This window comes from Patagioenas fasciata, chromosome 5 (assembly GCF_037038585.1).
Source record: "Patagioenas fasciata isolate bPatFas1 chromosome 5, bPatFas1.hap1, whole genome shotgun sequence".
Classification (NCBI taxonomy): domain Eukaryota; kingdom Metazoa; phylum Chordata; class Aves; order Columbiformes; family Columbidae; genus Patagioenas; species Patagioenas fasciata.
In genome coordinates, this window is record NC_092524.1 from 43,430,199 (window position 1) to 43,502,287 (window position 72,089).

General features: G+C 40.4%; 3 protein-coding genes across 4 annotated transcripts; all 3 read right to left on the reverse strand.

Annotated features, from left to right (window-relative positions):
• Positions 1-14,103: 14,103 nt before the first annotated feature.
• SPTSSA (serine palmitoyltransferase small subunit A) lies at positions 14,104-19,594 on the reverse strand. Its single transcript, XM_065839951.2, has 2 exons — positions 19,417-19,594; positions 14,104-16,305 (listed from the first exon to the last, which is right to left on the reverse strand). Exons 1-2 carry the CDS (start codon positions 19,517-19,519, stop codon positions 16,202-16,204), a joined length of 207 nt encoding a protein of 68 aa, XP_065696023.1. The 5' UTR covers positions 19,520-19,594; the 3' UTR covers positions 14,104-16,201.
• Positions 19,595-23,606: 4,012 nt separating this feature from the next.
• On the reverse strand, positions 23,607-29,407 carry EAPP (E2F associated phosphoprotein). Its single transcript, XM_065839950.2, has 6 exons — positions 29,271-29,407; positions 28,551-28,732; positions 27,136-27,234; positions 26,656-26,779; positions 25,696-25,818; positions 23,607-24,217 (listed from the first exon to the last, which is right to left on the reverse strand). Exons 1-6 carry the CDS (start codon positions 29,342-29,344, stop codon positions 23,953-23,955), a joined length of 867 nt encoding a protein of 288 aa, XP_065696022.1. The 5' UTR covers positions 29,345-29,407; the 3' UTR covers positions 23,607-23,952.
• A 228-nt stretch (positions 29,408-29,635) lies between these two features.
• On the reverse strand, positions 29,636-57,791 carry SNX6 (sorting nexin 6). Of its 2 annotated transcripts, none has more exons than XM_065839948.2 (14): positions 57,669-57,791; positions 57,464-57,511; positions 51,917-52,021; positions 51,008-51,118; positions 49,382-49,503; positions 47,289-47,412; positions 46,224-46,319; positions 45,340-45,445; positions 42,812-42,887; positions 41,493-41,532; positions 40,235-40,321; positions 39,189-39,348; positions 38,043-38,128; positions 29,636-31,513 (listed from the first exon to the last, which is right to left on the reverse strand). In XM_065839948.2, exons 1-14 carry the CDS (start codon positions 57,672-57,674, stop codon positions 31,460-31,462), a joined length of 1,221 nt encoding a protein of 406 aa, XP_065696020.1. In that variant the 5' UTR covers positions 57,675-57,791; the 3' UTR covers positions 29,636-31,459. The 2 variants fall into 2 exon arrangements, with proteins under 2 accessions (XP_065696020.1, XP_065696019.1); XM_065839947.2 differs by having other exon boundaries at positions 57,464-57,514; positions 57,669-57,759.
• Between the last annotated feature and the right edge of the window lie 14,298 nt (positions 57,792-72,089).

Sequence of the window (72,089 nt, forward strand, 5' to 3'; positions counted from 1 at the left end):
GCTCATTACTACTCTGACACCAGAGTTACGCAATCCCTGTACTATTTGAAGACAACTAGGAAACTGAGAAGAAAAGGAAATAGGAGCTCAAGACAAGCAGAGACCTGTCCTCTGCTCACAGCTCGTTGCTATGCCATCACCACCAAGGTATGGGGCTCACCAGGTCGAGACCACGATGCCCCTCACCACAACCTGGCTCAGCCTGCAGCCGAGGCACTGGATCTGCTGCCAGTGGGCACCAGGTGGAAAGAGAAAGGATTCGAGGGGAGGCAAAGGGCTTTGCCATTCCTTAGAAGCACTTGAAAGGGTAAGCCATACCCCTGCCAGCTTCCACAAAGTTACAAAATGAGCTACATCATGTTTTCCCCAGTGAGAATCTGAACGAAGTCTTCTAAGTGTCACAGAATTGTCTGCTGCTATAATCTATACGTCCTACACTACTGTTTCTCTCTCCCAATTCAGTTTCATTTTAGTTACCAAAGGAGAGGCTTTCACCAGTGAGCATCAGAAAACCACCCAGGGTTTCTGTGGAGTTTGTTGGCTTTTCAGATTTTGATGACAAGCTGACAGTTTTCCCAGTCTCAGTGTGCAAAGTTCTGCTTTCCACTTCAGAGACCAGCCCTATCAATATTCTGTGGCTGTCAGCTCCCTTCAGCTTCTTTACCTGTATCAGGTAGCCTTGGATAGATACCTTTGAATTAACTGAAGTAACGATGAAATGCTTCATTTATTCAGGTGATGAGCCCTACATAGAACATGTTTAGCTCAGGGTTTCTCATCTGTATTCCCTGCTGCCCCCCTGCAGCCAGCCCTCTTCATCTTCCCCCACCACTGTGCATCTCCAATTTTTTTTCTGCTCCACAAAGAACATGTCCAGCCTCTGGAGATCACAGCCTAGGCTCTGCCCTCTCCCAGCTTCACCAGCTCAAAGTAAATATTACACACTGCTTATGTCTGCCAGGAAGGACAACAATGTGGGGAGAGAGAAGGGAATATTTTCCTATGGAGTTTCTTATTATCCCTGCCTAAACATATTTCCAGGTCACTCACATTTCCATTTTGAAAAATGTCCAATTTATTTCAAGGCACCTGTCATGCATTCTCTCCTGACTGCCATACTTCGACTCCCCTTTAAAATGAGAATAGAGTGGCATAGAAAGCATCATACATCTGATCAGCAGCTCTCCTCCCTTTCCATAACAATGCAGATGCTTTCCTAGCCTTGAATGTCATTTGCAAAAATTTTAAGCTGCTCCATTTTTCTTCAGACACTGCACACAAGGTGTTTACTAAGATGCCTAAGTAGCATCCTGGAGTGGGAAGAAGGGTGCTGAACAATGTTTCATACCTCAGTGGCTGCAGTGCTGAGGGACAGAAATTATTAAGGTTTGCAATTGATTAGGCTGCATGATCCATTTGCTATGTGTTCAGTGGTCTTACGACATGTCCTCCTCTCTTCAATAACTGATGTGCATCTCTTCCCTTCCCCATCTTCCACTCCTCTCATCACCTGGTATGGGTCAACACCACATACAAGAGCTGTTCGGGGCTCCACAGTAGCATGAGGTGGACTGTATGGCCTCTAGGCAGAGGTACTGATCCACAGGCCACATGGTTTGCTCTATCACATACATATGAAAAGGCGGAGTTTCTTCTGGAAGGATAGCTAAGCTAGAAAGAAGAAAAGTTGCTGTATTTTATTTTGAGAATGCTGTGAGGTCTGGATCACTTCAGAAGTTAAGCCCACCCTGTGGTAACAGTGAGGACTGCAGAGGAAAACAAAGATGAAGATGTCACACCAAGGACTGATCAGTCATGTGGATGAGGCTTCCTGTGAACACGCTCCCCTCACCTGGACACGTCACTCAGAAAGCAGGAACAACAGGGAACTGCCTGCACAGGCTGCTTTTGGGAGGGGGAGCACAGCAGGACATAGTCCTGTGGATGGTGATAATAAAGGCACTTTCTGACACAGAGGGAAGGGACAGGGACATGAGGAAGGTCTGCTAGATTCAGTGGTAACACCTAGAGAGGAATCAACTGGTAAAGTAAAGGTGACAGAAATGATAGACAGAGGGGTCCTTTGGAAACCTGAGTAAAAGAGAAAATTACTTAAATAAACTTCACTGTTACAAACTCTTACTCTGTATCAAAGGAAAAAAAAAAAAAAAAAAAAAGGAAAAGTAATTAGGATGCCAGTTCCTCAAAGAAGTTACACAAAAGTTCTTTATTGACCTCAGATAAAAAGGTGGAAGTGTACGGAAAACAATCTAGGTCATACTACTAAAGATGAGTACAAAAGAATAGCAGGAGTGCCTAGGGACAAAACCAAGAATGGCAAGACAAAGTGAGATGGAACATTAACACAAATACTTCAGCAGCTAGAGGAATAGGAAATTTAGAATAGGAACAGGAATTCAGAAAAACAAGAAAAATATTTTTAAAAATTGCACAAGTCCAAAACATTTAATGTCCTCATATTTGAGTCTTCACTGGAAATGTCAGCATCATGTAGATGGTTAATACAATTAATACCAACAACGAAAAGGATAATATTACATATGGCACAGTTACTCAAGTATTTTGAAGAAAAATATTTTAAACACAAAGAAAAGTAATTAAATAAAAGCAGAGATTAACAGGTAGCTTGAATTTTTAAGCCAAAAGCCCCAATAAGAACAGGTTAATGGTAACTTAGCCATCCTTTTCATATTGGTTGGGCATAACGTTGTTTGTCCTAGAATAATTCAAAAAACAGAGGAATTAATCCCAGAAGTGTTGATGATCATCCTGGAGAACTTATAGGTGGTTTCTGGCAGACAGAAAATCTACTGCACCTCTAACAAGGAGAGGAAAAAAAGAGCTGCAAATTAAAAACCTGCCATGTTCAATCACCAGAAAACTACTAGAATAAATCATACTATCTGTAAAACCACCAAAGGTACTAAAGCAGATGAATGGCAGGGAACAAATCGTATAAAACTGATCTAATTTCCTTCCACAATAGGCCAAGATGCCTTGTGGATAGGAAAGAAGCAATAGATGTCAAAACTCAATTTCAGTAAAGGTCTTCAATATCACCTAACACGATAATTTCGTAAGTAAGCTGCAGAAGCAAAGATTAGATCAAACCACCATAGCATGGCTGCAAAAGTCGTCAGACACTTATCCTAAGGGGTAATTATCCATGGTTCCCTGCCAAAAAGGAAATATGCATTGAGTTGGGTATTTCATGGATAACTACACCACTTCCAACTTCTTTCAGTGCTTTCACTAGTAATTTGGACAATGGAATGAATAACCTTATTAGGTTTGCATAGGAGAAAGTAGAGAGAACTGCAAGTATACTGGATGGCAAACAGAATTCATAATAAACAAATTGGAGAAGCAATCTGGAAAAGGAGACAAACTGAGCAGGGACTTACGTCAAGCATTGCACTTTCATAGTAATACTCAACTGGATGAATTTGTGTAAGGAAACGGCTGGCAAGGTAACAGCTCTTAAGAAGATAGGAAGACAACCTGAAGCAGCAGGCAAGTCAGTATCATGCACTGTGAAAAGTCAAGCATCAGACAGGGACGTGCAAACAGGATTATTTAATGTGTCTTTCAGGATACAATTTTTCTACTTTAGTTGGCACTGATAAAGCCTGAACTGAGATAACATCCAGTTTCAGAAAAGGTTTGAGGCAATTCAGCTTACAGAAGATTGTTAATTCCCCACCTCATCCCTCCAGTCTTCAAGTATATAAAAAAAAAAAATAAAAACCCACACCTGTTGCAAAGAGAAAAGGAACAATCAGCATCTTTGTGCACGGTGGACAGGGCAGGTAGCAATAAGCTTAGATGGAAAGATTATAGTTAGAGATGAGGAAAATCTTCATAATCAGACAGGTAATAGCCCCAACCCACCACAGATCACCTGGTTTGTTCCTTCATTTGCACAAGTGTATGATACATACACCATGCATTGTGAAAAGACATGTAAGAACAAGAACAGTCAGACAACATTTTGAGTCCCAAAACTCTATATGACTCCCTGTTGGCCATGCAAACAGGCTCCTTTCTCTTCCAAACCATGCACTGCTTTTCACTGTGGTAGCAGTCCCCAAAATGACTGTCTAATTGGAACAGAGCTCTGCAAAAGCGCACAGCTGGGAACAGCTGGTGAATCAGCCACTTCCAGACACACAGATGTTGTTTCCTTTTCACCCATGCAAGCTCCCACCCTCACTGACTGTGTATTGGCAGGCAGCACCCCCCTTCAGGGGCAATTCTTGGGGGAGGTTTGGCATTGGTTGATGGCTTTATGAAGAGGTTGATTTGAACTAGAAACCCTAAACTTACACCTTATTGAAAAGCAAAGCGGTTCTTGCTTGATGTTCATAATTTGCCTGATGTTATGGCTTGTTATACCAGTACATCAAGCTGGTATGACAAACAGGCTAATTAAATGGAGAGCACAGACTATTTTCACAAGCTTCACCCACGCTGTAGAGGTGAGCTCTAATTCCTTGAGTGCTGTCACTCAAAATGTAAGTCACTGCGTTCAGAGTTGTTGCCAGGGGGCTGGGGGTGTTGTGTGGATCAGGTGTCGTTATCCTGACACATCAATGGAGTTGTCAGTGGGAAACCTGTCTCATTCCCAGGGTGAAAAGAAAGAAAAACTGGAAGCTAATGCACTTGGGGCCAAACACATAGCATGGATCGAGGGATACCTCATCTGGACATGTGCCAATAAGGAAGCTACAGCCTCCTTAATACTCTCCTAAATTCATTCGGATGTGAAAGCAGGGACTGGGACCTGGGTTCTCCCCCGCTGTGAGTGACCATATGACTATATTTTAGCTACATAAGTAAAGCTGGCACCAATTTCAGCTAGCAGGAGTAACCACATCCCTCCCCCTTTAAGCTGGACATAGTGACTAGAGAAATGCAAGTTACATGAAGCCTTGTTTTTTGCCGAGATCTCAGAGCCCTTATAGTCAAAAGAAGCTAAAAATCACCTCTAGCAAGAGCAGGAGCTCCCTCCCACCTTTTTCAAGTACTGGAAAAGGACACAAAGTAAAGGTCTAGGCTCTGCCTGAAGCCTCCTAAGTGGCACTTTTTAAGTCTTCTGACATCTACAAAAAAACGTTCTTTACAGTGTGTTTTTTTCCTGTGGATGGTGATCCAAAACTGGGAGACAACAAAGCATTCCTTTTTAACAGTTCTTCTTAACCACACATTGGTCAGGAATTCACAAAAGAACATCAACAGCAATTCTATAATAAACAAAAGGAAAGAAGAAAAAATATTCCATAAATACTGACTGCAAAAGCAAACTTGTTTTCTCTGGTTTAGACCAAGCCTTTCATGAGAACAATCAGCTCCCACAAATAAGCTATTTTCAAGTTCCACAGGGAACAGCTTCCAACTGAATTACTGGAAATTAGATTCTCCTTTCTCTTCTCTTCCAGAACCAATATTTTACAGAAAATAAAGATGAGACATTTTGATTTCTTAACAGCAGAGTCATTCATGACTATGACATGTTAACTCTTGAGTACAAAAGTCCCTCAATGTGGATAAAGATAAGTCATTCACGACTATGACATGTTAACTCTTGAGTACAAAAGTCCCTCAATGTGGGTAAAGATAAATCAACCTTTGAGCCCAGAACACAGCTCAGGACATACATTCCAAGACACACCTTTAAAAAATAAGAGTCAAAAGTCACTTTAATACTGTACCAACAGCAACAAAGTGCAGGGCAAGGCCATGAGACACCTATTCTGAAAACAGAGCTCATGAGAAGGTAAACGATTCTGCTCAGCTCACAAGCTGCTCAGTTTTATATGAAACAGATTTCCATGATATTGCAGCACATGGCTCTCCTGAGTCTTTTTCTTATTTCAAGCTCAGAAGCTAGTGCTTTCTGTTCTGTTGTTTTCAGTGTCATTAACTGTATGTTTTTATTGATTAATAATAGCACTGAGGAAAATGCAATGTTGCCATAAAGATCATCTTGGGACCACGTCATCAGTGCCATCTCAGCACATTCCCTCTACTTTCACTGTCATCCTCTGAGTTTCTGACACTTTGGGTTTTGTATAATTCTCTTAATGCCTTCTGCTTCAGTTGCTACTGTGATCCATGTGAACTTTTTGGTATTACTCTTTCATCTGACTTTTTCCTTCATCTTTAAAGAACAATAGCATATAGTTCGACAGGACTTCTAGAGATCACCTCACCCAACCTTCCACTGAAAGCAGGACTATTGCCAGCACTAGTTCCAGTCAGGTTAGTCATGGCTTTGTTCAGCTGAGTCTTGAAAATCTTCAAGGACAGAGGCTTCACCACCTCTCTAAGAAATGTGCTGCTAACTCCTAACTGTCTCTGCAGCCTCTTGGACCCTCTCTAGTTTCTCATCATGCTTTTGGAAAACAGAAGCACTATCACAGCTGCAGCCTCAACAGCAGGATAATCACTTTCCTTGAGCTGGTGGCCATGCTCTCCTGCTGTAGCCCAGCATACAGGTTAACTTATTTATGCTGTGAACTCACTGCTGGCTCATGTTCAGCCCATGCCACTGCAGTCCCCAGGTGTTGTCTCAGCAAAGCTGCATGGGGTTATTCTGCATCAGGACAAAACCTGGCACTTCCCCTTGTCAAACTCCATGAGGTTTATGTCAGACAAACCCCAAACCTAAGCTCTATCTTTCAGTATATTAACTCCCTCACTCATAGAGGAATGCCGTCTAATTATCATGGGCATCTAAAAAGATAGTGAACATCAGTCCCAGTGTCACCTTACCGAGTACTCTGCTTTTAACCACCTTACAAATGAACATGAGCAACTGAGTCCAGTGATCCAGCCAGTTCAAACCACCAAACAGTCCCTTCACTTCACTCATATTCCCTCTGATCCAGATGAAAACACTGCAGTAGACTGTGTCAAAAGCCATTCTAAAGTCAAGGTACAAGAATATCCACCACTGTCTTCCTCCAATAACAACTAATTTAATCAAATACAGCAATCTGTTTATCTAAGCAATGCTTATACACATCTCCTTTGTTGCATGTCCTTCCTTCTTTTCACTTCCTGTGCTCTTTTTTGGCCTCCTAGTTCACTAGCAAGCACCTTGCTTATAAGTAAACCTTTTGCAAAAAATAATAAAATTCACCATCTTCACTCTCACAGGCAGGTGGCCACAGCAGACCCTTGCCACAGCATCACCACTGCTACTCCCCATGTTTTCCTTTGTTACTGTAATGCAGTGCTTTACCCTTGGTAACTCCAGTCTCCAACTATCAAAACACAGGTGGTAACTCACCAGGTGAAACAAAATGGGCATGTATCAATTTTTGTTTCTCCTATCCATGTTTCCCTTTTCTGTCTACTGTCCTTCTAATCTAGTCCTGAAACTATCTGAGAAAGTATATCATAGTAGAAACTACTCTAATGCACAAAACAAACTGCTTTTCAGTAGCTGTGTGAAGAGTTCAGATGCTACTGGACTATGAGGCAAAAGAGGTTTTCCCAACAGGGCTGCTTCTTGCAGCAGGTAAGGACATCCATGACACTCATATATCACAGGATGCATACACCTTGGTTTTAAAAGGAATAAATACTACCATCATCAATCAATCTGGAGACCATCAATTAGCATAGCATCTGCTGCCCAGATTGCAGTCATCAGCCAAAGAAGGAACTCATCTGAAGAAGCCTTATGATTTTCAAAAGGCACAAGACAGAACCTTTGTGCACACATGTACACGTCACATTTATCAGAAACAGTACTGAAAACTAAGATGCCATGCAGATGTCTAAAGGCTGTCCACTTCACACCATACAGCACAGCACAGAGATCAGAGCTTGCATCTCTGTGTGCTTCAGCTTGTTCAGGATTCCTTGCAAACACTTTCAATCTTTTCAGTGTAAGCATGGCCTAATATAACCCTCTTGCCAAGGAAATGCAGGGAAGTTGCACAAGACCTTCTGCAGCGTATTCCTCGATCTCAGCACCGGGCACCATCCCACTGCGCAGGCACACCCTGCAGCTCAGTTCCAACCCAGAAAGTCTTCAACAGAAGCCATCTCCTATTCTCTGGGTATAGATAATCCCTTGATCCCTTTCCAGCAGAGCCCACCTTTCCATTAGATTAGATACCAGGAGCTCAGCAGATCACCTAAATATGACCCCTGTCTCTGAGGTCCACGACAGACAGACTATTCATTTTATCCTCAGTCACTTTGATCTGAGCACTGCCTTTTAGTCCAGCCTACTGGAATAAATACTCCTACAACTACACAGGATGGGTTCTGAAGATTTTTTTTTTTTAAACAAGGCTAATGTCCAAGAAATAATTTAGTATAATCACCTACTAATTCAATCCTGAGTTTCAGAACTATCTGCTAATTCTGATTCAAATACAATAAGCATTACCCAAGCATAGAAACTTCTTGGGTCCTGGGATGCAATACATGGGGCTTTCTCTTCAAAATGTGTTTTGAGCCAGTAACATAACATAAACATAAGAACAAGCTGTCAGGAGTCTGGAACCTGCAACTGGATATTCAAATTCAGACCAAGCATACCTTTGGATAACTCCTCAGATGATCTGATAGCACAAGCCTATTATGCCAGCAAGAATATTACGCAAAGATGTCTTCCAGAATTTCACAATCTTACCAGTGCGTATTAAATAGCAACACTGAAAAAAGTATTCTAAAGCATCCATTTCTTGCTTTTTGAAGTGTACAAAGCAAGAACAGCTTGAAGGAAAAACAATCCAACTGGAAGAGACAACAGTTAATCATTACAGAAGCAGGAGAGGAACACAAACCTTGGGCAGAGGACTTTTGGTTTCATTTCTTATGTGATCAAAAATACGTAGTTTTACTCCCTTGGTAGACCCAAAACAAGTAAACAAACTTCACAGAAAAGACAAATAAGATCAATCACTGCCAAGGCAATTTTTTTTCCCAAAAAAATTCTTTGGGAGGCTATGTAGTACATCTTCTTGTCATCGTGAAATATGGGCCTGAGGTAAACTGTCCATCTCAAATTGCAAGGAGCACAAAATGCAAGGTACATCAAGACAATTACACTTGCAGATACAAGCATGAATAAAAATCAGAATCGTCAGACACAAAGTTGTAACCGTGTGAATATTAGTAAAGCATTGATCACCCGTTAGTTCCAACCATCAGATCTTAGAGCAGGGAGCTAGTACAGGAACATTCAAGCTTATGAAGATTCACATCCAAGAACTGTCAGTTTTAATGAGAAAGCAACCAGCTACAATCATAAATTGAATCTTGGGCTTCTTCCTCAAACATTACCTGGATAACCTCTTTAACAGGATTAAATAGGAGAAATACCACAACAGGGTTTTTTTTTTTCTTTTTCTTTTTTTTTTTTTTGTAGGAAGATAATAGTAAGCTGTTTATTAATCACATGCTTCATTTCCAAAATTCAAGCAATAAAGACTAGAAGAGCCATCTACAAAATCAGTCAGCTTTTCACCATTATAACACCCCCAACACAACCCTACATAATTAAACTTATTGCTGTGGCAAGATTGATATTATACATAGCACACATTAAAAGTCTTCTGTGAACGTACAAAAGTGCTTTTTGGCCATAACAGGCTGTGACAGCTCACCAGTGTGATCCCACCAGCAGGGAGGACGGCTGGTCCCTGCACAAACACATCATCTTTTCCAAGCTTCTTACGTTTGCTTTGTGGCTCCAACTGGCACATCCCACATCCAATTTAGCGATTACTGCTGCAAGATTATCTGTCTGCAACTTGCACGTCCTATATCCAATTTAGCGATTACTGCTCCCTGATTCTCTGTCTAGCTTCAGACAGGTGTCAGGGCCGCAGGGCTTTCCATCAGTTTATTTCATCAAAACATCCGTATATGTAACATGAGATATAACAGTAAAGGCTTTAGGATGATTATTCAGTCTCTAATCCCAAGCACCATCACAGCAAACATATAATAAGTCACTGTGACATCCTACCAGTGCTACCTGATGCCTTCATGGCATGCAGGATTTCCAGCCCAGGTCAAACCATGGGTGCGCACATTCCAACCACAGTATAAATATCCAGTGGTATAACCAGGGTGGTATCGTCACCAACTAAATCATCTCTTCTGTAATGTAAGGCTCCTAGCTTGCTAACTGGTATATTTACATGAAATATTTACTTTCTTTTGTCTAGTGAGGTTTGGCATTTAGAACCGGTATCAGCTTCAGTTTGAAAACAAGGTTACACTTTCTGTTTAGGGAAATAACTCCTACATTTTTCAATATATTAAAAAAACACATTTTGCTAGAGTTAAAGTTTCACAGAAACCAGAGGCTTTGTAAAACAATTTTCATCCCTCAGACCATTCTGTCACTTGTACAAAGACAAATAAAATTTTAATTTCCAGCCTCTCTTCCTTAGTATCTCAAATCAACTACAGGCACCTTCCCTTTGATTTTACATAATAAACCAATTTTATATTAGAATCACTGTAACTCATTTTAAAAGTCCTCCAGAATGAAGAATGCCATTAACAGAGAGTCTTCTCCAAAGAGGGAAGTGGAATCTCTTTAACGGACTCCAAAATGCTTCTGCACCACGAATCTTAGCAACAGCAAAGCACAGGGAACTCTTGAAAGTTTAAAACAAGAGTCTCCGGTACTTGACAGGGCTCTTTCCAAACTAAAGCATACTTCAGTACACTTGTATTATGAAGACTAAACACCTGATCCATAAACAGATGCAGCTTATAAATTGTACATGTATATAATCATCTAATTCACTATTAGGGAATAGAGTGTACTATCAGCAAGTTTGCTGATGACACCAAACTGGGAGGAGTGGCTGACACACCAGAAGGCTGTGCTGCCATCCAGAGACCTGGACAGGCTGGAGAGTTGGGCAGGGAAAAAAATTGATGAAATATGGCAAGTGTAGAGTCTGCATCTAGGCAGGAACAACCCCAGGTTGCAGTATAATTTGGGGAATGACCTGTTAGAGAGCAGCATAGGGAAAAGGGACCTGGGGGTCCTGGTGGACATCAGGATGCCCATGAGCCAGCACTGTGCCCTTGTGGCCAGGAAGGCCAATGGCATCCTGGGGTGTATTAGAAGGGGAGTGGTTCACAGGTTGAGAGAGGTTCTCCTCCCCCTCTACTCCGCCCTGGTGAGACCCCATCTGGAATATTGTGTCCAGTTCTGGGCCTCTCAGTTCAACAAGGACAGGGAACTGCTGGAGAGAGTCCAGCACAGGGCAACAAAGATGATGAAGGGAGTGGAGCATCTCCCTGATGAGGAAAGGCTGAGAGAGCTGGGCCTCTTTAGCTTGGAGGAGGCTGAGGGGTCACCTCATTAATGTTTATAAATATATAAAGGGTGAGTGTCATGAGGATGGAGCCAGGCTCTTCTCGGTGACAACCAATGATAGGACAAGGGGTAATGGGTACAAACTGGAACACAGGAGGTTCCACTTAAATTTGAGAAGAAACTTCTTCACAGTAAGGTTAACAGAACACTGGAACAGGCTGCCCAGGGAGGTTGTGGAGTCTCCTACTCTGGGGACACTCAAAACCCATCTGGACACATTCCTGTGTAACCTCACCTAGGCGTTCCTGCTCCGGCAGGGGGATTGGACTAGATGATCTTTTGAGGTCCCTTCCAATCCCTAACGTTCTGTGATTCCATGTGTGACTCTGTAAATTAAGAAGTGTAACCTATAAAACAATGTTCTACCCAGTACCTTAAAGTCAGTTTGGTTGGGGGTTTTGTTGAGGGCTTCTTTGTGTTTTTACAATAGGAGAAGAAGTCCACCCATGAGTAAGCTGAACTGCGTAAAGCGTACATGCTGGGTGGTCACTGAATCCACGGAGTGCTGTGGAGAGGTGCGCCAGCAACACAGCCTCAGCACCGCCTGACGTGCAGCCAAGGCCGCCTCCCAGCTTTTGTACGCAGTGTTAAACATCTAGAGATAAGATATTGCATAATGTAATTCCCCATTTTATTTAACTGTAAGTATCTGAAACATTTGAGACTGACACCTGTGGCAATTGCAAAACTATTGTGGAAAAAAAAAAAAAGTTTTACTTTAATGATACTTCAAAAATGAGATCAGTGTTTGAATCAGGTTTATATCAGGGCCTATTCAGCTCTTCTCTAGCCAAACTCTCAGGGAGTGGATGGTCATAATTATTCAGTTTTCAATCACGCCATGACACTTCACATGGATTGAGGATATTGTAATGAACATTAAGTTTAAGAAAAGCAGAGGGGTTTCTGCTGAAACTCCATGCTGGGATAGTTCTGATCTAGAATTTAATTCCTCTCCATTCCAGACAAAGGAAGTTTGATTCAGCTCTGGAGTATGATGACAGATTTTCTCCTTACACCACCACTACACAAACAAAAGGCAGAAAAGACAGCAGCTACAGTGCACTGTGATGACTGCTATTTAAGGCTGACCTAGCAGATCAGAGAAACAATACAAACCACATAGAAAGCTTCAAGCTTATGTCTAAAAACGAACAAAAAGACCTCACACCAACCTGCGGTGTCAGGGTAACATGTCAGCAAGAAGGGAAGGAAGTGTTTTCCCACTATAGCAGTTGTTGGAAACATGGGCAAATCAGCAGGTGAAAGGAACTTGAGACACTGGAAACCTTTCCTGGGGTCCCAGCCCCAGAGTGTCATGCTCTGGTGTGACAAGGATGGGTGCTGTCCCCAGCGCTTTGTGCACATCCCAGTCATCCCACAGTATCAGAGCTTTTCAAATAGTGTCTCTTCACCTCAGCATAAGATGGATTTGCCAACAGTAGGTGCCCCTTCTTCAGTACATACAATGCAGATGTCATTGCTCTCCCTGAACAGAACAGGGCAGCCTTCACAACATCACAGCAGTCGCACCAGCCGGCAGTTAATTCCATGCACATCGATTGCACAAGGTTGAACTCCACAGTGCTATGCTCCTTTCACAACCACTTCTTTCTAATATTGAATGTTTACACAAATCCACAAACAAATGTGTTTTTTGCCAAGGAGGTCTCAATTTAGGGTTCTCTGGTGTTTTCCTCACAGAGTAGTTAAGAAACCAGAAAAACAAACAAACAAACCAAAAAACCACCACAACACACACCAGCCTGTGCCTCCAAAGTAATTGCTAGGTAATGATTTCTGACAAGAAATAAACAGGTTATATAAGTATATAAATGAAAGGGGTGTATGTATGTGTATATATACACACACACATAAATATAACTGACCCAGGACATACACACACATGTCCTGGACCCATTTCTGGCTGCAGACTGTCTTTCTGCAATACTGCATCTCAGTTTCCTCTTCGGGTTATGGCAGCTCATACTGCAAAGGATTTTAATGGTTATCTCCCCAGCGTCCGGCCCTCCTGGCAGCCCCCGTGCCTCTGCAGAGCAGACTCTGGGAGCCGCCAGGGCTGGGGCTCCGGCCAGGGCCGCCAGCATGGCAAGCCCCCCCAAGCTGGGCGATGCCGCGGGCACAGCCCCTGCCAGCCTCAGGTGGGGGCTGCCTGATGGAGCTGGTACTGCCAGTTGTGCTGTAACACACTTGATGCATTTTTAAACACCTATTTCCGATGACTCAATCTAAACCCCAAGAGATATCACTATTAAAAGACTAACAAAAAGCCACTTGCAGGGCTCTCAGGTTGTTTTTTTTTTCCTCATTCCTCATAATTTTTTTTTTCAACTTTATCTAGGGTACAAATGGTTCAATTATTATCACCCTGTTTAAACAGAAGCGTAATTCATCAGCTGTCTCTAAATGGTATTTAAACTGCCTGTGACCCCCAGCTTGCACAGAAAAAGCTTACTGTTCTATGGCAAGGAGGAGATGATCCCCCCAACATGACAATAAAGCAGACTGCACTGGGAGAACAACCTGGTAGCCTTATGATTCATTTACTATCCAAATTTAATGTTTAAATCCCTGCCAGCAGTCTTACTTAAAAAGGAAAACTTACTCTGCTTTGTAATTATCACCCTTTGAACCACCTCTTCACTAGATCAACTGTATGAAAAGGACACATTGCAGAAACTTTCTTCTAGAAATTCAAACTCTAGCAACACATAAAACTTTATTAATGAAATTATTCCATCTTTAACAAAGTATAATTAAAAAGAAGAAATGCTGAAAAAGACTATACCCAAATTAGCAAATTGAATTCAAGTATATGATTTCAATTAAGCCCACTCCAGCATAACACCAGTGTCTGGAGACCGCGGTTATTCTTTTTTTTCTCAACAAAACGTAGACAGCTAACAAAAGTTGGTGTACCAAAGCCCTTCTATAAAACGTTCCATAACTAAAAATCATGCTTAACATTCCTAATGCCACAGCACAGAAGGGCCTCCCCCCACAGCCAGACAACTAAATCCCTTTCTCAGCAGTAGATACGTATCAATCACAGTAGCAGTTTGCAAAGAAACATCACAGTACCAATATAGTCCGCGGGCAGCAGGAATCGATGCTACATTACTTCAAAAAGAGTGTGTTAACTTATTGTTATCTCCATATATACTTAAAATACTCACATACAACCACCCCCAAAACACCTACCTATGTTTAGATAGTCGGTTATTAATAAGCAGAGGCATTAATTTAGTGGGAGACTCCTACCAACTTCAGGAAAGCTGGGGTTCACCTAGGAAGTTTAAGACCCACTGTTTATAGCTTCAAGATGACAACAGAGTTTTTAACCAAATACACGTGAAGTTCTTAAATACAAAGGGGGGGAAAACACCTTTCTCGTGAGTGTGCATTTGAGAAAGTTAAATAAACCTAAAAGACAAAAATTTAGTTGTACAATTTAGGTATAATTCCTGATTTCAATAGAAGTTGCATAAAAGATATAACAGTATCTATTCTCACTAAGCCATTAAAAAAAAAAATCACAATTCTTCGGTCAAGTACCATTTTTTGCCTTTTGGAAAGGTCTGAGGAAAGCAAGCAGCACTGACAAACACACTAACTCCTCAAAGAAAGTTTTGCATCAAAGCTCTGCTTTTAAACTTTTATTTTTTAAACAACAACAGAAAAAATCCTCCACTTAGGAAAGTTAGGTTGTCACCATCTTACATTTCTGAATACAAAACTGAAAAAAATCCCTATTAAAAAAACAAAAGACAGGACTCCAGCCAAGTATTCAGCTACTTATTGCTGTAGTTGTAACTCAAGTCCATTTAAACCCCTGTATTTTGGTCATTTGTAGCAAGAACACATTTGGAACGCTAGCAGCAATAGAAAACCCCCTTAAAACCTAGACATAGTTACACTGTTGAGTGAAAATTAGCAGAAACCATAACCATTGGAACATAATAAATCATCCTGTAAAAGTACAATTTAATTGGTACCTAGAAAAACAGGTCTGGTTTAAAATGCTATCCCAAAGCCTTACATGGGCCTATGTCAGCAAAGAAAAGTCCTTTTTTCCCCACTCGATAAGCCCCCAAACCACAGCACCACTCCAAACAAAACAAATGCAGCCTCCACTCCATCTCAACGCCTCATCTCCTCCGCCCTCCTCCACCAGGTGGAATACAGAAACTTGAAATAATCACTAATTCCAAGTTTAGGTGATACGCACAAATATACTGTTGAACAAAGTTTGGACAGCAAACGGTACACCTGAGTTCAGTCATACAAACTAACTTTTGTAAATAGAATTAGATGAATATATCCATGTCTCTAATACGAATCTAGATGTATTTTATTACAAAACGCATTAATAGAAATATCCAGGCAAATACATACCATACAATAGCAAAAGCTTTAAGCCCCATTTAATAAGATGACTTTCTGATTAAAAATAGAAGGCAATTAAGATTTACTCAAAATTACAATTAAGAAAAGCTTTCACAGTGCAATATTGAAACTGTCACAAAGTTAAGAAAATACTGATATCAAAGTACAATCACAATGTTAAAGTAGACAAAACTACTATACAAGGGCATATCTTGCAAAATTAAAAGGAATGAACACAACATAGGGGACATCTCACGTCCCTGCTCTACACATCTCACTTCTAGTCTTCAGAGTCATAATTGTGTCTTTCTGACATTGGTAGAAATCTTGTTAAACCTAAGAGGTTCATTCGTTGTTGACCAGATTTCAGAGCCCGATTACTTCTTGAAATTATGTTCTTCATCTTCACTGCACAATCTCAAAGTAGTGCAATATCGCCATGATGTGCTGAGGCATGAACACATAGCCCGTGTACAGCGCCATTCCAACAATGGAAACTAGCATGGAATCTGAATTACAGTTGAGGAAAAAGCATTTAAAATCGGAAGTGAATTACACATCACATCACTATAGCATCAAAACTTTCCTGGTAACTACCTTACGACATTACATTTTTAAATCAGACATAGTCAATTGTATTCAGCAATTGTAGCTGCAGGATGAACCAGCTGAACACTGAAAACGAGAACACTGGTAGGAGATGAATTGTGGAAGGATGCCTTGCAACTTATTCACTGCCTTGTCATGCACACAGAGGACAGGGTGGAGGAGAAACAGAAAACGGACATCGAGAAGATACATGTTTTTACAAGCAACTTCCTAGGTGTTAAGCAAGTTTTGCAACCAAGCAGAAAAAAGTCAACCATTGCAAAAAATAAAATAAACAAACCAGCAAAAACCCACATACACCACCACACCAAACCAAACACACAATCATATGAGCAGCTGCATTGAGTATAAGTTCTTATTCGTGGACAACCTGCCCATTTTTAAACAGACAGCATTAGATACTGAGTTCAACTTGTCAGAACAGTATGACTCAATAGATTTAATTTATGCTACACAAAACACATCTGGTGTGAAAGTTGTACTGTTAGCGTAATCAGGTCAGGAAACCATTTCTAGCTGCCAGCGTCCTCCAGGTTTTAAGTCACTACATCATCTGGTTTATTTCTCCACCTGCATGTTATGCTCAGACCCTGTTCATGGGCAAGCAGCTCAATTTATGTGTTGTTTGGCAGTGCTTAGGAAAAAGAAACAGCAAGGGGAGTGAAAAGTGTGTGTAACGTAGTGACATGCACCTTTCTAACTATTTCACTCACAAAACCTCAGAGCATCAGTATGGCTCTGAGTCAAGCATCTGCACTTAAGCAAACAGACACCCATTGCTACTACAAACACTACATTACTGCACTACCAAACAAACTTCACATGAAGCTATCTGCTAAACAATCTTCAAATGACCACTTTATGAGTTGAACTCCTAACCAGGACCTTTTGTAAAACTTAGAGAAGCAAGTAGAGAAGTGGAACGACACCTTCAAATCTATACATACAACTGGACTTTTGTCAAACTCTAGGGTTTCTGAAGCTGTGCCTAAGGAAATTATGGCATTCAAAGTTTAAGGTTCCAGAAATTCAGAAGTACCCAAAATTAACAATAACCTGTTGATTTAACCCAACTACCTGCAGAGATTCAGTAAACTTATACAGAGACACTATAAAAAGCACTGGAGATAAACAAGCATGATAACACCCACCAGCAGTACTCAGTTTCCACAGGGGAAACCAGCTGAGCTGCACACGCTCTGCATCTTCAAGAAATCAAGTCACAACAGCACACATGTAAACAAATGCTCTATGACCGACATCTCCATGGTAGAGCAGAGGTATTAGCTGTACTTACTAGAGCACACTAGCTGCTTGGTGTTATTTTTAGTCCCAGAAGACTATACAGTAAGAGATACTAAAATGAAGGTCAACTCATAACTCCACGTTTCCACACCAGTGCTCACTTCTGATTCTGGAGCACGAGCAGCAGCCGGACAAGCAGCAGCAGCGCACACCAACAACTCCCACGGCCACTGTGTCTCCACAACACCTGGCAGCAAAAGCGGCCAGTTTGAGGGACAAAAAACAATTTTGCTGACTCGAGATCGCAAGCAATAACTTGTGCCACTTGTAAGTTAAGTAGCAGTTACTTAACTGCAATATGAGCATGTTAAAAAAGTAAACATGCACACACACACTTTAAGTATTTTTTTGCACAAGCTAAAAAGCTGCATAGTTAATACAAAAGAAAAAAATACTTATGACTAATACAGTTACAAAGAAAGCAAAGACAAAGTTTCCTCAGTGATAGAGACGTGGCATAAAAAGAGGAAGGTATGTTAGCAAGGGGCACATTTTGAAGGTAAGAACCCCTACTTAAACAATGGTCACACTAAGTCTGTGAATACTTGAAAATACTAAGGTATGTCCACTTCTACAGACTTTACACATGAAAAATAATGTCTGATCATACAGCTGTAACTTTGACAGCCACTTTATCTAACAAATGTGAGTTCCTTTACAAAAACTGACCAGTATCTCAGTAAAAGCAGCTTCTCACTACTACTTACACCCTCCTCTTTGTTAATATTTTGATTAATTTCTCTCTTTGCCTCTCAGCATTAACTGGAGAAGGCTCAGGGTCATTCACAGGAGACATCATTTTAAGTTGAGATCAAAATAGCCACATTTAAAAGATAAATAGTTGTGATACCATAAGAACACCTGCGAGAACATACTGACTGTGTGAAAGGGCTGGGTAAAGAAGCAAACCTATAAATAGTCTTTATACAGATACCTTCACATAAGCGTCTATCAATCTCTTTCACTCCAAAACAGACAAACGAATTTACCAGCCTGAGGATTAAATACTCATCTAATAAAAGTCATAAATAAAAAAGAAAAAGCACCATGCAGACGTAAGCTTGCAAGGGTTTGCAGCATGCACATTTCCATTCCGCTAGGCAAAAACAGAAAAGAATTCGTGAAATACACCTGTGCTGAGCAGAGAGCTTGAGATTTCAGTGCAAAAAGCAGGAAAAAGAACTACCATAACACTACAGGAGAAAAATCAAAGGGGAAATAACTTCGAGACACAAACTGAAGCCCGAGCACGAACCGCCAGGCGCCCAGTGACAGGACGGGCATCACCAGTATGCGGGTTATTGCCCAGCTCGGCTGCACCCGAGTTTGTGATACCGAGGAGCCCGAGTCCCCGCCTGCCAGGAGGGGACGAGCCGGTCCCGGGCGGCGGCGGCCGCCGCTCCCCTTCCCGCCGCGGGGCGAGAGCAGAGCAGCTGCCCCCGGGCCGGCCCCGCCCGGTTCTCCTCCCACCGCCCCTCGGCCTCACCCCAGAAAGCCCCGCCGGCGCCCAGCCGCCCTCAGCGCGACACGGCCCAGCCGCTTCCCCGGCACCAGGTGGCCCGTCCGGCACCGCACCCGCCGGGGAGGCAGCAGCACGGCCGGCGGTGCCCCCGCACCCGCCCCGGAGCCGCCGCCGAGCAGGACGCGGCAGGGGGAGCGCAGACCCGGCCCCAGCACCGCGCACAGGCCCCGCGGCGGAAGGATACTGAAGACGGTCCGCTCCCAGGGCTCCAGCATGTAGAGCGCGGTGACCAGCAGGTACTGGTAGTACAGCCACGACATCTGCTTCCAGGCCGAGCCCAGCGCCATGGCGCGCCACACGCTCTCGCCGCCCGCCAGCGGCGCTGCGCCGGGCCAGGCCGAGCCGAGACGGGGCGGGGGCAGCGCGGGGCCCGCCCTCCCGCTGCGGCCAGGCCCCGCCCCGCGCCCGGGCGCCGCTGCCCCGACAGGGAGGCGCAGCGGCCTGTGGAGAGAGGGGGGATAGCGCTGAGCTTGTCCCCGCGGCGGGTCTCATCCAGCGCTGGGTGCCGGGGCATGGCGGGCCACTCACCGGCACCCGCACCGCCCCACCCGCAGAACGGCACAGTCCAGCGGCGTGCGGCGGTCTGTGTCCGGTCTCATTAAATTACAGGGCTGACTGTGAACTTGGGGTAAACTCTGAGTCATACCGAGGAGATAATGCTGCAGCTTATTTTCTGTCATCCTATTTAACTCAAATTGACTTTCTGGGAATTACAAAAGACCCGAAGACTGAGCTCGGCAGGGCCTGCGGGAAGCACAGTGAAAACGCTCTGTAGGAGCCTACGGTGTCTTCAGTTGTCAAAGCCCACCCAGTACCGGGGCCTAGATAGAGACCTCCCCATCAGCCAGCTCTGATGAGATCAATACCATATGGGATGATATGCAATACCATATGCATGATATGGGAAAAGCGAAGAGGCAATGGATGAACTGTTAGCTGTAACTGTTGGTAACTTTGCACTTCCCTGGGGCACTTGGGGCCAGATGCCAGTGGGTGTGGCACACCCCTTTCCTGAGTGCCCATCAGCTCAAGATAAGGAGAAATTCAGCCTGGGACTGCACGATTAGAAAGGCTGTTGGCAGCTTATGCTGGCAATCTATCTTAGAAGGCACTAGTTGAAAATCTGCTGGAAGGGGACATAGGTGGCAATTGGGCACTGTGACTAAGCGGAGCACGAGGTGCAGCCTGTACACACCAGGGCCAGTCCACTGACCAGCACCTCACACACCAAGTGTGCCCAACAGATTAGAAACTGGTATCGACCCAATATGCTCTCCCTGGTTAGTAAATCAATTTGCAATTAGGTCACTCAGCAGTGCAATTCTGCTCTTGCAGCCCCCCTGCCCCTACCCTCACCTGTGCTATTAGTACAATGAAAAACAAGGAAATAGTCACAGGAGGATAAACATACAAGTTATTTACACAGCTGCAAAATACAACTACAGTACCAGGAGATAACTGTCAAAAAGAAAGCCAGCTGGCAGAGAAAGCTGAATGCTCTACTAGTTTGTGTGACAGAATCTGAAAAGGATTTAATTCAACCAGAAGACACGTAGACACACTTTATCCATGCAGATTTATTTCAGCACAAGAAGAGAGCATTCACATGATTAATAACCCCACACAACTGGTTACAGGAGCTGTTGCCCCTACCCAAGACCACTGTTGCTTGTTGCAATTGCTGCTGAAGGAGTTTTGTGTTGACATTGCTGCTTGAAAAAGCAGTGGTAATCATGAAAGCTTCCTTTTTACATAAACACGTACAAAGTTCAAGGACAAGCAGGATGTTCAGTGCAATTAAAGCATTAGTCCCATTCAAAGCTGCAAAAACATTATCAACATGGGGCAAACAAGTCCCAGTCCTGCCTGCTCCAATGCTTCCTAAGAAGCAGCTATGTGATTCAAGTGAGAGGGCAAGCAAGAAGCAGCAGCAAGAAAGTACCTGAAATGCAAGGCTGAGGCATGCCAGCTTCAACATCTCCTGCTCCATCTGCCCTAAGCTACCAGGTGGTGCCCGAGCCCCTTACGCCTTTGCAGTGCCATGCATACTCACGAGACAGTTTTTTGCTAGTTAGCCCCTTAGGAAAATTGACAGTGTTCCTCTGTATGGAGTTTTCCCTCTCTCCCATTCTACCCCTGCTTAGGACCTGCCACCACTTATTGTTCCTCCTGCTGCCTCCACATCAACACTTGAGCCCTTGAACTACCTTCCTGCATGCTCATGTTTCCAGTAGCTCAGTGCAAAGACCCTTGACGTGGTGCTTCTCAGAACCTCCACGCTCCACCTGGAACATGGAGACAGCTACACGAAGGCCAGCATGCCCTACAGCATGGACTGTACCCTCCATCACACCTGCTTCTCCATACTTCTACTAAGAACAAAGAGTTCTTCGTATGTTCAGCATTTTCCATGTACACCTCCTGGCTCATGGCACACAGCAACCATTTATCCCACTTCAGATGATGCCGCGGTTATGCAAGTCAGGCACTCCACGCATCAGACTGGCTGTAGGTGACAAAGACAAGGCTGTGATCTTACCTCAGGCAGATCCTGAGCCTCAAAACAAGTATGGCTCATTTTTGATTGCAGGCTGCCCGTGCAGAGGAAGGTACACTGTACTAGCCAAGCAAGCATTCAGCAGCTGCCTCAACAGCTCTCTGCTTCGTCAAGCAGAGGTTAAGCTTCTGCTGACTTGAAAATAGGAAGTCAGCATTCTCCTCATGTAATCGTGACAGAAGTACCAATGTATTTGTTTCTTTCCAATTTCATGTACCACTGTGTGGAATGAGTAGATTAGTAAAATACAGCACCAGGGACTACAAAAGGTAACCAAAGAGTCACAAGATTTTATTATAATCTAAGGCACAAAATAAGTATATTCTTTGGATCTCTCCCTCCCGAGTTTAAATATTTCTGACAATTCCTCAAAGCACATATAAATTATTCCTAGTACTATTAAAAGAAAAAGCATAAAGATGGGATTTTTTTTTCAGAAAGACCCTTGTTCAAAGTGAAGTGTTAAAAAATAACAAGCTATAAAGAGGAGTGTCGAGGGTTAAGATTGCGGGGTGACAATCAAACCCTGGCAGATGTATTGTTAACCTCCTCTCGCCCCCACCTCCTCCATTTGCCTCTCCCTCTCCCCCCTTCCCACTAAGGACAGGCAATCGAGAGGGAAAGAAGGACAGAGAGAAGAGAGTTGGAAAAATTAAAGGTGTTTTACTAATGCTACTAATAAGAATAGAGAAAATAATACAAAATATACAAAACCAATCTTGAAAGTCTCAGTAACTGCAGAGCCAGCACCCAAAGTCCTGGATTGGACTCTGTAGCCAACCGGAGCTGGATTCAGTCTCTCACTAGGCCTCAGTTCGCAGGGACGACCAGCAAGGTCCTCTCCTAATGTCAGCCATGAGGAAGAAGGAAAAGGGAGAAAGGCAAAAAGGGACGAGATCCTCGTGATCTCCCACTTTGATATGAAATATTCACGTGAATGGAATGTTATACACCGTTGGTCAGTCTCTTGGTCACCGGTTTCTCGTTGCCCCTCTCGCGAGATGTCCATCCGTGCTTATCAATAAGTTTGCATTCCATTGCTAGGTTTAACCAAAACATGTGTCTGGTTCTCCAGGAAAATGCAGCTAATATGAAGGCTTTAGCTGACAGGCAAAATTCACTAAAAGAGAAACTTGTTTTTTAACAAAACCAGGACAAGGAGACATTACTTACTAATAAAAATCAAGAGGTCACCTCTTGGGAGGTGCCTGGAGGAAGAGAGAGATCCAATGGTATCATTGCAGCGGTTTCATAGACTAAGCAAGATGTCTAAATATCAAGTAGCAGAAGTTCTTTATGCTTCCATAAAGAAGCTGTAAAGAAACAGAAAAAGCATACAAACTACGTCTGTGGTCATAGATCTGACCATAAATTTCTTCTTAAAATGTGTCCTTGTAAATAAAAAAAACCCAGAAAAAAATTTCCAGTATTTTCTTCATATACATATTTACATGAAAAACTCTTAACTGTGTTACTAAGCATTAATATGCTTATTTAAATTATCCATGCCAGCAAAGTCAGTATTGGCTAACCTTCCACTCTGTATAAATTAAAATTTCCATTTCTGAGACCTTAATGGGCCAAAAGCCAAATACAAAGTGTTTCAAAAAGATAGACTCAATTCAAATCAAGACTGCTTTGAAACTGGGTCCATCTTTTTGAAACGCCATGCATGATGGCAATTCCTTCCTTCTCAAACCTTCTTTATCAAACCTACCTGTGTACACATCTACCAAGAACATCAGGCTAAAGAAGCCCAACATCCCAACAGAACTGTCTACTGCGTTCCATAGAAATGACCAATGCAGCTATGGAGAACCAGTTACTATACAGTATTTATTCTAAGCAGCAATTCTAATACATATTGAGATAATGGATAGTATATTTACAGGGAATTATCATAATACACAGATCTTACATTATATTTACAAAATTTTAAATCCTCAATGATGCAACTACCTGATGGTGTGAAACAATATTGCTCTCAAATGCAGGCAGTTAACTGTATTCCCTTCATAAACTTTGCAAAAATCCAACCATTATAAAGTTCTCTGATGAAAATGTACATTTAAAAGACCGTATTTAAAAATGTTAACATGTCTGCATTTCTGATACTTCATGCAGTCTTAAGCAGTGCAGGACTCCCCCCACTGCTTTTGCACATTAGGAGTGGCTGGCTAGCACATTGAAGAAGTGAAAAACTTCATCTTTATCCATTACTGCCACTTCAGTTGAGCATTCAGTACATAACACTGGATGATACACTTCCTCCTCTTCCTCATTTGATTGTATAGAAGTAGTCTCTTTGCTCTGCTTCATTTTCTTACTTCTTTTCTTTAGCTTTTTTCTGTATTTCAGAATTTCCTCTTTGTTAACAATGCAGTTCATCACAAACATTGCTCTATATTGAGTTTTGTAAGATTCATGTCTATGGAGAAGGGGAGAAAATGCAAGTCATATCATTAGTAAAACTCTACTCCCAAGAAATTGGTTATCATCACTGGAAATGCGATTAAAGATAGGAAGTACCTGCCAAAGGGCTGAAAGCCAAATAAATATCAAGTTCTATAAACAGAATGGAAGTCACAACTAAAAATTCTTTAAAAAATAGAATTATTGTAAAAATGCCTTAAGACAGATGACTAACATGCTGGTTCAAGCTGAAATAAAGACCCAGAATACAATGGTATTGGTACTAGAGAATTATGCATTGCTATGTATGGCTGATGATAAGCAAACGATCATGACACTGCAAGTACAAATGACTCAAATACTGGCATTTATATACTAAAATGCCTTGCAAGCTTCAAATTCCTTCTTTATAAATAACAAGCATTGACACATCACACTTGAAAAAGCATGTCTATAACAAAATATAAAATGTATTTTCAGCTGTCATCAGTGCGACAACTGCATGGCTGGAGTACATAGCAAAATCCAGGCCTGTGGTTCAATTCAGTTCAATTCAACACAATGTCCCTCAGGCTGCAGTTTTACAGCAGCTTAAACCAACACAACAAGCGGCTGCAGAAGTCCTGTCTTGACTTTTGCTGGCTTTACTGCTTGTGTAATGCAAGTTACATAAAAGACCAGTCTGACAATAAAAATGGATGGTTTTCTATCAGCTTAGCAAACTGGAATACCCAACTGCAGAACAGGTCAAGGAGTACCAGAGCCAGCAAAAGAAAGCGAGTGAAAAACAGCACCCAATACTTCAACTATTTTAGTCTGCTGTGGAATTTCATCCTCTGTCATCAAAATTACTCAGTAAGCAAGGATTTATTCCTCATTTCGCAATATTTCTTCCTCCTTTACTCCCAGTTCAAGTCTTCTCCTTAGCATAGGTTAGCAGCACTAAGGTGGCATTGCAGTCAGATACTAGAGAGTTGCAGAACAGAGTCTGGATTCTCACCTAAATGCTTTCCAGGAACTTTTACGTTTAACTATACTCAAAACCACAACTGCTAAGACCCAAACCAAGTCAGAATACTTGATTTTGCTTAATCCTTCCCTAAACAAGGCACTTTTACACAAAAGTGACCTGGAATAGTTTTATGCCTCCAAACATCAAGCCAAAATATTTTGAAAAAGAAATCAGCCTGAACTGCCTGTTTAGTGTCCACAAAGTATTATTTTTTTAAATAGTTTACCTTCTGCACTACACTTCAGCTCTACCCTGTTCTTCGTCATCTCCATGTTGCAGTTTAAACTGATTGTAATTCTTACAAACTTCCATTCACCCCTAAATCTGATTCACATACACCTGCCTTCTCTTTATCAGCTCACCTTGCAAGATAGAATTGATAAAATCAATTGATGAAATTGGATACACTAAAAATACTACTGAGAAAAAAAAAACAAAAAAAAAAAACATTATAAAAAGACTCCTTATGGTTCACTAATTACCTCTGGCAGTCCAGGCATAATGTCGTCATGCAAGCCGGGCAATTCAAAACAGCATCACTATTTGGAACAGCTGAAGGTTCTGTCTGCTGCTGCTGTGGCCGCACTCTGCTTTGATTACGGTACCTACCAATTCAAGAAAGGAGGAAGGAGAGACAAAAAGTGAAATTACCTGCTCTTGCTGTCAGGCATATCAATTCAAATGTCAAACCTTTTTAATACTAAAATATAACACTTAATACTCGGCTCCTTCCAGACATCTTTTTCAGTAACTCAAAGCACATAAACAAACTGGGGGTAAAAACACATGCCACTATATTTTCATTTACTTTGTACAGATAATTTTCATTTGGTGAGACAAATATAGCTGGCATGAGAATTTGTGCCTATTAATGCTCTCTTCTGATGAGGCAAGTACCTCAAGTGCAATCTCTGCAGGCAACATACATTAATATTATCCCTTTTGACAGATTTACATGGAGAATTTTACTTCTGCTGCAACAACCACTTTTCTACTTCACTCTTCAAAAAACCCTCAATAAAGCAGTTTTGTTCTGTTCCTGTTTTATCTGAACATTTAGTGGCTTGCTAAATCCAAAGTTTTCCAAAACTAGAAATACAGTATTTAGCAGGAACAGATATTAATTTAACAACTGAAGTATCTCACAAACTTTTCATTCACAGCATCGTTTAGATGAGATCTACATATAAAACTGGCTTACAGAACTAGGAAGTCTTGATTTTAAAAAATTGCACGTTTTAGAATTGTGTAATTTTGAAGACTCAACTCCCATTATGTACACATAAAACTTTTACAGGCTTTTACATTTCATATGCTGTCAATTCTAAATAAAAAATATTTTCACTGCATAGAATTGACAGCAAATGCTGCTTCTCTCTATTCACCATTTTAATCTAAATTTTTCAGTTTATGTTAAGCATCCTACAATTCAAATCTCTTACCCCCTCCTCTGTGAGTCTACCCACTCTTGGTCTCTATCATCTTCTTCTGGGTCATATAGCAACTCATCATTGGAAAGAATCCGACGCTGCTGATGTTTTCTTTTTTTCTGGGTGTCCTGAGTAACTAGAAAGATTTGTGCAAGCATATGTTACATCCAACAAACGTGTGATGATCCTCTACTTAAATAATCAAAATATCAGGTTTTCAGTTTTCCTTTTCCATATGTGCAGTACATCTAAACCAAAATATAAAGGTCTAGCTCCTCCCTCCTCCAAATGCACCGCCCCAAAGCATTAACACACCTCACATACAGTGGGATACATCATAAAGTTGCAGGAGCTACCCTGAGATAATACAGGCTGGTAACTGCCTCCAAAAGGCTGCCTTCAGGAACAACCCCTTGACCCCCCAAGAGCACTCTACAGGAACTGAAAGCTACTGTAAAGATGCCCTCCTCTCTCCTTTCCCCAGCCATTTACTTATTTTATCTTCATCCTCTGAATCAGAATCAAAGTAAATGTCATCATAGTATTTCGAAGTGGTGGCAGGTCCCATCTGACCAGTACTCGAGGAAGTACCTATGTGTGAAATTAGAGAGAGAATTGGTAAGAACACCCCAAAAGGACAGCAAGTATACAGCCCAGAACAAACCTGGGCTTTCAAGCTACTCTATCCAGAAATGCTCTGCTTTATCTGCGTGGGTTAAGTAACAGCTCTCCCCACTTACTCCCACATCCTGATCATCCACATCGCTTGTGTTATTTCATTTACAGGTGCTCTCTCAGAGCAAAGCTGCTCACTCCCCCCGAGAAGAAACTCGGGTACAGTTCAAAGGAAAGTTTTTCCAAGGTACCCTCCCTTTAGGCACAGAGGACGCCACATCAAAGGTGCCTGCCTCTGCCCCGCATAATCCATTGCACCTCAAACGTTCCACAAATCTTCAGTCATGTGAAAGAAACGCAGGTGCAGCACATTGTTTCACAAACTTTGATTATAATAAAATTCACACAAAAAAGCCTCAAAATTTCAGGACCACAGAAGTTCAAAAAGACCTGGATGAATTGCAGAGCACGTCTGTCACAGGCAGTCTGCACCAAAAATCATATTCTGTGCTGGATGCATGTGGTAGTATAAAAATCACTACATGTTCTTAACTGCAATACCAAACCTACAGATCAGATTTTCCCACTAACACAGATGAAACTATTAAACCCACTGAATGCAGAGTGAGCTCCCTACGTTAAAGTGAATACTACGATGATTCTCCAGGAAAACACCTTGCTAGATGTTTTGTAATAAGAAAAATGAACATATGCTGTTCAAATGCAAAAGCACTCATCTCTTGCACCCATAGTACACAAACTCCAGAACACATATATATTTAATACAGTTTTATTATTTGATGTAACAAGCAGGTAAGGGAAGAAGAGATTAATATTTTTCCTGACTTCTTTCCCCCAGCTGATTGGGGATTTCAATCTACCATATGCTATACCTTTCTTCAAGAAAGAGCTCCAAATCTTGAGAGCCACTAGATAAAGTACATGAGACCACAACCTGCTTAAGAGTCTTCTAAATATAGGTGAAAGCACAACTTGGGAAAAAAGGGACTGATCCAACAAAGAGAAATCATATTAAAGCAAGAAATGGGAAGTTCAGAAACATCAAAATCTTTAGAAAAGATGAAGTAGACGCATTCACTGAAGTGGCACCTAGTGACCACTTCTGCAGATGCAATCAGCCATTTTAAGATTTTTCTGTGGGCATCAAGCAGCACTCAACTGTCACCACACACACCCCCCTCCAGCTAAAGAATAATACATTAACCTCACACCTTAACTGGACACTGCTTCACTCACGATTTGATATGCAAGCAGATATAAGCATGATTTACCCATTTCTGGCGACTTCCATTTGCCTTGCATAGTCCTCATGGTGGTGTTCAGCTCTGCTTCCATCTCCTTCTGGAACTCATCATCACTGGAAGACTCGCTCTCCCCAGTCAGGCACTCCCGGATCAGCTTCCGCTTCTGGTCTGGAGTGCCATGTAACAGCACGTCCACCTCATCTTCCGAGCTGCAGACATTGAAGTGTTAACACCTGATTATTACGACCAGCTTAAAACATGGACTGAGTCACTTGGAGAACGAGCATCTGCACTGTGTGGGTGCACGGGAAGTCATTATTCGTGTGTTTATGGGAAATGTATTTAGTAAGATATTTTATCAGGTTGTTGGTGTTAAAATTCTGGGTTTAACGCAAAGGAGCTTCTGCTGGCTGGCTGTGACCTGCCCCGGTGCCTCTGGGGCTCCGGTCAGCGCAGCTCCGAGCTGGGATCTGTTCACACACCGGCACTTGTAAGGCCAGAAACGTAAATGCTCCGTCTTCAAGGGCGGAAATGGCCGCGGGTGCTGAAGCGATGCTCCCACAGCCCCGGGCGGCAGCCCCAGCCCTGCCCAGCCCCCTGACGGAGCCCCGCCGGGCGCTATGCTGCGCCCCGGCCTGCCGCCCCGCCGCTCCCCCCGCACCCGGCCAGGGGGGTGGGAAGCCGCCCGGCTCCGGCAGGCAGCGACAAGCCGCCTCAAGCCCGCTCGCGGCGGGGGCTCGCCAGCACCTGCTGAGCCCTCGCTCCTCGTCGCTGGGCTCTTCCACCACGTACGGATCGTCCTCCTCCCGCAGGCAGCTCATGGCGGCGACCACTGCCGCAGCCAGCCCGACCCGGCCACTTCCGGCCGCCCCGTCGACTTCCGGCGGCCCCGCGCTTCCGCTCCGCCCTGACGGCGAGGGCGGCCCCACAGCTGGGGCGGCCCCGCAGCGCTCCCCGGAACACCCGCGGGGCTCCCCGCCGCTGCCGGGCTGGGTACCGGCTGCCCGAGATCTTCGTTTTTCCCTTGGAGCTGCAAGTCTTCGGGTCGCGCTCTAAGTATTTTTGTTCACAGCGACACGGGCGGGAGCTTGAAGAGACACACCCAATACCAAGAGGCTTGAAAAAAATTTAATGAGCTAGTAACACTGAACAGCGAGGACTAATCTAAAAACTGTTCCCACATCCTACTTAAAATATTTACAATTTTGTTAACTGTATGTACATTGTGATCATTGTCCCTTATAGTGTATTTATAGATGAGTTCCTTAGGAATTATACCTGTTACGTCTGAAGATGAACAGCACAGTATTATTGTAGTAGCTGGTGCTGGAAAACATGACAGACACCAGATGTGTGGCCAGTAGCCACCGGGGACTGCTGATCAAAGCCTGGGGCTACGTGTGAGCAACACCACGCAGAGCGCAAAGAGCGTGTTCAGGTCAGAAACTTCTCTGCCTTCGAAATGTTCTGATGTGCAAGGCAGCAGGGTAAGGTACCAACTGTGCAATTCATCCTACTTGAGGAAAAGTAAAACAACCAACCACACCTTTCGATGCAGCAGTACAGGGAGTCTGTAGTCAGAGACACTGACTCACACGGATCTGCATCTCCAAACATCCCCTTCACTCAAAATTCTGCTGCTTCATTCAAGGTCTACAAACCCGTATAAAAGCAGCAATCCCACTGTGATGAGCAATTCATCAAGTAGAGCCTAATTTTATGAAATCCTGAAATTACACAACAGAACAGCACCTCTTAGAAGTTTCATGGTTCAAGTAAGAGAGACAAAGCCATACAACAAACAAAACTGGATTCATAGCTCTTAAGTTTTAAGCTCAGTTAGCAGAGAGAGATTCTTTTTAGGCATTTCTTTACTGGCCTACATTTATTTTTTAGTTTTGAAGCAAAGCTTCTGCTCTGTATTAAAGCGGGGCGGTATTACCTTTCAGTGATATTTTATGCAGTTCTTGAGCTCCCTTCTGCTACTTTATTTCCCCTTTCTGGAAAGAAACCCAAGAAGTTCTCTGAAAATAATTTCTGAAAAAGCAGTTTCAGAGTCAGCCACCAAGCTCAAAACAACTTAAGTATCCTGGCTAGGAAAGTCACAGACAAACGGACAGGCAAATGGATAAACCTGAGAATGCAAGTGAAAAGTTACCAGGTGAGTATTTGGTGTGAGACCAATCCAATACTTACTCAATGGTTTTACAGGATTAATAGAGGAAAAAGCTAATTAATCTGAATTACTAGAAAATATCAAGCTTACAGATGATACAATGTCTGCGTAATTTTAGAAAAATCATCGATTTCATGGTTTATTTTACAATAATTGGATTAGTCTACAAGTTAAGGCAAACATACTAATGCATTTGCTTTTCTTTTTAAATCATAGTTATAAAGGTTACACAAAGTTCTCCAAAATTTCTAAGAAATGTTCACAATTGAAAAAAAGATTAAGTTTTTTGATATCAGTACACAGAAAAAAAAAAAACTAAGACAGTGTATACAATGCCATTATAGTAACAATATTCAAATATCTAATGGAAATATTTAGACCATTTGAACAATGTGCTTCAAATGGTGAACTGCAGAAATTACTTACAAAGGTAAATAAGATTGGCAGCCGTATCATAGTATTCATAACATGAACATAATTATATTGGCTATTTTCACAAAAACAGAGCATTTGGTTTCTGAACAATGAAAGCATTTAATGATTAAATAAACATGAGTATGTCTGTATAAGAAATATGCTGTTGCTTCATATAGTCTGGAGCTACTTTCAGGTGTTTGTTTTAATTCTTCTGAAAGAAAGAGCTTGCTCATGTGCACTTTGTCAACTGTTTTCTCCAGGTAACTGTAAATGCCTGTTTTAAAGTCATGAAAACAAAATCCAGAGGAGGGCAGCCCTTGGTAGTGGGAGGATGGAGCATAGCTTATGTGTCACCGTTTAACACTGCCAGGCAGCTCTGAAGCAGCTGTAAGTTACCCTGTGAAAATAAAGAAAAATATAACTGCATTTCCTCATTTTCTTTTGCGCTTGTGGCAAAAAGATGGTTTTTAAATAGCAGTGACACTACTCAAGGAGAACACACAGGTGGAAATATTTCTGTAAGTAACTTTTATCTTAAGGAGTGTTTTAAATGTAGGAGCCTTGTGTCACGGAACTAAATGAAGCCAACGTGAGGTTCAAAAATAAGCATTTTGTATCCTTTGCATGTTGCTTCACAAATTTCTTACTAAAGATCTAGTCTGGCCACAAAAACCATTCACTGCAAAGCACTGTCTTAGCAATGAAGTTCAGAGACACAAAGTTTTCGTTTTTTATATAGAATTGCCATTACTCTGTCACTGAAATACTCCCAAAGCAGAAGTATTAATATATTATAATGAATAATGAATTCATCAAGAAGCGTTAACTAATTCACAGCACTCAGTACCTCCTCGCTATAGGAGCCATCTCAGCTCCCAGCTCATGTTCAAGGCCAGGGACTGTTTGAAAGACAACAAACTGACTGACATGCTTAGCCAGGCGATTTAGCCATCAATGCTGAGTTTAGCCATTACAGCCAGAGCTGCAGGAGATCATCTGAACATTAACTAAGCTTTATCTCTAAGGCCAACTTCTGCCCTTCTTTTCAAACACCTATGGGTCAGTTTTTAATCTTATTTTAAGCATTCTGACTCTCCTGTAAAAACATACAGGTTGACTTTCAGATTTCTGAATTAATTTACTGAACTGACACTTAAAAAATACTCTTGTGCATTAAGCAAATGTGATTGCCAAGTAAGCCAGGATTTACTTTCCAGAAAAAAAAAAAAAAAGACACATACCACCCAGTATTGATGGTATTCACATTGGTTTGTGCATTCGTTTATGTTTAGATCACTTCAAACTACTGGTTATTCACTATGAAACAGCTGTACTAGATTTGATCCCAAATCTGAAATCTCTGTGCAAGAATCGAAGTTAGATTGTTGACAGCGTTGAGTAATTCCTATCAGGTTCAGATAAAATGCAAGATCAAAACAGTCTGAAGGCCCAATTACCCTTCTAAACATTTTTTTGATCCAAAAATAAACCTGTAAAGAAAACTTCACACAAACAAAGCATGTAATTAAACAGTGTCAGTAGCCGTGATTTGTATGTCCTTAATAAACAACCCACACAAGTACTAAATAATTTTAGTTCTTACATTTACAGTTGAAAGCATTTCAAGTGACCTGTGGCAGACAGGCAGAAGGACACTCATCCCTCACCCCAAAAGGGTAAGAAATCATAATTCTATCCCCCATTAAGGTTCTTAAAATCCAGATTAAGCAATTAACTAAATAGAAGGCTTCAAAGTAGAAGACTCCCAGTTGTGTCTACTGAATGCTTTTCAGTCTTCTCCAGTGATTTCAGTTACAGCCTCAACAGCTTTTTGTCCTTTTATGCCTATAATGGCAGAGGACAGTCACAAGCTATTTAAGAGGCTTGTAATTCTGCAATACGAACAAGTTCAATATATGTGAGATGCATGGGGACTTGGTGGCCCATCTTTGCAGTGTACAAGATTCCTAAATCTAAGGTCTGTTATTGAACAGCTGATCTTTATCTGTAATGAATTAAAAGGAACACTTCAGTCTGAAGTCATCAGTCTTCAAATGGAATACTTCAGTCTGAAGTAAAATATAATTGTGGACTGCACACATGTTACCTATAACAAAAGTGTGACAGTGATCTTTTGGCCACCTCTTTAAAAGCCATCAGCAGCATTAAGTGTATTTGCAATTCAGAGGCCACTGCATAGCACTCTAAAGAGAAGAGGGTGTCAAGATGTCCTTTACACATCAGTCATTTCCAGACTCAGACAGCCAGTCTGCTGACATTTTCCAAATTGGCACATCATTTGTTTTCATTAGATCAAATTTACAAACTTCACAAGAACAACCTTATTTAAATTATAATATCTGTAAGGACAGTAGAGGCTATGAGCCATTACTCTTTCTGGCTGCAACATCTGACACACTTGAATTATATCAGCATAGCTTGAGAAAGTCCTATGAATTCAGGTTCAGGAAAGTGTTTCTTACCAACTCAGACTCCTAAATTCTAGGTATTACAGTTACTGGCACAACCACTGTGACATAAACATCCTCTTCAGGAAATAAAGAATTGCTGACAAAGCATTTAACCAAATCCCTTAGCACTGGATTTTGCTTACTCCCTTCTTCTGTCAGTTCCAAACAGCCATCTGTTGCTAGCAACGCAACAAATTCTTTTTCCACAAAAAAAAAAAAACAAAAACATAAAGGTAAGAGCATATATATTAATATATTTGTGGAAAGAGATGTTTAGATTTTTTAATTTTCTATTTGAAGGAAGTGGCTATTTTACATTTCATATGTCAAAAGACTCTAAAAGTATAGCCAAGGCTATAAGTGCTTTAAATTTATTATTACAACCTTAGCAGCTTCACCAACTGTCAAACCTCCCTTCTCGAACATGAATTCGAACCTGGGAACACCCCAAAATCCAACTGTTCAAAATACTGGATAGGTTTAAATGCAGCTTTTGCACTACATGTCAAAACAATCGGGTCTTACATTAGCTACAGCTGTATGAAATAATTAATAAACATGACTAGCTCGCAAAAGAGAAGCTAAACACTACCTTGAGATACTTAGATGGAACAGCCATAGAAAAAGAAACATCAATATGTTTAGTATAGGTTAGAGACAAAGCAGAATCTAAAGCTGTAGGTTGGCAACTGTTTTAAGTAAATCTAGGGTATGTGCTGCTGCTGTGAAGTCAGCTCTCTTCTATTCCCAGACCCTCCCAGCCAAAACTGCATTTTGACAAGGGATGTTGCGAAAACAAGACTGCAAGCAAAGCTTAGAAAAACCCAGAGCAACTTTTAGCTCCATCTTCCTACACAGCTGCACACATAATAGTGCCAATACAGGGAAAAGGAACAGAGTCATGCTTCATCATCCTTCCTGGCAGTAGTCTGCACTTGCATCACCTCAAAGCAATCTCAACCCACACTCTGATTTTTAGCTTTTTCAAAAGTCTTGAACTGCAACCAGGAAAGGGTGAAAGAATATTAGCAGATTAAAAGTATTTTATAAGGAAGTAGTATAAACGTAACCAGGAAGAGAGGGTGCACTTAGTATTTGTACATACAACATCCCGTATTTACTGAAAGCTTGATTTCCGTATCACCCCTCAGTCTTCAAGAGCCACACAGCCAGAGGTGGCTGAGGAAATGTGAGCTGTTTCTCAGAACCTGCTCTCCACACTGTGGTCGTTTTGACTTCTTCAGTGCAGCGATCTCTGTGTTTTGGAATTTGTGTTTTTCTTTCCGTGCAGAGCAAGTAATTTTTAACAGTCATGCAGCCAGCTTCACTGTGGCTGAATTCCTCCCAAAGACAAAGATGGCCTCTCTGCTGAGTTCCAGTACCCATTGCTGCGTCAAGATTTTACCTCCTTCCTTTCTGTGCCAGGCAACTCCAGAAGCCACATGGTTAGACTGATTCCGAGACAATGCATCTGCATGACCCCTCATTTGCAGGAAAAAACCCCAACCAAACAAAACCAAACCACCAAACATCACAACAATAAGACTTGTAGCAAAAGCCTGCTGCGGCAGCAGAATCTGTTGTTCCCAGCCCCTTCACCTCAGAGTCAGCTGTTTTTGCTGGAAAGTGCATTTAGACCTGAATAACAGGTCATGTTGCAAAGTTCGCGAATGCTGTGCTCCCCATGCCATTGACAAGCCAAGCAATTCCCAGTCTGCTAAAACTTCAGGCTGCTATAACTTCACCTGCCTCCAGTAGCTGCAAAAGCACAAAGACAAGGACTGCTGCAGCATCAGGCAAAGTATTTTGTCTGGAACCTTAAAGCAGGGGGCTTTTGATCAGACTTCATTATTGCCTACATGAAAAAGGAGCTCTTTTTTTGCTTCTACAAGCCCTCTTTTGGCTCTTCTGCAAGAGGAATTAGGTGTCTACAAACAACCCAGCTTAGCCCAGCCAAAACCAGGGCTATTTACACCTCCTTGAAATGGGTGCATTGTTCATGATTTGCATTGCAACAAGTACAAAAACATTCTCTCTGAGAAAAGGAGAAACCTTCATATTCCCCTAACACTGCTCTTCACGTATCAGGGGACAATGCTATTTCAATAAAACCCCAAGTCTTTTCACATCACCTTTCTTCCTTTTATGGAACTCAGAAAGTCTCTACCAAACAATTTCGTCCTTCAGTCCTCTGTACAGACAAATGAAAATCTATCCATAAGACTATCCTCAAATATGCTGGCTATAGCATTAATAAGAAAATTTCCCATTATATAAAATTGAAAAATATGATCTATTGCACTTGTAAATTCTGCAGTAATCCAACTTAGAATCTGCAGAAATAAAAGCACACCGAACTGATCCATCTGCAGTAGCTAATTTTGAAAAAATACAAAAACACAAGCTTTGAAAAAAACAGAACTGTCAAATCTAGTGAGAAACAAATCCTTTCATTCAACAAGTCACAACATTTGTTAATATTTTAAGAACTGTAACTGTTACTCAAAATGACCTTTTATATTGGAAAGCTTTAAATATTCAAAACTGTCTAGTGAATCTTAGAGTGCTCCATGATAAAGTAGGTGAAAAGGGTCAGCAAAAAAAAAAAAGTTCACCTTCAGAAACAGGACTACAGTTCAAAGCTTCTGTTAGAGCCTTATATACTCCTTGTTGGTAAATTTGCTAAGACAAGGTAAGTCACAGACTGAGACAGACTATCTGAAGAACTGTGTCTTAAACACAAGCTGTGGTGACAAATGAAGAAGAGCAAAAAAAAATTCAAGCTCTTCCAGGTAAACTGAGGACACCAAGAAGCACATATCGAGTAAGTTGAAAGCTAAAGAAATGAAGTATTTTCTGCCTGCCTTCTGCAGTTATTAGCTGTCAGAATTCAAGAGAAAATTACTACAAGATTTTGACCTGCACAGAGAGTTAATATAAGCGATTCTTCGAGGATACTTTAGAAGATAGAGACATTTTTTTTAAACATTCCACTCCAAGGCATGTGGGGACTTCAGCAAGGGTGAGTTACAAGAGATGATGAAGAGTCAATGACTGAAGCAGGACAGAAGCATTGTGGATTCATTCCCTTATTAAAGCCCAATATGGCAAATCAATAAAAGCTGTTGCAGGCACAACTGTTAGGACTATTAATTTCACTAAAACCCATAACCAGTACATTCATGACCAAATATGGGGATTTCTGGGAGACTCAGGGCTGGATACAGACAGCTGTTACACACAGAGAAGTAGGAAGGCTGAGTAGTGCACAGTTTTATGAGAAGATTTAAGACTTTAGGGAAAATATAGTTGAATTTCTGATATAGCACATTAAAGTAAACACTGTTCATCTGAAAACGGAGCCAAGTATTCCAGACCTTACTGATTACTTTACCAGCTAAATATACCGTCAAGGTGAACTTATACCAACAAAGATTGGAAAAAAAAAAAAAAAAAAAAAAAAAAAGAACAAAAAAAAAACTTCCCCAAAACAACCCTTTTTATACCGCATTAGTTTTACGAACAATGGGTTTGGCAGAATGAAGAATGACACTGTCAACATTACTGAAAAGAGCGTAAAGCAGCAAGTTAACTCAGCACCACTATACACCTCTTAACTCGTCCTTCCAAGATATATATTCTGAGTTAATTCAAAGGTTGGTAATCAACGCACTTTCAGATTTGTGATGAAAATGAGAAATGCTGAAGAGCTGATTTAAAAGAAAGCCGCCTCCTGTTATAGCACTGTTAAAATAAAAGACTGTTGTACTCATCTATGAAATCAGAACAGGTAACCTGATTTAACCAAAAATTTTACTTTTATATTGATTAAAAGAATCAAATACATTGTGAAATTTAAGGACAGTACAGGCTCCCCTTATTTTTTTTCCTGCAAAAGTGTTTTTTACTGAAAAGGCTATCTGCAACATTCCTCTTTTGTTAGCACTTTATAGTTTAAAGGCAAAAAGGTTCATAAATCATACTCAGAGTAACACTGATCTCTGACTTCAGACAGACCTGTGTGATCTCACGCTTTGTACTCAGCCTATCCTATGCATCAAGCCCCCAGCATCTGGGTAACAGGAGAAACCACTTCCAATATCACAGTAAAAATGGAGATATTAGTTTTTAAAAATAGGTAGGTATTCAAACTCTGCAGCTATAAATATTAAACAGCTAGAGACACATAAAACTGAAGCCAAAATTTTCTTCCAGAAGATGAGTTTTCCAAAGGCACCTCGAGCACACCAGTCCCTCAGAGATACTTCATCTGTACTTTTTTTTTCCCCCCTCTCTCTTATTCAAGAAAGTTTACCTTTCTGGATGATGCTTACCTTCATATTCCCCTTTCTGAATGTGAAGTGCATATCACATAACAAATGTAGCCACTGGGGTTATTCAAGCACGTAATATTTAAAATCAGATGAAATACAGGCTAAAAAGGATCACAATTACCTTAGCATGCTTTAATTCCAGTTCTGCTAGTTCCACCAGATTTTTTCTGAATGCTGCAACTCTTCTTGTCTTAAAGTCTATCAGTTCTATAGAAAATAAAAATGGATTCATTAACATTGGATTCATTATCGCTAGTGCCCTCAACTGTTAACAGATTCTCCTTCAGGATGGCAGAGGTAAAGAGTAAGAGAAGGCAAGAGGGAAAAACTCAAGTTTAATCTCAGCACATTCTGGACTCAAAAATACTGCTACACTGTTGGATGAGTTCAAACCAACACTGCAGTTCCTCATCTCCAGCTAACCTTTTGTTGACACAAAGCTCTTTGGAGAAAAGACTGCAATGTGGATGCTTTTAAACATTTCATTCTCTTATTCCAAGTGCACTGTTCTTTCAAGGCTCATATGTGCAAGTCTTTGGGGAAGATACTAAGCTAAAAGCTAGCACAAAGAACAGAGGAAGCACGTAGCTTCATGCATGCAGCTTTGTGGCTACTAGGATCACTCATTCTCCACTGTCTCATTTATAGGAATCGTTAGTCAAATTTACAGGGTCAAACAATACTTAAATTACAACAGAAGAGCTTGATATTTAAACCTTGAACAAATCTGCCCCAAACAATGAGTCAGATGACTAACTCACAACGATCTTAGCTTAACAGAAGCAAGTAAGTTTCCAGGAAAAAGGCAACATGTAAATAAGGTTTCTTTTCTCTACAGCTACTGGTAAGGTCTGCAACTTCAATAAAATCTCATCTCATGATCTCTCCCTTTTCTAATGTAGTATCATCTCTGCAACAGCTCGCTGCCTTCACAGAAGAATGCATAAAACCACAGGCAGAATTTCAACAATACTTTAAAAGACTAGGTTTGCCTTTACTTCTAGCAATTATCATTTTGTATCCTATGCATATAAAAAAGCAGTTAACAAATAATTTGCACCTAGACTTTGCTCTGCCTAATGGAGCTATGAAGAGTCCAAGGAAAATATCACTTTAACTTTCTAAAATAAGTAAATACTGATTAAAATATAATAGCTCTGCTTAGGAAACAAAACAAAAAAATATATTCTCATTAATAATATCCTAAAATCTGTTAATCTGTTAATTTTCAATTATAGTTATGTAGCATCAAAGACCACCCAAATACCTTGTTTTGCTGATTCAGAAATTTTCTCAAATTTCTGACAGCATATTTGCTGAGTAGTTTCAGCTTGCAGCACATCTTTATTTTTTGCTCTTGCTTTATCCAGCGCCTTATTAGCATTTTCATAATCCACTAGTGACCTAGATCTTCTATATAGGAGATCCTATTAAAAAAAGGCATAAAAGATGTATAGACTACACAAGAATCTACCCAAGGGTTTTAGTATATATCAAGTAATTAAAAAAAAAAAAAAATCAGATTAATTTTAGTCTTTCTTGCTGTATTTCAGTTCCTATCAAATTATCTGCATTCATTTCATCCTGCAAGTCACAGAAATGTCCATACTGGATCAGACATGCAATTTAATATTGTTTGGTCTGCATCTTGTCTAGCAACAGATGGCTTAGATGATACTCTAAAAAGCCTAAGAAGGAGCAACCATGGGAAATTTCACAGCTTCTTATATTAGAAATGAACTGTATTTAGATTATGTATTTTAAATACTCACAGGGCCCAAGAAACAACAGTAGCATTTTTTGTGCAACATTTCTTGCTGTGATCATCTAACTACAGACATTTTCTGTCAAATGCTTCCTCATTCTGTCATGTTACTTAATCATCTTACAACAAAAATACTAATAATGACACTTCCTATAGGTACAGATTACCAAAATTGGCTTGTCTTTTTGCAGATAATTTGGAATATCCAATTTTAATTAAAAAAAAAATAGAATTGCTTGCAGTGTACAACAGCAAACACATTGCAAACACATCAACAATTCACCAACAACTCTTCCACCGTTTTTAATTATACTGCATAATTTGGCCTTGTTAAGTGGATCACACAGTTCCATTCAGTCCCTCAATCAGCAACTGCATTGTTACCCCTTACATACAACTGAGATCCATGCTTACAGCTGAGGGAGGAATTGCAGGCTACAAGCGGCAGCATTTTAACCTATCTACTGTGTATTTCTCAAGATCATTCTGTATCTGTTTAAAAACAAACAAACAAAACTACTTCACTGAACAAAAATCCCTCTATTCACCTTAGCAGCTTGCGATTCCCTTAGGTAATATTTCAGAAGATCAGAAAGTTTAAGATCTTCATCAGCAGATACCCGGGCCTCTATTTTCTGGAAAAACAGCAAGTAAAAGCATCAATTTAAAAACATCCAGACTTTGGGTATTCACTTGTATGATGTAAATACAACATGAAACATACAACAGTATAAGACAGATTGTCTTTTTCAAAAACTAAAATCATGCATTTGTGACAGAACACTTAAAGATGCATCACGAGAAACAGTATAGAACTTTGTATTAGAATGTAAGCAATAACATACTGTGCAAGCAACCTTCTATTTTAAACAATGCTTTCTTCCCAATTTCTATTATATGTATCACATTCTAGAAAAACAGCAAAGAAACAAAAACTTATCTAGCATAAAGAGTTGCGCAGGAAGTTTTGTGTTGTTTTTGAGATCAAAGGAAAACAAATTGAGACACCTTCACAGACAAGTTGTGTAACTGTGTGTATTAAATGGTCTGAAAGTCCAATAAACTTATTTGCTTGTATTTAAACAGATATTTCTGTGAATTTAGAAACATAGTCTGCAAGTGCACTTTTTGAATCTTAAAAAAATTTGATAAGGCAACATTTTAGGTCAAAGCAAGTAATTCTATTAACTTTATTTTCTTTAAAGTATGTTATTTTAAGCAGATTTGACTGTCTGCATTTAGGAAATAGACACATTTCTCATTCAAAAGTTTTCCCTGTTACATAGCACACATCTTCTGCTCTATCAAGCCAAAACAAGTAAAAAGATACAAGATATAGTTATAAAGATACAAGATGTAAGATAGTTAGGAGCATCAGCAGCAATATTTCTGAGTCAAATAATTGCAGAAACAGATCTTGGCTCCAGAAAAAAGCAGCAAGAGTGCCATGTTTTGAATTAAGAATTACATTTCTTCATTTCTTTATTCCATAACAAGTTCTGTGATATTCAATAACAAGTATGGAAGGCCTGTAAGCATTTTAGAGGAACAGTAGCTTTACTAGTGTATTACGCAGAAATGCCTACAACATTTAGTAGACTGAAGACTCCTAAATAGAAATCATTTTTTAAAAAAAGAGATGACTGAAACCTTACACTTTTTCATTTCCTACCACACATTGCTTAAATGCTTCATATATAAGCAGCCATAAAGCACCCACATATTAATGTCTAGTTGACACAAGATATCCTGCCACTTCCAGGATGTACACAAAGAATGTATCTAAAAAGGTTTCATAGTACATACCCTTGTTTTGTCAAATAACTCTGATACCTTCAGAAAAAACCTGCACAAAGGAAACAGCTTATATTACAACATTAATTTGAACGGTCTCGTTACTTTCTAGAACTCAAGATACAATCTGTGTCCAGCAATAAAGACTGTACAGGCACTGCTTAGAATTGTAATTCAAAGAACTCAGATAACGTAATAGTTTAAAACTGTAGCACTTCAATTATCTGGGATCTGTACAACTGAAGAAAAGGTAAGGGACAAACAAAGCTTAACAGATGGATTTTTTTATTAAAGCATAATTGCACCAATCCTTGGGGATTCTTTATACTTCTGTGAATTAAACCCCAACTACCACCACCCTGGTTAACAGTCCTACACTATTATCAAGCATACTGCACTGAAGTTTGAATGCACTTTTCTTCACCCAGTAAACATGACCCACGCCTTGTGTGGAATCCAGGGAGGCTGAGCAACAATGTAGCAAATCTTCCCAGCAGACAAGGGTTCAGTGTACCAGTAGGCTCAACTACAGTCGAATCATAATATTTTGGCAGAAAACAGATACAGTTCCTGACTGACCTCCAACAGCCTACATCAAATCTCAACACTGCAATTCAAGTTACCAATACATGACCTATCACCACATTTGGAAGTATATCACTGTAACTGAGGGTACATTAGTAAGTTAACTTGCATACTCATCTCCTACCTGTCGTTAAAGTGTACATGTTCACAAGCATCAACATCTTTAAGCTATTATAGTTAACTAAGTTTTACTTTCAGGTACACCAAACTTCATATTTGAGTAAATCACTGAAAGATTAAAGGATAAACATCTGTACATAAAGACTCTATTCTATGTGCAAAGTTTTAGGGATCTCTGTAGACTTCTTTCTTTTCCTAAAGACAGTAATATTGCCAGGACAGCAAAACTATTTTTCAGGATGTTGGTACAGGGAACACCCACAGAGGTCATTATACTCAGCCCAAGACTTGTTCACTTTGCACATGTCAAAGCATCTAGAACACTTTTAAAAAACTGGTGAGGGAGTTGTGGTTTTTTCTCATTTTATGAAGACTTCTTCATCTCATCTGTGTAATCTTTTACAAACTGAAGAAAACAGGATTTTTTTTTTCCAGACAAATATTAAAGCAAAAATAGTAAAGCAGCCTGTTATAGAAATGAAATAATAGAGAATAAAATCTCTTAATGTAATAAAACTATAATATAAACTCTCTTTTTCCCAAACAAGAGACCTACCAATCTCAGCAGGTCACCATTAAGACCACTACTTAGGAAATAAGCCCATAAATTATCAACAATATCTTACTTGCATATATCTGTGGAGTCCTGCGTCCCTAATGCATATAATGAAGAACCAATTCTATTATAGTCATCCGCCACATCTAGAAAAACAAACAAGCACTGTTTTACTATTTTATTTCTCTTCTTTCTGAAAATTTTGAAGTTCCTCTCTTTCTTGGAGAGAAGGTGTTTTTCTAAAAGGAGCATGCTTTAACACAAAAGCAGAAATAAGATTTCAATCATGTCACTTATTATGAAGGGTACTTCACACAATAAACATGGCGCTCTCACCAAATCATGAAGACGGTAATTTATCTAGGAATATTTAATACAATTAGCACCTGCTCAATAAATGTATTGTGCAACGTTTTTAGGGGTTTTTTTGATGGGAGATGTACAAACTCAATGACTAAAGTCTGAATTAAAATCTGAATCTAAGGTCTAAACCTATTAGCAAAAAAAAGTGTCTAACAATAACAAATAGTAAGTTTGTGTGCTTGAGGGCAGTAAATTGAATACAAACTCCAAACTACCAAAACACTGTACTATATACACAACAGCTTTTCTAGTGCATGCCTAATTTTCAGAAAACCCTTACCTCATCAACAAGTGGTCACTGGTTAAAGTAGCATTAGTGTTAAAGCATTTTAAGCAATGAAAATACAAGCAGGGTTCGTAAAGAAGGCTGCATTTAATGAGGTATTTACTATATAGTAATCATAAAAATAAAATCTTTGCCCAGATTTTTTTTTTTTAAGAGCTTTTAGTATCAACTCAATGGATGATGAAAACGCTAACAGATCCAAGCAATGAACAATATACTTACTTATTTTCAAAGCTCATATACCATTTAGCAGAATTATTTTATTTTATTAATAAATAATACAACTTTGTCTTAACAAATTGAGTGGGTCACCTTCCACCCCATTCATTAGTTCATAAATCCCAAGGGAATCCATGCAGTTTGTTATAGTGAAGAAAGCTATTAGGAAGTCATTAACCTTCCCTTCTATTTCTCCCATTTAAACACAAAAAATAGATTTTCTGCTGGGAATACGAAGCCAGTATCTTTGCACTCCCCGCAGGCCTCCACTGATCACAAATTACCCGTGAACTACAGATTGCCCATTTCCAAAACAGGCTTTCCATTGCTCTACTCCTCTAGCCAGAATTTCAAAATATGCCATTTGTCCCGACTCACAGTTTGATAAAAGTTGTCAGTAAACATCCCAAGTGATTTGAGTCTGAAAACCAGTGAAGCTTTGTCATGGGTTTGATCAGTCCCTTCCTATCAGATCCTCTCCAGCCTCATTTCTAACAACTTCCTTGGTTCTACAACCAATGTGAAAGGCTCTCTCACTACCTAAAGTTTGGCACCTGACTACTAATTCATTCAGAAGTTCAATTTTCATTTTAAGAAAACAAACAAAACACCATAAACCACTTCAGGTGGGAAATGAATGAAGACACAGGGTCACTTAGCACTTCACTAAGCCATAACTGACTCTCCCCATCTCCTAGCACAGATACTAAAGCTGCAAAAGACTCAATCTTCATACAAGTGCAGGAGAAGCATCTGAAGAGCTCAGTAAATTCTTAGTTTAATGTCTCATTTAATATCCACTTCGGAGTCCTTACCAACAGAGATTCATAAATGGTTTGTGGCCTGTTTTTGTGTGAACTGTAGCCAAGACAGAATCTGTGAATTGGACACAAACTTCAAGAAAGTGAACGGAATCTAGTAGTTCAGTTTTGATTTATCTAAGCACAAAAAGCTTAAAATCAAGGGCAACAAAGGTCAACTTTTTTCTGAGCTTCTCAAAAACACTGTAATTCTAAACCAAACACAGTAGTCCTACACCAAAGGTTTTCTTTTTCTCAAAGAAATGCACAGCACTTGAGAAGACTATCTAGAGCTTCCAGAAATCAAATTAGCTAGCACTCAGCTAAATCACTAGCTAAGTGGAAAATCTTGCCTCGGTAAGAAAAGGAGTCCTGCAAACCACGCTACTGAACGTACACATTCCAGTCTCCATTTTAAAAGGCTGAAAAATGGAAAACGGACTTCTTGATCTAGAACTAATGGCCCAAATGTAAGTTTGCTACTCAGCAAGGTAATGCAATACCTAGTGTGCCAAGAAATTACACTCTGATGAACGTGAGCTGACCCAATCAAGAGCAACTTCATAACATATACTGCTATATACATATATGCTTCATAACAGATACTGCTATATTACCCACCTTTACACCTTAAGGACTAAGAATCAAACTTCAAAAAAATATTATTACATAAACTGTGTTTCTCTTCAAAGGGAAAGCATGAAGAATCAATATCTCTTCAGTGTCACCTCAGGCTGTCTGTACTCTATCTAGTCTATTACAGCAAAGGCTAAACTTCGAAAGTCACAGTAAACTTCTTTAGCCTATCCAAAGACCACACTTGGATAAATTAATTCACTTTTCACATGCAAAAGTAAAAACTACTGCTCCTCATGAGCCACTTCTGTACGTTTTAACTAGAACTATTTTCACTCTGGTAAAAGAACTCACTTTTATGTGATCTTGTCATTTTATCAGATTTGGCAGAGGCATCTTTGACGCGGTTGTGATATTCTACAAGGAATGTCCTTTCATGTTCAAAGAAGTCATCCACATCCTACAAAAACCAAGAACAATTAAAAAAAAGCGCAGGATTTCACTCATTCTGTACAGAGGAGTTGCAGCATAAATTTGCATATCTTGCTGTTGTTGTGATACAAAATGCAATCCATTTTTATGGTCTAAAACACCATTTATGTACACAGATTTCTTCTTCACTTACTTTATCATGATCTGAAGTTTTATTAAGAATTTATTTAGAATTAAGAATTTGTAACAAGCATCTTAAATGCCTAGATAACTAAAGCTGAAGTGAAGGAAATAATTTCACTACTAACTACCACTTTCGTGACAGAAAAACAGAATACATGTTCAGTGCTTAATAAAAGGACATCTACCTAGAAAAAGGAGAGGTGGGAAGAAAGACACTCAGTTGCACAGATGCTGTGGTCTCAGCAGAGATTATAATGAACTAGCTCTGGAATGCTCATCTTGATGACAGATTTCTTTCAAGTTGGTAAATGTGGGTAAATGTTAATATTTTCTGTATTACAATTTGAGATATTGGGTTTATATTAATTTTTAAAAACCCTCTAAAATAGCACAGATGCTCCATACCATGGAATACCCTACAACATGGGCTTTGAATAATGTCCTTATGAAAACTACAGGTTATTTGGACTTCAAATTTTAATTCCCATGCTCTGCCCCTAATTCTTAAGTAAGATATCACTATAAAAATTCCTTTTTTGTAGCTACGTAAAATTCTGCTTCATTAAAAAACGGCACAACAATGTCAATACATTTTAAATCTTGGTATGTTAAGCAGTAATCACCTTTACTCCTGAAACAATGACACCATCTGCTGATTTAACCATATTTTTAAAGAAGTCTTCAAGCTTCTCTTTCTTATTTTTCCCACGAACACTCAACTGAAAAACAAATTAATTTGTCAAGTTAGTTAATTTTCTGGAGGCCATAAAAGCTTTAAAAAAAAAAAAAAATAGAACTACTGTCATGGTTTAGCTGGCAACTAGGACCACACAGCTGCTTGCACACTCCTCTTCCCATCCCCAGTGGGATAGGGAAGAAACTGGGGAAAAAAGGTAAAACTCATGGGTTGGGATAAAAACAGTTTAATGGAGCAGCAAAGGAGAATATAATGAACAACAATAATAAGAGAACATAAAAAGCGAGGTATGCACAGCGCAATCACTCACCACCTGGAAAACTGATGCCCAGCCTACCCCCAAGCAGTGATTCCCTCCCTCAGCCAGCACCCTCAGTTTATACACTGAGCATGACATCACATGGCTAGTTTGGGTCACCTGTCCTGGCTGTGTCCCCTCACAGCTTCCTGTGAAAATTAACTCTACCCCAGCCAAACCCTGGACAACTACACACCACAACCTGCTGCTACTAAACTAGTTTCCCTGCTCTCTGCTTAGTCTTATACCCTGCAACAGAATTTAAACCGCAGTTACAAATGCCAAAAATCAGTGTTCTGTCTTTGTTGCATCATCTTTTCGCACAAAAAAAAAAAAAAAAAACAAACAAAAACACCCACACCCCAACAACAAAAAAATCAGTCAGAATGGACGAGTATAACATCATATGAAATCACCACCAAAAGCTAATCTTTTTAATCCAAAACAACTGGACTCCTATTAATATTTTTGATGCTGAGGCTAGAGCACTTGGTGCATTTGGTTCCCCAGGTAGCAGGAAAATTAACTCCCACAGACTAAATGAATTTCTAACTTTCACAATACAAATATGTCTGGTATGAAAGAACTGATGAAATATGCTCCAGGAGGTAAAGCCCTCTTAATCAATTTTCCATCCTACCATAAAAGTACATCTTGATTTCTCTTGCCAGCAGTTCAGTTTTCAATACTCACATCCTGATTATATTCCAAGAATACATGGAAATTTAAATCCTTTCTCAAAATAGGATGTGCTGCCACGCGACACAAAAACACTTCATGCATTGCAACTGTCTTCTTGAATATTGCCAAATATTCACTGAAAACAAGAAACATGACAGACGTTAGAATTTTACATGAAACAACTAAGTTTGAGATAAGCCTAATGAGCAGCTTTAAGAGATCCTCAGTAAGGATACAAAATTATAAGCTGATATAGCAGAGGTTATCACTCCAATATTTGATATACACAGAAAAAAATAGCACAATGTTAATACTAGGGGAAAATTTGAAGCCCTAGCATATCAGAGAGAGACTTTCAATGAAGACTCAACAAATACATTCTGATTTTTAAGGCTAGCTAACACAGACTGGTTTGCTGCAAGTGTAACCTCATTTAATTGCCCTTTCCCCAGCTCCACAAAAACCAAGAAACTGTGATATAGACTACAGTCACTAGGCACTACGTAGCTGATGTACAATTTCCTTCCTCCCCATCTCCATCCCCTTGCCTGTTTGCACCCTCCGTACTTATTTAAATCTTCATGTAGTTTTGTGAGCTGTTTAGAGAGCAGTCTTTTATTCCATGTTAAAGCAGCTAGCCTTTTGGGGCTGAAGCTTATGTGGATGTCTTGCTTCATAGTGGTTCTAAAAGTGAAATTAAGTGCTGTATTTGGTAGGTACAATCCAAAAAATCACATTTAACTATGACAATCTTGTAGTTGCCCAGTTCAGCCAACGCAATTTCAAAGCAATTACTCTTCTGTAATTTAATTAAGAAGACGACATTCTTATCGATGTAAGTTTGCTAGAATTTTGTTTTGCATATTCAATGAATGAGATATAACTTGTCTAGAAATGAGGAAGGGGCTCTTTTCACCATTCTGAGGTGAAATGGTGAAATGATAATCAACACTTTTGCTTCCACTATGTGCAAGGAGGTTAAGTTTTACATACCAGCAAACCAGCAGGGCCAGTGTTGGGAGATGTTTGATCTCAGTGAGAGTAGTAGTCATTCAGTGAAGACAAAAAAGGAGGATGCAGAGGATGGAGGTGGCAGTAGAAGAAACCCAAAGTTTTCTGTGTTATCCAACCCCTAACCAGACCACAAGAGAATCATGATCAGGGCCGCTGGAAAACCACAGATTCTTTAAAATCTAGTGTTTTGCTAATTTCCAGTTTTCTGCATATGAAGTGTATATCTACTCTGCTATAAATTATATTGTACGTAACACTAATACAGAGCTTTTTAAGACATTTGCTCACAGCAGCTGGAGTTCGAAGAGAAAGCCGCAGTTCTAAAGAGTTCTATGTACTTTTCTTGCCAATTCTGAGCTCTTGATAGAAGCAGTCTAGAAGCAGCGTAAATATACACTTGAAAACTGAAACCAATGACAGGAAAAAGATCAAAGAAGTGAATGCATGATAAGGGAAGTGGATGAAGCAAGGAGAAACTTCACCATGTAACTCAATATGGAACAAAAAGCCTAGAGCAGATATTTCAATACACATTAAATTCACAGTAAGCGAAAATACTATTTTCAGGAAGTATATTCTCCTTGTGCAAAAAGAAGGGAGTGTCCAAAAAGTATTTTCTAGTAATCTCCATGTTTCTCAAGAAATGGAAAGTTTTCATCTATGTTTACAGTACCGACCACATGCAAAAATCCCGAGTTCCATCACTACACGTATAAACCTTAAAAGTCTCATTATGCTTATAAAATGTTGAACACCAAAACTAAAAAAGATAGAGGCTGGCTCCTCCCTTTGCAGGTGTTCTGTGAAGAAAAGGATCTAACTAGTTTCTTCCTTATAAAACAAGCTTATAGAACAAGCTGATTTTTTTTCCTGTTTCAGATCTTCCACAAAATTATTTCTACAATTTTCCTAATGGCTCTGATCATGATCACTAAGATAACCCTCGTTATGCAGCAACTGGATTCTCAAGCTTATATCTCAGAGAATCATTACAGTGAAATCACAAATATGGGACAGCAAACAGCAGCAAAAGTTGAGGGATATTAAAATAAAAAAAGAAAAAAAGAAAAGCAGTAATCATGTCTACATACGCCTCCAGTTCTTGTTTCATCTTGGTGAATTCTTCTTTAGTCATCGATCCTTCCCCTTCTCCAAGTTTCTGCAATTTCTCCCTTGAGGCATCAAAGTCAGGCCTGGGTGGTGCTGGTGGAATCTGGAATCGGATCAAGTTTTTTTTAATTGCTCATCTTTTCAGTCAGACAACATCCATTCCATACAGAACTGTAGACTGCCTGCAGCTTTTTCATATGTCTCTCTCTTTTATTATTCATTACAGCTTTTATGGATACAGTCTCTCATTCATGAGTTAGACATGCTGCATTACTACACCAATTTTGGCCAAGTGCCCTTGAAGATTACTAAAGTATTAACTAATTAGCCAAATAATACCTAACTTTCCCGTTACAATGAATTAAAACTTCATGTCATTACTTCATTATTAGTTTTGATTTAGCTTATTTGGTAAGGATTATTTCTTGTTTAAAGGGAAAAAAAAAAAATCCACAATTGTTATCACACCATCCATTTATAACTTCCAAAAACGTCAAACAAAAAACCATTCCATATTGTTTGCAGGCACTGATTCTTTCTTGCAGCACTGTTGAAATAACAAAGCACACAGCAAACAAGTCTCTAGGTTAATCTTGTAATACAGTATACTAATATTGAAACAGAAAACACCGCAGTCAAACTAATCCTGAATTGCTCAATAAAGGGACACAGAACAAAGATAAACTATGCTTAAATTTTAGTTCACTGATACTTGCCCTTTACATTAATGCATTACGAAAGAAGGAAAATTTGGCATCTATGCTGCCAACTGTCTGAAACTAGTAATTACTACGCTGAAGGTCTAGTCACTTCAGACAGCTTTTCTGACAAAAAAAAACTAGCTCAAGAATGCTATGACACATCACAAATTACACCAGTCATAACGTACCCATTAATCAATTAGAAATATATGTTTACCTTCTGAACCAGCCCCCCTTACCAGCCCCACTGCAAAACAAATACCTAATTTTCACACAAAGACAACAAATATTTCTATTTGTAACAAAAGCATGAACAGCAACACCCATTTTTAATAGGCAGTATCATAACATGACTATTTGGGGATTTCTGTTCCCTGATAGCCTGAAATAAACTTCAAAACTTAAGTTGCTAAGTTTTATATTAAGGTTGTCTGTAGTTCTACATGGTATTTGCATTTTGTTGGGGTTTTTGGTTGTTGTTTTGGAGTTTGTTTGTAGTTTTTTGGGTTTTTTTTGTTTCTCCTCCAACTGATCTATGGTAAAATTATTCTGATCTTCATAATGAAAACTGGCAAAGTCTAATTACTAGAGCTCAGCCACTTCACTCTGACATTCCAGCTAAAACAAAAGCAACATGAAACTTGTAACTAAGTTAAACATTAGCTTGCAAAAACAATGCCACCAAGTTATACAGTTCACCTATCTCCCACGCTTTTAACAACATGGACTAAGAATACACTTGGATACAGATTAAACTACTCACTCCTTAGGAGTGAAAGGCAAGAAAGTATGATTTTAGGAGGAATGAACATTTGCTGTTTCCACTGCGTTTAAAAGCAGTCACAAGTATTTCAATGCATTCCACAGAGAACAGTGCACATAAACCAAAAGAACTGTAATACTTACGATATAGCCAGCATAGTCCTCATTCTCCACAAAAGAATCATGAAGCCAAATAAACTCTTCATGTTGCCGAACAACGGAAAATTCATTTTGTTTGAAATTTGGTAAAGAGCTCTAGGAGATGAAAAGGAAGAAGAATTGTGAAAGAAAAAAAAAAAAAAACAAACAACGCTACTATACAAAAACACATTGAAGGAACAAAAAAAATATCCCTGTAAAAATAATCCAATCATCCAAGTAAGGATTTGACAAAAAAAAGTTCATACAGCAATAATTACCCCGTCTTAATTAGTGCGGTAATCAATTAGAATGGGTTGCCCAAAGAGGTTGTGGAGTCTCTGTCCCTGAAGATACCCCAAACCCAAGCAGTCAAGTCCTGAGCAATTTGTTCTGGTTCACCCTGATTTAATGGTGAGAATTAGGGAGGAGATAGGACTAAATGATCTCCATAAATTTTATTCAGCCTCAACTATTGTGTGACTCTGTGATCACTAAACATTCAAATGAAAAAAAAAAAAAAAGCAAGTCATAAACAAGCTGTAACTAAAAATAATTTTTTGAATTCCATAATGAACTATATTTTTAGAATGTGAAACCATGGCTAATCTAATAAAAAATATACTGAAGAACACTGAGGTATATTAAAGATTCTACCTGCAAATAGGCATGGGAATGGCATGACAACACATCAGTACAAGATACTGAACATCAATTTTTTTCTAAACAGTTTTTAAACTCTTAACTTTTTAGCCATCTTTTCTTAAGCACTGCAGCTACAGTCTCTTAAACATGAGATAATGTTACTTTCTCATTTCCTTGAATTGTGTTACAATTGTTTCAATAAACAGTTTAAACAAACTTTCTTTTCTGTATGATTAAGAACATGTTCAATGTACAAACCCAGGCTTTTACCTTTGTATGGACAGTGAATTTCACTTTGTCCCTCTCACTGAGTGCATCTGAGATATCCACTTGCAGAGCAGCATCAGTCTGAAGATCTACGTTTATTGCTCTAAGCTAAACAAAGAAAAATCTATTTAGCTTAAATTTACAAAAAAGGTTAATGACATTTCCCTTATTCTTCATTTGAGAAGAACCCTGATCCTGCAAAGCTGAACATCCTTAAAAGACTGAAGACAGATTACAAAAAACTTCAACATTAAAAGATTATTTCCAGTGGAAAAAGAAATTCCAGTAGTGCTCCTTATGTCACATATGACCATACAAATAATGTCCTTTACCATACTCCTTGTTAAAGCACTATTTTTATTTCTGTACATTGATAACTTGCTAGCAATTAAGGTCGTCAAGACAAAGTACATTTACAGACAGCAGCAAGTCCAGTAGGTTTTTCTCTTCACTTTTCATTCCCCTCTCTCCCCCAAATCAATAACCTCCTGTAAGTAAATGTACTTGTAAAGGTAATTATAAAGGTAACAACAGTTGGAAAGGTACTGTTAAGGAGAGAAGTGGTCCTATCTTCCAAGGAAGCAAGAGCTATTAAAGACCTGGTTTACTCATGTTGTCTTACTCTATTCTTTTCTTTAACATTTCCCATGATATACTGAAAAAGCTTAAAAAAATAATATCCTGCACTTCACAGAGCTAAGTCCCCTTGGAGATATTTTTCTGGGAAAAAAAAAAACAAAAACAAAAACACAAAAAAAACCCTAAGATTTCAATCTTTTCAAAATCAGCATGAGAAATGGCAAAAGTGTAAGGAATATGCATATTTTTTTCAACAAGATATGAAACCTGAACTCACAAAATAATTCCGGAGTCACATCAAAAAGAAGATAAGACAATGATCAAGTACAGAGAAACTGCAGGATTATCTCAGCACCACAATGTTTGGCAGTAACTGGTCCAAAGGCTTCAACAGTACTTGGTGAAACTATAACCTCATCCAGACCTCAACTGGAAATTCAAGTCCCTTGCACCCTTGTAGTTCCAGAGTAATTTGTCCCATGACAATTTCATCATCATGATCAACAGATACTCGGAATATTTTTACAAGTACTAAGGCTAACTCTGAAATTTTCTGCAATCTCTGTCAAAAAAATATTTCATGAGGCTAACTTTTTACTGAGACAGTGTTTTCTTTGATAATGCTTTTTTTCTCAAAATGTCACATTTGACAGTACAAAAATGCTTTGCCCCACAAAGTTTTTCATTACTCCATTTTGAAGTCTGTACTCAAGTACAGGAAGGCTTTAAGTATCAGCAACACAGTACAAAGGTCACACCGCAGCAGATTTTGAAGGTAACACTACAAGACACTGGAACAGCACTAGGAGAGAAGCATCAACTGGTACGTCTTTTTTCCACCAGTTATCTTAATCCTTATCTTAAATCATAGTGATCAGCTCCCGTTCCAATTTTCTTGTTAACCTCAAAGCACAGACAACTCTGTTCCTTATGTAGCAGCAACCAAACTAACATATCCTAGAATTAGTTTATTAAACTAAACCAAAATCATAGTCTAGCATATTCTGCTAGGCTAGCACAATATAACAGTTCAATAGCTATCACACAAATAGCTTTTCCTTACAGCAAAGTTGGAAATCATTAAAACCACCGCACAGTAACATATTCACACACATGACTCAGGCAGCGCCTTTTGTTCTGTTTTCCCAAGGTTTAGGGGGTCACAGTCTCACACAAAGGCGTATTATCATGCAACAGCCCACTGCAGATCACTTCTCAGGGGCAGAACCTCCTAGCTCCTACTGAGTTTCCAATGTGCTTAACATCTAATTTAGGAAAGAAAAATATAACCTGACATACCAATGTCTGCCTTATGTCATGACACCAAATTTTTCAGCTTGTAAAAAAGTTTTTAGTGGTTACACTGTCTGAGGTACTGTTTTTCTCCAATCTCCCGGAACACATTAACAAACAGAGCAATCTCAGCAAATAATCTGGATTATCCAAATAGTATTTTTGTAGTCTTTCACAGGTCACAAAAATTTCTACTATTCAAGTGTGTCTAGCGCAGCACATCCTGGCCACATGCACTATTCACAACTTTAGAAATAAAATTATTATCTGTAGTGAGAAAATAAAGAGCTAGCTAAACATGACAACTTCACTCTTGACATACAACTGTAAAAGACTGTTTGATTTATACTCAGTTAAGTTTGTAACAGTTTAATCATATGTTCACTTATGCTGTGTAATCTGACTGCCAATCGGGAACATTTTCAAATGCAATAGTAACAAAGTCTTTACGAAAGGTGCCAAAGACAATCATAAAGTTGAAGGACTTTAAATGTATCCATGTGATGCCATGGTTCACGTTGCATTACCAGCAATTAAATTCACAAACAACTTCATCACATAACTTAGGCAATCTCTTCATCACTACTTCCGAAAGAAAACTGCCACCAATGGATGGTTTTCTAGTCATGAAGATAGTAGAAAAAGAGAAAATAAAATGCTGCAAAATCTGATTTGGTTGCAAAGTGAAACAAAAGTACCTTAAATTTTGGAAAAAATGGAGGTAGGATATGATCTCTTTTGTATCTCGCCCAACTCTCTTCCCCCCACCACCACTCTGACAGATACAACCTAACACAATTTTATGCTTAGATACATGCTCTACACACATGCTGAACAACTTGCAAAACAAAAGCTAATTTAATTTGGCAGCTTTACAGATTCCCATGCTATATCAAAAAACTCCATGTTTCATTCAAAGGGTCTAGAAAATACCAGAAACCAAAACCAGGACTAAAGTGATGTTACAGTACTAAAAGAGAACACAATGCAAAAAGAAAGGATTTAGGACCTAAGCTTTTGCTTAAGGATCAATTATACTTCAAATGATAATGGAAGGAAGCTGGTAGAGACAAGAAAAAAACAACTAAACTTTACATTCCTGGGTAATGTCATCCATTAACAATAGTAACTTCTATACTCTTAAGTTCTTTCAAACATGGCAGAGAAAAAGGACCCTTTCTTCAGCAGGTTCTTTGCAGGCAGGAAAATACGCACAAGGGAAACAAATAATACTTTTACAACAAAAGATTACAAAGCGTCATGACAGCATTAAGCTTCAAGCAGACCTTTTCTATTATAAAGGGTAGCTCAATTTCTCTAAATGAGTAGACAAGAGCATTAGCCAAGTCAGCTAAAGTTTATATAGACACGAAATACAAGAGATAGTAATAGTAGAGCAACACTACACCACCTTTCAAAGCATGTATTGTTTACGCTAGAGAGATCACAAAAAACCTCAACAGGAACTGAGTTACTCCAAGCGAACTCAGTAGCATCTTCCTAAGTGAGATTTAGAAAAGCAATTCCAGCAAGTTCATTTTATGCAGACCATTTACAATAAATTCCTTCTACCGACCGCCCACCGCTACTTCCTCAATGATGATTCTCAGTGCTCTGGTTTACAATTCTCTGGAAGAAGGCTCTGTATGGTATAACACAATTGTTTGAGAATTATTGTTCCATGTGGCACCTGCATAATTTCCATCACCCCAAGTTAACACAACTGTACCTGACCAACGTGATTCCAGAGAGCTAAAAGTACGATTGTCATAGCAATATCTGAATTCTAGAGAGAAAAGAGTACTGATTTTCAAAACTAAAAGGTCAATTACTCTAACTAGAAGTTGTGATCCATGCTTTCAAATAAAGGTTTGAACTACTCACTTTTTAATTGCAAACAGAAAAAGATGACATCTCAGAAGAGGGAAACATTTTAAGGAAACCTGTTCATTTTTACTACTGCTGCTAAGAAAAAAAAAAGTTACAGATTTGAAGACTAAAGCACAGCAAATCCATTCATGAACAGACTGCTGGTATTGCTTTTGTTTAGATTTTCTGTATCACAATCAAAATCATGCAGATAACAACCTGTGTTGTAACCCCAGGGATTTACAAAACAGTGAAAAAAAAAATAAAAACCCAGAGTGATTGAAAATAAGAAACTTGAAAAAAATCAAGGGAAGGAGAAGGACACTGTTCTGATTTAATTCCTCAGTTCTGGACGAAGAGGAGGGAGAGAAAAAAAAAAATTACTGCACTTGGCCAACTGAGATGATGTAAGTTGTCCAACAGCACAAACAAGAACGCCAAGAGATTTCTTAAGGCTTTCTAATTACCTCGTGAACTCTGACTACCTGTAGCATTAGAGGGAAAACTAATAACCAAACAAACAAACGCATTTCACACATGATCAGATCTGCATTTGTGATGTTCCACCTGCACCTTCAGATAAAGACAACGTAACTGGGCACTTCAATGTCTGTTCCTGAATACCAGGGACAACCTACATAACATACAACTCCATAATTAACAAATTGCTCAGACTTTGTTCTGAAGAGACTCAGAGGACAATTTCCACCTTCATCCTTTCTTATCCAGTACTCTTACTAAAGTAGCTGTATAATTGAAGGCAAAAGCTCTACAGTGGCCAGAATTGGTCTATACAGCACTAGAATTCCTTTCTTAATTTCTGGTCATAAACTGGAACATAAAATGCACTGAATTCCTACCACATCACTTAGTACTTAACGTTATATTTGGTATTTGAGCCTGGCATGCATGATAAAAGGGCATACCAACATAGGTTTTTTTCAGATTTTGTATTTTTAGTAAGATACTTAATTAAGCCACCTTCATTAAACCAGCAATAGCCAAGGCAACCTAAGCAACCCAGAAGCTGCTCTCCTACCTTGCTCAGAGTCAGTCTTTCTCAAGACACTAACAGATAAGGGTAATCAGTCTGAATAATATACACTAGATTAGCAGATTTGTTGTCTAAGTGAGGCAGGCAAACTAAAGAAAGACAGATGCAGCAGTTAGAAGAGAAACGAAGGCCAGAGAACAGCAGGGCAGAGAAAAAGGTTTTCTCGGTGAGAAACATAATAGTGACATCCTGCTCCAACAACAGAACTTCTTTTCAATAGTTTATTATGCAGCGTGTGCCTGCAATGTAAACGTCCCATTGTTATCTATGGGAGAACCTCCGGGGCCTAGGGAGAGAAGAGAAGGCAGGAGCGTTCCACCCACGATTAAAGATGGATCCCGGTGCTCTCCACAGGGCTGGTCAACCTGCTCAGGACCACGGCGCGGCCCGGCTGTGTGCGGGGGAGGGGAGCAGGGGAAGGACACGGAGAGAGAACACGGATCTCTAACAACACACACAACCCCCCGCTCACGCTATTCCCACAAAAGCATGAAAGAACTGCCCTTCCAAAACTTGGGTGACAGAACAACGAAAAATTCCAGGCAAAAAACACACACGCACAGCCGCTAATTTCAGACAGAGGCTGCGCTACTTCCACATGAACAAACGCCCCGGACCCCGCGGCCCTCAGGGAGCCCTGGCAGCGCCTCTGGCCAGGCAGCAGCCGGGAGACCCCCGGGGAGGGAGTCAACCCCTCCCTTCTCTCCTCATCCCCTCAGGCGCCGGGGTCCCTAACGCCTCCCCGCGGCACTTACCCCTCGGTCCTCCTCCGAGAGGAAATCTGGGCCGTCGTCCGAGCCTTCCTGCTGGGGGCGAAGAGGCGGAGGCGGAGCGGCCCGGGGGGGACGCGGCGGGGCACGGTCGGCAGCAGGAAGGATGAGGGGAGACAAAGCGCACAGGTTAGCGACCCGGCCGCACACGCCCGCCCCGCCCCGGCCCCGCGGCCGCCCCGACACCCACCATCATGGCTGCTCGCACCGCTCCGCGCCCGCCGGCCCGCCCGGAGCCCAGCGGCGAGGCGGGGCTGCGACGCGCGGGGGCGGGGCGGGGCGGGGCGCGCGGCGGCGAACGGCACCTCTCGCGAGGGAGCGCCGGGCGTGGGGCGCGCGCCTAACCCGCCCTTCCCCCGCCCACGCGCGCTCGGCGGCCGTTGGGGGTGGAGGGTGCGAGGCAGAAGCGAGAGTGGGGGTGTGGGGGTGTGCGTGCCTGCGGAACTCGAAATTCTTGGCACGCTGAGAGCAACCGTGCAAAACCTCCGAAAATGTGCATAACAGGCGGAACTCTGCTGCCGGCCCTGACCTTCGTTCAGAACCGATCGTTCTTGTGTTTGTCCTGCTCGTCTTCCCGTCATCCCTGTGAGAGACGGGCTTCGCAGCACCAGCACGTTACCCCATGCAGGTTTACAAGCGTATGTGTGAGACTATGCAATTATACAGTGCTAGAAATTAGGTGATTCATAATACGCCTTTGATTTATGGGCAGTTACGTGGCTAAGATTGATGACTGCCTTTCATTCAGGCTAAGAAATGGAGCTGTTAAATGCCCCGTTGTCTAATGACAGTGGAAAACATCAGCATCCGCAGACTAAACAGAATATAAGCGTGGAGGATAGGGAGTGCATGCCTGAGGCTGCATTTTTCTGTGAATCAGAGCTAGAACAGCCAAGAAACAGCCTCAGGGTGGGGTTTTCTGATGAGCGTTAATCCATCCAAGTGTGTGCTGCTGCTGAGAGATGGTGGCAGGTGTGGGCACCAGCAGTGCCATGGGCATACAGCCAGACTGATGAGGGCATAGATCCAGCTGCAAATCAGCCCTGCAACAAATCGTTAGTTTCCACCTGAGTCAGCTCCTCGATGCAGCCAAGCCCATAGTTCCACCAGCACTAGTGGGATGGGGCCACCACTTGCCACACTAGTGCCATGGCACCGATGAGAAAACTACACCTTGAGAAATGCTACTCAAGCAGCCTCAAGATAAGTGAAGAGAAAGCTTTCTGAGCTCTATACTGCTTAAAAGTGTGCTTTGGAATTTGGAAATGGAAATGTCTCCTGGAAATTGTTCTTAGTATTGCTACAGAAAGAGGCCTTTGAGTATGCTTTTTGTAAATAATTTTAAAAGCTGTTCTTTAAACAATTTTCATGTACACAGTCTGTTTCTGTCTTGATACAGATATATGCAACATCATCCAAAGTACTGACTTACTACTCGAGTCAAGAGAAGTAGAAATATTTTCCAAGATACTGATAAAGAGTATGCCACCTCTGTTTAAATACGAACCTTGTCGTGCTGAAGGGGTATAAACAAAGTCACACGGGAAAGTGATTTCCATGGGTTCACCTGTAAGTGTTAGCGTCCTGTTCTGTGCAGTCTCAGCTCAGTACCATGCTACCACTCCACCTGCAAACATCTGTTTTTCTGGAAAAACTAAAATTAGTGACTGAATGAGATTTTTTTAATTGTTTATTGGTAACACATTTTTGTAGGACCAAAGAACCCATGTCAAAGAATTGAGGAAAGGCTTCACAAGTAATGAAGAGACAATTCCCTCTTCAGGTGACAACTAAGTAGTCCAGCTGACTGGCATGGATCTGGCAGGATTATTGTCTCGAGTACATCTACAAAAAATAAGGTTATATGGCTTTCCAGTGCAGCTGTGGGAGCAGCTCATTAACATTTTGGGTGGCATGGAGGCTAATGAGGGACATATTCCAAAACAACAGCAGTACGGTGGCTCAAAAGGTGCTCTGTACCGAATGATACCAAAACTGCTAAGCAGCAATACTATCCATGACACTAATCTTTCATCCTACTCTCATCAACTCATCCCAGCTCCATGTCTCACCCTACTTTTGTCCCCATGCTCCTCCTCACTGGCAGAGCAATGCTTGCTGTATGCTGTTTCTGCTTCGGTGGCCAAGAGGCAGATCCTATATGCCATGGGGACATCCTAGCTACTGGATGGGAGAAGAGCACTACCTCTTCTCGGTGCTCTTCTGTCCAGACTCAGTTTAATTAGCCTCCTCTAAGGCAGCAGGATTACGTTGTGTCCTTTGACAGCTGAGCTCACCCCACTCAAAGTGTTTCTCCTCTATGTCTATAAACAATAATAAACCAGATCAATGAACTAAATAAAACCCAGCAAGAATGAAATTACAGGTTGTAACTGAGGCGAACTGACAGCCCTTTGGTACCATCACATTCCTCCCCTTCTCCACACACCTGGCTGTCCACTTTACACCAGCCCTGGTCTTCAGCAGACCCTGACTCCAGTCAGTCTGTCTCACCAGCAGAAAAATTACACCGGATAAAGGAAGGGAACATTGTTTTGACAGGTGAATTGCACTGATTCTTATAAGCTGCATGGATGGCCCCAAGCAGGATGCCAGATTTTGAAGTCAGAAGAAAGTCTTTGGGCTCTCAAATTACATCTTGAGAAATTTTTTCCTTTACCAGCAGCATCTCACTTTTGCTTCAGGACATGCTCTGACTCACTCAGCTACTCATTTTTTGTCTCGTTTTTCCTCTACTGTTTTCCTCATTTTTTTCTTTTCTGCTACTGTGTTTTAGTTTGTCTCATATTTAGCTGCTAAACTTCTGAGGCAAGGGTCATCGTCATTGTGAGTTTACAAAACCCCAAGTAGAAAGAAGGACCAACCGTGCACCAATCAGAAAGAAACTGCTGCACTATTTTAACATATCAGGGAGAAACTGCTGCACTACTTTTAAAATACATTCCCCTGCAAAGACCATTAATGTCAGTAGATGGTGCTATATACGTATTTTTATGAATACTTTTTGGCCGAGGTTTACCCAATCAATATAATTTCCTTTGTGTTTGAGTGTGGTAACACTGGAAACCTAGAAGCCACAGAATTTGAGAGATGTTTGGCTTTTATCAGGAAATCACTGCAGAGATCTAAAGGCTTTCCACTACTTGGCATCATGTCATATAGTACTACCTGTGCTGTATGACTAATGGAGTGATTAAATGAATGCAAGGGCTTGGTGTATTGAGGTGCCGTAGTTCTTATATTTCATTAGCTGATAAGTATTTTTTTAAAAGTATGCAGAGCTATTCTTCATGCACTTTTCTCTTTTGAGAAGTCTCTTGACTTCCCTCTCTAAACCTAATTACTCTCAGTTTCCTTCAAACAAGCTCGTGTATTGTTCATGTGGAGCTCAAATACAACATCTTGCAGACAAACTGGTCATTAGGACCAGCTTTTCTGTGTCTCAGTGCCAAATTGATTCCTCCTTTCTTTTCATCTTTGAGATGAAAATATTATATTACCTTACATACATCCTTTAAATTTTCTCTAGTGCTGGTAACTGAAACTGTATTAAGGAACCATATCATTAAAGCTATATTGCAAGACTTCTTTGTGGCAGAGCAGAAAATTACGTTTAAGAAAGACAAATCAATATTTACCTTTTATTTCTGTGGAAAAGTAGAGCTTGTAAGTGTAATGTTTTCGGAAGATTAAGGTTGAAGGAGAGTAAGGCTTCAAAATCTTCTTATAAAACCAGCCTAAAGAGCTCAGATAGCAATAGAGGCTTTTAACCTGTTATGGAGATAGATCACTTTTCAGCAAAAAATGGCTATCAAACCAATCATATTCCTTTAGGGACACAAAGAAGATGTAGGATTAAAATAACAGAGAGGGAAAATATACATAATACTCTAGAGAAGAAAGCAAAATATAGCTTAGTACAGTATGTGCCTAGTAACTTACAGACACTCTGAAGAACAATAATTTCCATCAGAAAAAAAATATCTGTATCTCAGTGTGGAACAGATTTCTGTGAATTCCAAAGCATAATGGGGCCATATGCAAATAATAAGGATGTGTGGGTTTCTATTCAGACTGCAGGCATCCTGAAAAGGCTCACTCGGCAGTTTTAAAAATCCTGGCCTTCTTGTGCCAGATGCTGACTATACATATGCATATACATTGTAATGCAATTCAGCACACTTCTTCCCTGGGAAAAATTGGAATTTTTCTTTTTGTCTTTTAAAATTCATTTACATGGCATTAGAGGCACATTCTGTCTTTGTCTGCCATGAATGACTTAATGCCTTTATAGAGCTATACCTATGCAGAAAGTTGAACTATCTGAAACCTCATTTTTCACCAATGCCATGAACTAATGCCAAGAAGCTGTACAGGGAAGAATATATCATCCAATGAACAGATGTAAAAATAACTTAATCGGAGCTCTGAACCTTTTAAAGGATTTTTCTTTTTTGGATTGCATTCTGTTATTAACCTAATCACCATATTCTATAACAGATTGTAGACAAACATTACTCTACACAAATACTTCATTGCAAATGGTTACAGGAGGAGGCTACATCTCCCGTAGCTCCCATAGGATTGTCTAGGAAAGAGCCTATAAAGAAGTTTTCTCCTTCCCTGGCACACAGGGATGCGTAGAAATGTTTATTAATAAAATCACAAGCTGATCAGTGTTTCAGCTGCCTACTCTGGATTTAAAGCCATTGAACTTGTCTCTTTTCCTGAACTCTAGTCCCTTCTTTTTAAAACCAGCAGAAACATGGTATGCTCCGAAGGGTATTCTGAGGGAATCCTTTTTCCTTACTTTCCACAATTCTAAATGTGTCTTTAAGACAAAACCAACATTTCTGGCCTCACCTTTGCTCCAGACTAAGGGTTTTACTTGCACCAAGTACTGGCACTTTTAAAAAATTTATTTATTATTGTAACATAATTTGTTATTATAACAGAAACAGAAAAATCTTTTTGTTGACACCACAGCTGAAACCAGGGAGATTCTCTCCCCACATTGCTTCTCAGGTTTTTAATTTTAGAGCTGCCTGGTATAATCCCTGGGTTGTAGAGGGCAATAGGAATGCTTTGGGATACCAGCCTCATAGCAGAGTCTTAACTCTATCAATCAGTAACTGCAATGATAAGAGCATTATGAGAGACTTCTCCAAAGCAGTTTCATTACTCTTTTCGCATCAGATGTTGATGAGTCTGAGGTAAAAATACCAGAAGGCCATTTACAGTAGGGCTTTCATCGGGGCTAGCGCTGATGATTCTTATCAGGTCTAGGGAATAGTAAAAAAGTCAGAAAAAAACCCTCAGTATAAATAAGACCTTGTCGATGAAAATGTGACCAAGAAGGATAAAAAGCAGATTTGCTAACACTGACCTCATCCACGTCATTCCTCAAAGGCCAGCTCTGCCCCAGCAGGGCAGCACCATGTAGGGCAGACAAAGCAGCTTTTGTCATGTCTTGTCACTGGTACAATAATGGGTATCAGGCAGGACCGCACAATGCTGCTTGTTTTGCCAGAACAGACTGAATGACACTTTCTGCCTAACTCAGTAGATACCTACTGCTGGGGCCTATCAGTCATTGTTCTTTGTCTTTTGCTCCCTGTTACCTGATTTCCTTTTATCCTAATACTCTTTCTTTTTGTTTGTTTGCTTTTCAATTATTTTTCCCTTTTTTTTTTTTTTAATATTTACCATTTTTCCTTCCTAATCTCTCATTCCTCTTCCAACCTGTCTCTTTCTTTCTCTTTGTTAGACCACACTGTTCCGTGCCCCAGTTCCCTTTGGTCTTGCCTGACGGCAACTGTCCTCTCGAACTCATCACAAAATGACACCTCTCCCCTCACTCCCAAGCCTTCAGGTCCTCTTTGTTATCAGTCCCAGCTCATTCCATTGATTGCCTCTCTCAATCTTACATTCAGTCTTCTCTTCTCCTAATGTGCTCCTCACTGGCTACTTGCTCACTTGAATTTCCTTTTTGCCATCTTTCATGTCTGGCAGGTGGCCACACTCTTCTGAGTTCTCCCCTGAAAATGCTGGAATGTCTCCTAGCATGTCCTATGAATGCCAGTAGTATTAGAGCATCACTTGCAGCATGAGACAATGTGATGACCACTAACCTAGTCTGCCTGAGGCAACATTCACAAGTTTGCCAAACAATAATGAGGTATCCTTTGTCTTCCTACACATATCAAGTGAGCCTTACCTGACTCGCATCCTGAAGACTCTCTGACCAAAGGGGTCTCATTCAAAATGATCAGAGAAAAGCCAAGAAAACAAACAAACACATTATTTCTGCTATGTGTTTACCACAGAAAAAGCTGAGTTTGATAGATTCCATCAACCAACATTAAAATTACAATCAGCTGCGGCAATTTAATGGCATGGGGCAGCTCTTCAAATATGATGATGTCTGACTCAAAACCCAAGCTGCTTCCATCTCCAGGTGAATCTGTTGTGACACTCGTTGCAGCACAGCTGCATGGGAGCAGCCACCGTAAGACACATCCTATGTTTCATTCGCAGTCTGAAATGCCTGCTTGCCAGTGGCCAGCAAAAACAAAAAAAAAAAAAAAAAGAAAGAAAAAAAAACTATGCTGCATCCAGATATGTTCCTTTCTATATAGTATCTTCAGAGTGAGAGGCCTTAGGACTGACTTGAGGGGCAGTCAGAAGCAAAAAAAAAAAAATCGGGCCACGTAGACAGTGGCTGGCCAAGCGTATCGCCATCTTTGTTCTCTCTTCCTGACTTAACAGCTATGGAGATGCAGATGCTTGTTTAATTTTAAATTGGGTTGGACAGACAATTGCAATGAAAGGGATGGGTTAAGATGCAGCTGCATGGAGCACTCACTGTTAGACTTTACTGCAGTTCTACTTCCAGCTGTCTGCTTTTGAGTTACCATCTCCTTGAGATAGCTTGACTTGACTGATGGTGCTCACTGCAAAACAGCCAAGATGTGCAGAGCCATCATATAATAGCTGCACTGAATAACTGATTCTGACAGTGTGACCGCCAGCACTTGAGCTGCAGCCCATGCTTCCAGGCAGGCCAGTTCTGTTCACACCACCTGGTTCGTCATACCATGTGGTTCATCATACCATCCCTCTGGATCTGGAGATACTGAATGTGGAACAACCATAGAGGGCAGTTTGGATTAAGTCCATCAAAGGCAATGCTGCTGCTGGAGTGGAAGTCACACTTGCCTCTGTGCTTCTGCTGTCCCAGCGCTCCCTCAGCACAGCCCCATGGACAGGCAGATGAGGGAACTGACCCCATTTACCTGCTTTTCTTGCAGGATCATTTTCTAGCTGGCTCATTTGAGTCAGCACAATAGGAACATACGGAGAGTATGAAGAGTAACACCCTGCTTTTCAGCAGCAGTGCAGTTTTAGATTGGCCCAAACCAATAAGGAAACCTCTTGTGGCATTATTAATGGATTCTTTCAACCTGCACTTCAGCAAAGATGAGCCCACGGGTACATTACAATAAAGCACCCTGCTGTGAAAATACAGTAGGCACACCAGGAAAAATTCATGTGGCTCCTGCTATGGTGTTTCAGAGTAGTATGGTGGTTTTCACTGATGGACAGGATGTGCCTGGTGGCAAACACACTGAGCCTGTCTTGGCACAAACGCAGCTGGGATGGCTTGCATCGGAACAGAGGTCTGCACAAAGCATGCCTGGCTACAGATTAAAAAAGCACTTGTGTATCAGCCTCTAGGCAGCACAGTTTTATGATGTTGCCCAGGCCAGGCTGTAATCTGGAATGAAGGCTAATGGAATAGCATTTGGATCTCCATTAGCACTTTATTGAGTTGCAACAGTGCCTCAGTCAAGGCAGAGCTAACATGATAGTATGAGAGGTTATATATTTGTAGGCAGAAATTAGAACTGTCATTCTGTATTTGAGAGCAAACAAGCCTTGTGTTGCAATGTGGGGAACTGAAGTGTTCGGTATTTGAGACACTGACCTGTACTGCATGTGGTCAGAAACAGGGATACTTGTAACATTCATGAGCAGGTTCAGGATCAGGTCTTCAGAGAAGACTTGAGCACTGTTACAGGATCAGGTCTTCAGAGAAGAATCAAACAGTATTACATATGTGTTTTGTCCCAGCTGGTCCATGTATGGTGGAGGGGAAAAAGGAAAGCACTGGTGCTTTGGCTTTGTTCTTTTCTTTTTCTACACCCATGCCTTTTGACTTAAGGTTTTTAGCATCTGAATGGGCTAATCTGATGGTGAACAGGTGAACCAGCCTCACTGAGAGTTTTACACATGCCCAAAGTTAATGCTGGGCCACATGGGTGGATCTGCAAAAGGGAACTCAGCAATGGAAACCAGCCTAGGAAATGCTTCCAGTTCTCCCAATGGGATCAAACTCTCTCCTTTCCAAGGTACAGAAACAAATCCCGCATATTAGTTTGGGTTTGGGCAGGTCAGCTGTTCTATTGTAACAGTTATGTTCAGATTGCTGTGACATGTAGGGCCAAATCCTGCTGATGGATGGAATAACACAGGCACCAAAATTTCTTCTATTGGGGCAGTGTTTGACTCCATGCAAAAGGCAGAGGGTTCAGTGTCCTGCTCACTGCTGCTGAGTTCCCAGGCCTCCCTGTTAGCTCTCTGCCCTTGTGGCAGACACTGTGCAAGTTCACACAGCAGTACATACCAGAAGTGGAACAGGGAGCTGTGCTTCAGGACTGGTGAAACAACCTCGTCCAGGCCAGGGAAAAAAAGGGAGTAAGTTCAGACCCTCCCTTGGAGTGGGTTTCTTGCACTTTGTGCACTAGGGCTGTTAAGGATAGTTTTGGCACTGAAAGTATAAAGACCTGCAGAATGGAGCTACAAAAGAAACACAGACTCTTACTAATCTTTATTTTTCATAATTACTTCAGGGAGATTACCCACATGAACAAAAGAGTCAGGAATGCACCTCCTTCTACTCAGCTCTTCTGCTCTTGCAATTCAATGTTTTTCCATTAAAGTCAATGGAGCTTGGCTGATTACGTGAAGTCAAGATCATTATGTACAATTTATTGGCTCTAGCCACTTGATAATATGCTACAATGGGAAATCTTTTACCTCTGCTTCTTTTATAAAACACAAAGGACCCATACAGTTTCAGATAATTGTATTTTGCTCTAGTCCCACTTTCTCAAAAAAAAATTCCTTTTGTTATTTCTCTCTTGAGGGGGTAGCTATGACTAAGTGGCTGAACAAAACCTTCAGATTTACCAAACCTGCAATGCAGCTCATTTCCTACCATTTAAGGCAATGCTATTCTCGGAATTCGCACTTTGAAATCTCCCCTCCCGGAGAATCAGTGCTTTAGGACAAAGGTAGGCACCACTGTAAAGCCCAGTTGTAAATGCACCAAATAAAGGTTTTAGGTTAAATTTTGCCTTTCACATCTCATAGAAAAAAAGAGTTTCTTTGCTGTATTTCTTATTTTACATCTCCATATAATCGCCCACTGTAGCACTGAAGACCAAGGAGTTCCAGTATTACACTCTGGCAATGGTTTCCCCCTCCAGTCTGGGCTGACCTTTCCTAGCTCTGGACTTCATGTAATCATGTCTCCCAGTCATACAGTCACAAAATCTGCTGCGAGCCACCAACAAGTAAGACTTTTGTTTAATCATGACTACTTTATTTTAGAATGTACGTTAATTTCTGCTCCATAAAACACCTCACTGTGTTGTAGTGGTGCAATACTGGATCAAATCCTGCAAGCACAACAGAACTGAGCTATACCAAGTTGGTACTTGTGGGACAAATTTATGGGAAAGGACAGCAAAAAGTGTCATCCTGGTGATTCATTAGGTGATGCTTTTTCCTCTCCAGCGATTCTGAACCAATGCTCAAGGTGCACAGGGCTCTGACTTCCACATGAATCATAAAATGTTTTGGCTGCTTGAGATGTGATTGTGTGTGATACACTTGATCTTTGTGATGAGTTAAAGCGAGTAACAAGAGCAAGTAAGGTTCAGTCAGGTTCAATAAGGCTCTTTGTTAAATCTACACATTTTGAGCTCAAGTCCCTTCCTAGCATTCTAGCAATTCTCCTAACACCCTCCTATTTGGGTCACCTGCAGTTCACATCTGCTTCTGAATCTAAACCACATCAATGCTGAAATGTATTTTAAGGGTGTGCAACGTCAGAGTTCAGTCTGAAGTGCTGCCAGCTATTGATTCATGTTGGGCAAAGAGGCTGTCACGTAGGGCTCTGCAGTGAGGCAACAGCATGCCCCAGAGCTGAAAGTTGGCTAAATGATGCTTACAGAACCTGTGCATGCCACCCACAATAAAGTTTGTAGTTGTTTCATTTGCTTCATATTTCCCTCTTTTGTACATTTCTGAGACACTGTTTTATAATGATTAGTAGAATATTAGAAAAACACTTAATTTGTTCTAATTCTTAGCATTCTTATTTTGAATGAAGTAGCAAATATTTGGGGTGAATTTATTAAAAATAAAAGTGATATCCTATCTCTTAATATTAATTTTTAGATATATTCAAGAAATTGAATGAGTGAACTAGGCAGCTGCCAAAGCATGTACATCTGAGCTGAATAACGATCAGGATTTTATGACACATTTGGAAGGAAAACGTAATAAAAGATAAAGAGGCACATGAAATGGGATAAAAATAGCCACTCATCATTGATAAATTATTCTAGAGTTGTTTGATATATTTGTTTGATAAAATGATTACCTGTTCTTTACACAGACAGACACTAGATCTAATCATGCTGGACTGCTGAATGTATTTTGTATAATGTTAATTAAGATGAAAATCAAGGCTAACATATGAACTGTAAAGTATATAAGAAACTGACTGAAGAGGAGTGTTCTGTCAGGAGAAAGGGCAATTATTAATGGAGTTTCCTAGATTCACTCTGGGAACAATCTTATTTAATCTTTCATTAATGACCTTGGCACAAAAAATAGGAAGTAAATGAGCTAATGAAATCTGCTGACAACATAAAACTGGAAGGTACTGCTGATACAGAAGAGGACTGAAGTATCATGCAGGAAGATATTAATGACCTTGAGGGAGGCAGTAGCAGAAATAGGATGGAATTTCATAGAGAATAATATGTGACAATCTTAGGGGCCAAAAGAAATTTCTATAAGCATGAGGAAAGAGCAGAGGAGGAGAAAGAAGTAGGTGTACCAGTCACATGATATATATCGGACTTTTTAATGGAAGAAGACATAGGAGAAAGCAATGCATTAATATCTTCATAACATGTAGTGATTAGGCCTAGACAAACATGTTCAGGAAAGCTAGATCCAAACTGGAACAGGTACCAAGAGGTGCTGCTAGGGCAATTAAAGGGATGAAGAAGACTATCTTACTGGAAATATCTTGGTGTAAACAAATACAACATCACATCAGGAGATTAAAAAAGGGAAAGGGAAGACTACTCAAAGAACAATACAAGTACAAAATAAAATGTCCAATAATATATTTAGGCTGGAATTAAAATAAGGCTTCAAAACATCAAAGGAGGCTTCTGGAACATCATTTCCATCATAGTAGTAGAAAGACATTAACTAATTTTAAGGTGAACTTCTTAAGTTGTGGGGGGAGGCTATATGGTTTCATGGCTGGCAATAGCAAGTGGTTGGAATGAAAGCCTCATCAGGTAGCACCAGGTTCTCCATTCCCTGTCAGCTGGATTTGCATAGAAGAATAATGTGCAAACTTTCACATGCAGAGCATGGAGTCCTGACCTGTGCCACATCTGCTTACTGTGTATTTGGAGCTCTGTGATCACATTTAAAGCACCTTTACTTCACTGAGCCAGTGAGGAGACCCAGACAGGAGAGCCCAGCTTCTGCCTTGCAAATGAGCCTTGATGTCAATGCTGTATTCTGAGCTTAAAGTCACAAAAATGACGTGATCTTCTGTGCACATACAGAACACAAGGAGGCAGTACATGGGTGCTGATCCAGAAAGGTCATCATAGCTATAAATGGCCACATGATAAAACAACAGCATTTATAATTGCATTTCATGCATTTAAAAAGTGGGTGCTATTAGGTTAAATTAATAATACATATTTAAAATAACCTTTTGTTTAAAAGAATCACAGCTGCCTTTCTTGTTTATATTGCGATTCATCACATTTCTGTCTGGACTGTTTTATCTTTGTTGCCTAAAGATACAAATCTACTATGTGTGCTCTGAAATACACATAGTGCTGGTAAAATATTTCTGTTCATTTCCTGTACACCCAGAGCATTCTCCTGCTGTCATTAACATCACACTATACTGTTCTAATGGTACCAGATACTAATGAACTTGTAATACGCATTTCTAACTTCCACTGATTTTAATGGAGCTACCCCTGATTATGCCTGGATTACATCAGTCCTGATGAAAAAGAAAAAACAAACAACTGACTTCATATATACTTAGCACATGCGTGCAGCAGTTGAATTCCACATACACATCAAGTGAGCTATTCTGCATATGTCTTGTTTTCTAACTGGTCCATAGTAAATGCGTAATTTACCTTTCCACTCAAAACACCTCTAGCTACAATTCACCTGGAATGCTAACAGAAAGCAGAAGTTGAGCAAAGTTTGTCTCACCAGCTAAATGAACAAGGCAAAACCCAAACTCTTTAGAAGTGTTGGCCCTTGGATATTCAAAGCTGTGTGACGTGCTGTACATGCAGCATGCTTGCCTACACCCTTAGGAATACGATGGCATGGCAGGACTCCCAGTCTTTGCAAAGCTTGTAGTCAGGACTTCAGAATCTGAGAAATTCAGTTAGTTCTTATCACAGGTCTTCATGGGGGAAGGGTGGCCAGAACACTGTTAAAAGGAATGAGGAGAGGAAGCAAGAGCTGGAGTCAGGCATGCACATCTGATGTAGTGTAACTCCAAGTTTCACTTTAAGTTAAACATTAAAATGCCTTTACATGTCTTGTGTGGTACTATCAGCAGCTGAGATTTGATGGACCGAATTTCACCACTGCTGCATATATGTACCGGAGTCAGAGTGCTAAAGAATATGCAGTTTAATGTATGTACCTGACAAGAAGCTCAGATGCAAGTGATCATTGGCCTTTCCAGATTTTAGCCCAAGATTTGCCAGCAGAGACATGTATGACTATGTCAGTCATTCACTCTCCACCAGAGACCCTGTCATTGTTTGACCTCAGCCGGCAACTAAGCACCATGTAGCTGCTCACTCACTCCCCACCAGTGGGATGGGGAGAGAATTGGAAGAGTAAAAGATGATAAAACTTGTGGGTTGAGATAAAGGCAGCTTAACAGGGAAAGCAAAAGCCACACGCACAAGCAAAGCAGAACAAGGAATTCATTCACCACTTCCCACGGGCAGACAGGTGTTCAGCCAGCTCCAGGACAGTAGGGATCCATCAGGCACAGTGGTTACTTGGGAATACAAATGTCATCACTCTGAATGTCCCCATATCCTCCTTCTTCCCCCAGCTTTGTATGCTGAACACAAGATCACATGGTGTGGAATATCCCTGTAGTCAGTTGACATCAGCTGTCCTAGCCTTGTCTCCTCCCAGCTTCTTGTGCAGCCCCAGCCTATTCACTGGTGGGCTGGTGTGAGGAGCAGCAAAGGCCTTGGCTCTGTGTAAGCACTGCTCAGCAATAGCTAAAACATCCCTATGTTATCAACACTGTTTGCAGCACAAATCCAAAACGTTGCTCCATACTAGCTGTTGTGAAGAAAAATAACTCTACCCCAGCCAAAACCAGCAGAGACCCAAACATCCAATGCTTCTGATCTATGTGAAACATGTTGTGACAGTATGTATCTGCTGTGTAATATGCAGACAGAGAAGTTCCAATTCTTCCTAGAAGAGCTGGACTTACTGTACAAGATGAATGTAATCCAATAGCTTGGCATTGCCTGGAAATGCACAGGAGCACGGTGGCTGCCGTGAACACAAAGAAAGTTTGGCTCCTCCACAGACACCCTGCATACCATATACTAAACTGCCAAGACCGAGGCAAGTCTCAGAAACATCTCAAATATTTCAGGCATCATGCCTTCCTAAACAAGGAAAAAAAAATAACCTTTCCAAAATAAGTGAGAAGTGTAGATTCCTAAATTCACTGCTTGGTCAGGAAGGCACCAGTATTAAAGAGGGGGAGCCTTCAGCCCAGCGCCTGCAGGGATCCCCGTGTCATTGGATGACTTCATTATGCTGTCAAACAGCACCCTCAGATGGCCCTACTTCATATATCTTCATCAGACTTTTTTTCTTTTTAAGATCAGGGAAAGGAACTAAATCCTCACTGTAATGCTGTCGGTTTCTGGTGCTTGTAACTGCAGGGAAAAGCCCAAGGAGATGAATAAGCATAATACAAGATTGCAGAAAAGGAAGCAGATGAAAATGCTTAAAAGGTATTATATTAATGTAACTTCTGATTATATAAATGGCTACTTCATGATTTATTGAACCTTTTTTTATTTTTGAACGTGTAGGTTTGTAATATGGCCTTTAATCCTTGCAGCAGTTTTCGATACATTTTATAATACTGAGATTTTCTTGATTTGACTATGAAACAGTGCAT

Bases quoted from the DNA above. Each gene is read 5' to 3' on its own strand.
- SPTSSA (XM_065839951.2), bottom strand. From the start codon at position 19,519: ATGGCGCTGGGCTCGGCCTGGAAGCAGATGTCGTGGCTGTACTACCAG. The intron at 16,306-19,416 runs GTATCCTTCCGC...ACTGTAATTCAG, and splicing joins CTGGGAGCGGACCGTCTTCA to ATTCCATGCTAGTTTCCATT.
- EAPP (XM_065839950.2), bottom strand. From the start codon at position 29,344: ATGAGCTGCCTGCGGGAGGAGGACGATCCGTACGTGGTGGAAGAGCCC. The intron at 28,733-29,270 runs GTGCTGGCGAGC...CAATGTCTGCAG, and splicing joins GAGGAGCGAGGGCTCAGCAG to CTCGGAAGATGAGGTGGACG. The intron at 27,235-28,550 runs GTAAATCATGCT...TTTCACACATAG, and splicing joins ATGGAAGTCGCCAGAAATGG to GTACTTCCTCGAGTACTGGT.
- SNX6 (XM_065839947.2), bottom strand. The intron at 49,504-51,007 runs GTAAGTATTACA...ATCCGATTCCAG, and splicing joins AGGACTATGCTGGCTATATC to ATTCCACCAGCACCACCCAG. The intron at 45,446-46,223 runs GTGATTACTGCT...TGGTTTTTGTAG, and splicing joins TCATTGTTTCAGGAGTAAAG to GATGTGGATGACTTCTTTGA.